Raw genomic sequence first — 60948 nt, 5'->3', positions numbered from 1 at the left:
AAACTGAAAATATTTTAAAAAAAAAGTCCCCAAAATTGTACTGCAAAATAACAATAACAAACCCCTTAGAAATGCAAAATTGTAAAAATAGTATATTTATTTCTAACATATTTCTGGAAATCATTTAAATAATTTAAAATAACAGGTCTTCAGAGAGTTTAACATATTTTACATACATAGTATCATAGAATTCTGTCATTTTATATTACAGTACAACCCAGCTGTACATACTCTTCCAATCAATATAATTTCCAGACACCAGAAAAACTGAAACTAAGAGTCATGTCCATTATTATTCATACAATATTTAAAAAAACAGAATAAAATATTAACAGCAGCCTTCATTTGTATTTGCAAAGCATAATACTCAAATGAGACAGCATTTACTGATAGAATGAATGGTAGGATGACCAGACAGCAAGTGTGAAAAATCGGGACGGGGGTGGGGGTTAATAGGAGCCTATATACGAAAAAGACCCAAAAATTGGGACTGTCCCTATAAAATCGGGACATCTTGTCACCCTAATGAATGGCTATGTACACATTCACAAGTGATTCATGAGTATAGCATGTCATCAGGGTTATAAAGCATGTAAAATGGTGGCCACAAATATTAATGTCACTAAGTCTTCTTCTGTGGGGCTGGGTTGTGGCATATAGGCACAGCCCGAGTAGAGGGCAGTGCAGCATATACTGCCCCAGGGATGCTCAGAAAGGGCTTATGCCTCATGAGCAAATATTACTCCTGCCAGGAGCACAAAATAGTGACACAAATTTGTGCAGAAAGGTGCAGCAAACATGCAGCCGTCCCTTCGTGACCACCATGGCCCATTCTGGAATACCACTGTGTTGCTAATCTATGGAGGGCCTGGTAAGCGACCTCTTGAAAGGATGGTACAGCCTGAACTCACTCACCCTATGTTCTGGGAAGCAAAGTCCCACAGGGTCTGTCTACACAGCATTTTGGAGTGACTGGGAGTGAGCTTTCCAGTCCAGGTTGATAGACTCAGGCTTATAGGGCTCACGCTCGCACTCTAAAATAGCAGTGGGAACGTCTCTTTGAAGTTGCAGCTTGGATGCTGAAGCCCATGCTCCTCACTAGCCTTCAGACCCCAAGCTCTAGCCTGAGCCGCAGCTTCAAAGCGCTGTCTATCCAGCTAATTTTAGACCTTCCAAATGCTGTGTAGACATACCCATACAGGTGTGACCCCCTCCGTTTAGTTAATTGTATCTTGGTTCCTCCACGAGACACGCTATCCGGCAAAAGAGGAGAGCCAGAGAAACAGCACTGAGAGGTCAAACTGACTTGGGATTTGGCCTTGCAAAAAGGAACTGGCTGCACCCATATAAAACAGTAAGAGTAGGTGTGCTGTCCCTGTGGACTGGGATGTTCAGAAAGGCATTCAGCCGTCTGGGGCAGTGCAGCTGTGCTTTCCTTCTAACTCTATCTAGGCTGTGCCCAAAAGACATGATGTAGCCTGTAAAAGAATAGGACTCATGCTGTTATGAAGAAATGAACTCCGTTCTTTCTTAATTGACTGCTGACTTCTGAACTGAAGTCAGACCCCATTATTCAGAAATTCCACCCAATCAGTATTTCACAGTAACGCACATTCAGTAACAAATCATAGAACCGGGCGTTGGCTCACAGACAAAAGGAAATACAGATACAGACAAAATTAAGCCTATATGAAATACACAAAGCATAGTGGAATAATTATTATTACTATTTATTAGTATGCTCAGTGCTGTAAAATACACAAAAAATGTAAACAGGTCCTGTTCCAAAGAGTTTACAGTCTAGGTGTGATGAAGATAAGGAAAACTCTGTAAAATATTTTATGATTATAAAATATACAGGGTCTGATTTAATGCCTAGTGAAATCCCTGAGTCTTTCCATTGACTTCAATGGGCTTTGGATCAGGCTTATAAAAAGCAAAGTGAAATGAGATTATATGTCAGATTTTTGTCTAATCATTTCTAATTGGTAAAAATGAGTTAATCTGTTCCTCCCCAGATCATCTTCCTTCCCTTTCAGTGGTATGTTAAAATTTTACATTTGGCAGTTTCTTTTTAGATCACACATACATATTTATTTAAAGTCAACATACTTTATAAAGATTTTATTTGTTTATTGCAAACTGTGCTCATTGGTCAAAATGAAAGAAGATAATCATGGAGTTGTGTAGAGTATTCATATGTATAAGTTCATTTGTGATGTGCGTAAGACATGTAGGTACATGCCAACCCACACTTTGTATAGTGAATTTATGTGATGGGTTAAAACTAAATGAATGTAGTAAACACACAGGCACACAAAGAGTCAAGTTCTGCCATTAGATGCATATATACAGCTCTCCTTGAAGTCAAGTACTTCCAAGAGCAAAATATGGACCATAATAGTGGGCTTCATCATGTTCCCATTTAAGACAATGGAAATTTTGCTGGTGGTTTCTGTAGAAGCATCAACTCTTTTGTGTTTATAACTCTAACACCACATATCTAATCTATAACTGCCATTTATGGCCATTTCATTTCCTTGGGTCACTAGCATGGAACTCCGAGCTCTGCCACAGACTTCTCAGGGTAGGTCACTTAGTCTCTCTGTGGCTCAGTTCCTCCTTAATAAAATGAGGATAATAGCACTTCCCTACCTCACCAAGCTGTTGTGAAGATAAATACATTAAAGATTGTGAGGCACTCAGGTACAGTGTAATGGGGGGCACAGAGTGTCATGTAAGTACTTCAGATAAAAAGATAGATTTAATAGAGAGATTTTAATGTATTTTAAGGTAGTGAGTGAAATCATTTATAAGTCAAAGTGAAGGCTTATAAGTAATGGTAGGCAAAATTTCCCATGAGTCCTTTAGGTTCAAGCCAATATTCACCAGCTGTAGACCTCATCCAAAGGCACACTGACAGTATCAGCAAAGCAAGTATTAATGCAACTCCAAGTAGAACTCCAAGGACAATCACCGCTGTTTTCCAGGCCAGATTTGTTTCAGATGTTGGGATTGCTGTAAATGGAAAATATATTTGAGAAATGCCAGCCTGAAATGTCAAAATGTAAAGCCTTTAGAAAGCTCGGTGCATTAAATGACAGCTGCATTCAATGTCTGACATCAGACACTTTGAAACTGAGCTGATGTTAAATACTACTGTGTTCATGCCCATCTCTTGGGGCCAGATTGTGGCAGCCTGGCACAGGTGTGCCGGCTGACATAGCAGTCACTATGCTGTATGAAGTGTAAGAACTGCTTGCTTCCACTCCTCCTGGGGAGCCAGGTGCCAAGAAGGGAGCACAGAGGTGGAAGGGTCCTGGCCCTATGCCAACCCAGAGCAGAGTCAGTGTACCAGGGGGAGCAATCAGCTGCATCCAAATAGTTGGAGCAGATTGCATGCTGTGTGCGCACTGGATTATGCCTGATGTTGTCGATGCCTCTCTTGTGGCAATGCGGCTCTGCACAGCTCCCTCCCCAGAGCTGTGACAGAAATGACCTGTTCCAGCCCTTATACTCAATGCAAGATATGCACATGCTGTCCAACATTCAGTGTAGTCAATAGGTGTCTTTTCATTGATTTTAAGGGAGCTACATCAGGTCCACAGAGGCAAATTCAGAGATGAGTCTAAGTGAGCTGAGAGAAAGTCTAAGTCAATGTAACCTGCCTCTTCTTTCAGATTCTTCAAAGTGTATCTTACACCAACGTAGGGTCCAGCTGTGCAGTACTTACGTGAGTAGCTTTGTTCCCTCGAGAAAACTACTCTTGTAAGTACGTACTTACCAGGCTAAGGAAGGGTCGTGGGACCTATATGGTTTATACTGCAGCATTTCATTTTTAAGTACTAGAAAAGGAGAGCAGCGGTTGGAAAGCAGCTCAGGGGGTCACATCATGGACCAAGTATGGAGACTCTTCATGCCCCCTCCCACCCAAAGCCAACCATCTGTAGCACCAGCCTGGCTGGTGCAGAGCTGGCATACACTGCAACAAGGAGATCTATATCGTTTCCTTCCTTCTGTGTAAAGAGAGACAGGATTTGCCCCATAGATCTTTAAATATAAGAATGTACCCCAGAAGATTCTACTTTCACACTGCTGAGGAGAGGTATAACTTGTTCAAAATAGAACAATAATCTACATTCCAGAGGGAATGAGCTGATGAAGAGGTGCAACGGAAGAGGGGTGAGGTAGGGGGCCCAGGCCCATCCCCGCTTAGCTCTGAGCAGAGCCCCACCCCCAGCCTCCCCTCCTGGCCATGCTTGAGACAGCAGTGTGTGGCAGCCCCACGACCAGAGACCCTTGGCCCACACAGGAAGTAACAGGCTGGGGCACCCACATCCCTGCCCCCTGCTGGAGTCCTGGCTGGGGGTAAGAGGCTGGGGCCTTCAACAGGGAGCAGGAGCACTAAGGGCCCGCAGGACTGCCCTGCCTTGGCACCAGGGCCTGAGGTTGGCATGTCCCAGCACTTCCTTCCCTGGGTGCAGTCCTGAAAACCTGCCTGCAACTGGCTCTGCCCTCTGTCATTCTGAGCCATGCCCACAGGGCACCCTGCACACCACCATCCTCATTCCCTCACTGAAGAGGGGTCCTTTCCCTAGGCTCCCTCCTTAGGAAAATTCTGGTTGTGCCCCTGTGCTGATGTGAATGTTATTTGAAAAGTTAGCATAAAAGATATGCACCTTGTAGAAGGAAAGAATTATTTTTAACAATTTCTGTGCAGTGCATGAGATTAGATGCTTTCAGGTCCCTATGCCATAACTAATAAGATGTTTTAGTAACACTTACATTGTACTGTTACTTCAGTTTCATTACCAAACACGTTCTTTACTATTTTACTTAAATTTGCTTGAAGAGTATTTGCGTCAATGGACTGTTGCCCTTGTAGTAGAGAAACGAAATAGGCGATCACACTCCCAGGTCTGAATCCAACCACTATGATATCAAAGCTATCATCTCTCAGGCTAATTCGCATTTGTTTAACAACCTGGAAAAATGTAAACCAACATTTGTTCCAAAATGTCAGAGGCAGAGCAAGAATTACTGTATACATACACCAGTAAATTTATTTTTTGTACACATCACCCTTTTAAGGCAATACTTTTAGAATAAGAAGTAATTGAATACATTTTTTTTCTATAGCACAAAATATTTATTCAAGAAAGGTTCTCTTGGCGATGTACAGTGCATGATTTAAAGTATGAAATCAGAACTTGATTTTTGGAGTAGCAATCTATAGTTAACTATCAGTCGGGAATTTGTATGCAGTATCCTTCTTCACATGTATATTGGAACCCGGCAGCACCTTATTGATATATTTACAAAGCACATATAAGATTTCTAAGGTTACTTTTAGGATCCCTTCAGCCTTATTAGCTTGCACACTTTGACTTCAAGTGTGCTCATCCAATGCGTACACATCCAATGGTAGAAGTTGGAAATAGGTGTTTAAAATGGATATGATAGTGCTACTAGTCTAGACAAATAGCATGTATAACTTGTAGAGCATTATTCACTTTGGGCTGGTCCACACTAACCCCCCAGTTCAAACTAAAATACGCAACTTCACGTAGCTGAAGTCGAAGTATCTTAGTTCGAAATACAAGGTACTTACCGCGGGTCCACACGCGGCAGGCAGGCTCCCCCGTCGACTGCGTGTACTCCTCTCGCGGAGCAGGAGTACCGGTGTCGACGGCGAGCACTTCCAGGATCGATTTATTGCGTCTAGACAAGACGCGATAAATCGATCCCAGAAGATCAATTGCTTACCACCGAACCCGGAGGTAAGTATAGACGTACCCTTTGTTTCATCGTCACATAATCAAGAGCCAGACATTTCAAAATGACTGGGCAAAGGAGAGACAGGAGGAAAGATTCTTCTCACAACCACTCCAGTATAAATCAAGCATAACCTCCATTGGCTTTCTTGGGGTGACTCCAGATTTGCACTGGTGTACATCAAAATGCAATTTGGCCCAGTATTTCCTACCGGATAGAGGAACAGTACTGGTAGTTCCCTTCCTTCTAGGTAGGCCTGGTCAAAAATTGCTGTCAAAACTCTTCATTAAAGAAAATATTTCACAAAGTATCTGCTTTCCATGGAGAATTTTGATTTTTTTTGTTGAAAAAACAAATGCCTAAATAACAAAAAAATTGGATTTGGAAACGCTGTTGTAGTGCCAGCTGGGAGTTGCCTCATGTCTCCATTCTCCTTTATGGGCCAGACTCCCCAGCTGGACTACATGTTCCATGATGCACCATGGCCAGGGACTCCCATAACACACTTCTTCGCAGCCCCAAGACCATCATGGGAGATGTGGTCCAACCAAAGAACCCAGCCTATAGAGGAGAATGGGAGCATGGGGAATTTGACTATACTTCCCATGAGGCACCATGACAGCATTTCCAACCCAAAATATTTCACATTTTTGATAAAATTGTCCACAGAAATAGAAAACATTTTGTGACTTCAGAGGAGGGTCTTTCCCCAGCTCTGTCACTGTCTAATAATAATCACTATTGCCTTGAGCAAGTCATACAAGGCCTGATCCAAAGTTCATTTAAATCGGTAGAAAGACTCCCACTGTGTTTGGTGAACTCTGGATCATGCCCTTTAAAAAGTCAGTTTACCCCTCTATAAAATGGGGATGCTAATAACAACATTGTATTAACATTCAGCTGATGTGGTAAGAAGGAATTATTTACTGCTTGTAAAATACTTGGAAATTCTTGGGTGAAAGCTACAAAAGACACGCTAAGAATTCTTTTCTTTATTATTCAAATCAATGACAGTCTATCCCAACCTTGCAATATTTTCACTCTTCAAGCTGGCTCAGGCATGTAAGTCTTTTTGACAGGTGAATAAATTATCATTAGTTTTTACATTATCATCATGGCAAGGTAGAGTAGATTTTTTTTACCTGCCTGGTACATTTTTCATGACAATTTTGCTAAAGCTGTTCTATGTTATGTAACGTTTCTGAACTCCCCTCCTCCCTTCTGTATTCCACCAGCACCCCGTCCGGTGCCTCAGCTGCCAGCGTAAGGCATTGGCCATGAGTTACAGTATTCTACCGGAATTAGTCAAAGCCCTACATCTTACAAATATTTTTTGCAGCATGACTTTAGAACACTATAATAACTACTCCTATAGACATTTATCTAACAGGAATGAAAGAAAACAAAAGGGATGAGGAATTCCCCTCCTTTTTATTTAAAACTTTTTAAAGTTCCCATTATTAAATATGGTACATCTGAGAACTGAGCAGGCAGCCAAAAGCTCCTTCTCTGCCCTGATGATTCTTTTTAGGCACATGCTTTGTGTATTATTTTCACTGTACAAGAAGGGGTAATTTTTTTCTGCTTAATCACATCAAAATATTCAGTGAGATACCAACCTCTGCGAATGACTCTGGGGCTCATCACAATATTATTAGTGCATTTCCAGATGACAAAGAAGGACAATTTACAAAATGATAATCCATTAGAAAGTCAAACTTACGTCTGTTGTGATGCTTTGAGACAAATTCTGATACCTTTGACTTTCAGAGTTATAAAGTTCAGGACCAAACACCAAGTTTTTGAACAAAATTTCACAAGCAAAAGCTTGTTTACCTGTGGGAGGAAAAAGTGGTATGTGAAAGACCCAGACCAGTGGGGTACAGGAGTCTGGTAGAGGGCAAATATACTGGTCACTGGATGAGTAGTTTTCTGTTCCCTGAGTGACCAGAGCAGGGGCTGCACTAGAGTAATCAGGAACCTGCTAGAACCAGTTAAGGCAGGCAGGCTAATTAGGACACCTGGAGCCAATTAAGAAGAAGCTGCTAGACTCAATTAAGGCAGGCTAATCAAGGCACCTGGGTTTTAAAAGGAGCTCACTTCAGTTTGTGGTGCGAGTGTGAGGAGCTGGGAGCAAGAGGCGCAAGGAGCTGAGAGTGAGAGGGTAAGGGTGTGCTGCTGGAGGACTGAGGAGCACAAGCGTTATCAGACACCAGGAGGAAGGTCCTGTGGTAAGAATAAGGAAGGTGTTTGGAGGAGGCCATGGGGAAGTAGCCCAGGGAGTTGTAGCTGTCATGCAGCTGTTACAGGAGGCACTATAGACAGCTGGAGTCCACAGGGTCCTGGGCTGGAACCCGGAGTAGAGGGCGGGCCCAGGTTCCCCCCAAACCTCCCAATTGACCTGGACTGTGGGTTCTTCCAGAGGGGAAGGTCTCTGGGCTGTTCCCCAACCCACATGGTGAATCTCTGAGGCAAGAAAATCCGCCAATAAGCGCAGGACCCACCAAGATAGAGGAGGAACTTTGTCACAGGTAATAGATTCAAAGAATCCCTGACCTTCACTTGTGTCTTGTTAGACTTTCCTATCTCATGTTATTAATTTATTATATTAATTTTATGTAAAAAGTAAATTAATTAAATAAAAATAAAGGAACTCATCAAGTCTGTTCATAGAATAGATTACCTAGTACAATCCTCATCCCTCCCAAAACGTGTCCCACATCACAGTGGCTGCCGTTTGCTTATCATCCCTTGCTATCGTTTGTGACCATTTACAGTGCTCCCACCGAACTCAATGGCAACACTTCCTTTGATTTTAGTGGGCGCAAGATCAGGCTGTTAGTTCTGGATCCTTCAAGATGCACTCCATGCTAGGAGCTGAATACCCTCAACTCCCAGGAAGTAAATGGATGATCCCTACCCAAGAAGAAGACACTTTAGAAGCAATTGCCTTATTTAAAAATAAAGACTGAGGCTGAAAGTGAAGCTTTGGTGGAGGGAGCATTCACAACTATAGGCCAAAGACATGTGAACTTCAGGTGCTAGTTGAACTCACGTACCAAAGTAGAGCATAAACTGTATACCAAAAACACTTGCTCCCATGTGGGATGTTACCCAGCAATCTGAAATGAATCAGGAATGCTTAAAAACTTACTTGAGCATATCCGATTTTTGGAGTCAAGACAGTCATTATTTTGTGTTGAGCAAAGGTTAGCACTGCTGAAGCAGAGAACAGGGTCTGTAAAGTAAATAGCAAAACCAAGTTAAGTGATACACTTAGGCTAGGTCTACACTACAGGGGGGGGTCGACCTAAGATATGCAACTTCAGCTACGTGAATAGCGTAGCTGAAGTTGCGTATTTTAGGTCGACTTACCTAGCTGTGAGGACGGCGGTGAGTCGACCGCTGCCGCGCCGCCGTCGACTCCGCTTCCGCCTCTTGCCGCGGTGGATTTCCGGAGTCGACGGCAGAGCATCGGGGATCGATTTTATTGTGTCTTCACTAGACGCGATAAGTCGATCCCCAATAGATTGATTGCTACCCACCGATTCGGCGGGTAGTGAAGACATGCCCTTAGATACAGAAAGGAAATTCACCCCGGGTAAAGGGCCATTGTAAGCTGTATATAACACATAAACACTCTGAGGCTTTAAGTAGGACAGAAATGGTATATATAAACCTTGTAGTGGCCCTTTGCCCAGGTGTGAATTCCATCCAGTGGGAGAGATGATGGGAATTTCCAAGGGAATTATATGTCTGTAAAGCAGCTAGCACACTTTTAGGTGTGATCACCCTAGGTATGGAAGAAAGCCTGTATTAAAAGGTTCTGTTTTTCATACAAAAATGACAGAGCTGAGGAACAAAATCCTCAGCCCAGCCTGTTGTAGCCGGCATGGAGTTATTCCCATTGATGCTACCACAATGGATGGGGAAAGCAGCGGATGCTCTCATGCTATTTCTTGGGAGTATCATGTCGCAAACACCAGAGAACATATGGAATGGGAGATCCATTCTTTCTGGTGAATGAAAAGATGCAGCTGGATCACCTAGGGCTGGATCTCTCCATCTCATGGTAAGACCCACACAAGAGAGCTAATAGGGGAGATAAGCTTCACAAGGTTCCCCCCACAAAGTTCCACCCAAATTTTTCCACTGGGCAGGTGGGGTGAGCCATGAGTCCTGATCTTAGGCCCTGCAGAGCCCATGGAATTCATGCACGTCCTAGAGGATCTGTGGGAAGTCAGGGCTAGCCACATGGAGGCCCTGCTGGCCTGGGGAACTGAAGTTCCAATGGAGCAGTGCTGCCAGGGCTTCTGCAACTAGCAGCAGTCCCCAGCAACCCTACCCATATCTCGTTAAAGAGAGTTTCTTGCTACAAAGGGGGTTCTGCCGGAAAGTTATTACAGCGCCAGGACTTTTCTGGGGACTCTAGGGGCCAGAGCGAGGGCCATTATATGTCTCTCTTCATCCATTCCCACTCAGTGCAGAGCTGCCCAGTCCCCTCCCCCAGCCAACCTAGTTTTCACCGAGTGGAGATCCCAGCCTTACACAGAACCCACCACGGGATCCTAGGTAGACTAGGGAAGGTGCCATGGATGTGTCTGAGCCCATCACTTCTACGTGGGAGGAAGAAGATGTGGGACGGGAGGACCCTGTCAGGGCACACATCTGTGGAACGATATCTGCCCCTCAGTGTGGAGACAACTTTCAGCCCCACATCCTGTGCCCCTGTCATACATAATAATAGCTTTGAGAATTCCACAGTATGGATCTCCAGGTAGACCATTTAGTATGAAGCTTTTATGTGTAGAGAGTACAAAACAACGTTTTTGGTGAAATAAGTGTGGCCTGGGAGAATTTGAGGTTTTTCAGCAACATATTGCAAAATAATGTTTTCCTCAGCACCAGTAAGCCAATATTCATTTACCTTTACATTGTCTTCCAGGATTTGTTGGATTCCCATCTTTTATTCCTGGATTACAGTTACATTCATAACTTCCTACAGTATTGTTGCATGTGGCCAAGCGTGAACATGATGACGTGTTAGTAGCACATTCATTTATGTCTATAAGTTAAGAGAAGATCATGTTTATAAACTGAGATAACATTTCCCCCCTTCTACTGTATAAAGGCAGATGGACACCATAATACACACACGAGACTGAAAATTAATTTTTCACACTTGAAAAATCACTGTATGGAAGATTTAAGCAAACAACTTCAGTTAATACAGATGTAAATGTAATCAGTTTGTTTTTACACATAAACTTGCATTGGCCTAATCAAGATCAGATTCATATCAGTGCACATCTCCGAAAGGGTATCCTAGCCTTTCCTTCTTACCTTGGCAATCTCTCCCTGGTACACGGGGACTGTGGTCATAGAATCCATCCTTACACTTACAGGAATAAGTTGCCTCTTCACGGATGCATGAGGCATGTTCAGAACAGATTTTTGATCCTGTTTCACAGCTGTTTCCCGCTGTAATAAAGTAAATATTTGCCATATTAAACGCCTCTTGGAAAAAATGAAAATATTAGTGCTGACTAAAAAACAGAAATGCCATTTCACATGAAATTCTGATATTTCAAAATTTCCTTTCATCCCAAATCAAAATGAAAAGTTGACATTTCATGTGAAATGAAATTTTTAAAAAAATTTCATTTCAGAAATAGCGATGCAACCTTATCAAAACATTTCATTTCAGTAAGATGAAAGCTCTTATATGTGACTTTATTGTTGTACCATATTATAATTATATTATAGTATATTATTATTTCTGAGGGAATTCTGTGCCAAAAAAATTAAAATTACACGCACAATATTTTAAAATTCTGAAAAATTCTGAAAATTTTATTTGTCAATAAATAAATGTGGCTCCAGCATGGCAGTGGGGAGCACAGGCCACTGGCTGAATTGAGGTGGGAGATCATCCTGAAGCCCCCACCTCCCCGATACAGTGCAAGGGCCAGGCCTGGCCCAGAAACACCCTGGAGCCCTGCCCCTCTGTGCCAGGCACACCAGGTGTGGGTGAGCAGGCTCAGCCCAGCAGGATCCAAGAGTGGAGCGGCTTAGTGTGGGGGGATCCAGGTGTGGGGTGAGAGGTTTCTGTGTGGGGCAATCTTGGGCGAGCGGCTCAGTGGGAGATCTGGATTCACAGGACTCGTTGGGGGGTTCTGGGTGCAGGGGCAATGGGACTCTGCAGGGAATCCAGGTAAAGGTGGTTGGTGCTCAGTGGGAGGGTCTGGGTGTGGAGAAATGAGGCTCGGCGGGGGGGGGTCTGGGTGTGGGGGACTCAGTGGGGGGTCCAGGTGCAGCTGGATGGAGCTCAGTGGAGTGGGAGTCTGGGTGTGGGGGGCTCATTGGGGGAGATCTGGTGTAGTGGGGTAGGGCTTGTCAGGATGAGGGTTTGATGGGTCTACTTAACAAGGAAGTCCCAGCTGCTGCCGAGGCTCCCGCTTCCCTCCATGATTCCCCTATTTCCTTTTCTTTCCCATCTCATCCCCCTCCCGCTCTGCCCCATCCCCCTCCCCTCACTCCCACATTCCCTTCCCCTGCCCTATTCCACCCCCTTCCTTCCCCATTGCCTCTTACCCTCACCCACTCACCCCTCCTTCCCCCTGCTCCCCTTATCCAGCCCCGCCGTGGGCACTCACTGTTGCACAGAAAACAGGAAGGCTCCCAGCACACATAAGGGGAGCACAACTGGCAGTAGGACCCAGGTAGGTGGCGTTCAGCTGCAGAGTTAGCAGAGCTGAGACGCAGCCTCCTTCTGCAGGGCAGCTCTGCGCTTGCAGAAATGGGGGGGGCAGTGGCGTAACCTTGTGTGCCCCCCATGCCTCGCCTCTGTTTGGGGGTGCAATCCGCCCCCCAAAAAATTCATCCATAGTCGTCCCTCCCCTCTCCACGCATGGCTTCCCTTTGCTTCTCTGCTGTTTTCTGCAGGGAAGCACAGGAATTCTGCAGGGGGGAGGGGCATTTTCTGCAGGCATGCAGTCCCGCAGAATTCCCCCAGTAGTTATATTATATTATATTTATTATATTAAAGACAAAATGATAATGTCAAAACCAAGGCTTTGACATTACCAAAATTAAACATTTTGTTAATTTTTCCTCAAAAATGTCAATAAAGTTGATACGTTCCTATGAAACATTTCAATTTTGTTGAAGCAGCATTTTCTGATGAAAAACTGTTTCATCAGAAAATTTTTGACCAGCTCTAGTGCCGACACTAATGACAACCAACTTTCTATTATTAAAGCTAACATCATACAGGAGTATTTCCAACCAAAGAGATGGCACACATGCTCTTGTATTATTTTCATGTCATGTTTGATTTTTATTTTTGAAAAACCAGAAGCATTGGTTGCACTCTTCCCTTTGTTTTATTTTTTAAGGCAACCAGTTACTATAAGATACTGTCTGTAACTTGCATTTTCCTGCCATTTCCTAGAGAATAACTTAGGAAGGTAGTAGGCAAAAATGTTCAAACTTTGGTTCCTAAATCTATATTTAGACACCTAAATAAAAATGGCCTGATTTTCAGAGGTGCTTAGCAATGGGTGATGAGGGAGAATGGAAGCTATGGGTGCTCAATATTCTGAACATAAGGCCACCTTATTTAGGTGCCATAGGGCCCAGTCCTGCGAACACTTACTGCTGCGTGTTTACAAACTGTATGTCCTAGTGAAGTGCATTGAGTGCAATAAGACTGTTCATGAAAGAAAACATGACACATTGCAGTCCCTGTTTGCAGCATCAAGCACTTAATCTGGATTTGGGTGCATAACTTTAGGCGCCCAGTCTTGGCATTTTGGGCCATAATTTCACGGGATTACTCATGTGGATAGAGTCAATACAAGCATAAGCATTTGCAGCATTTACTCTTTAGTCACTGTTCTGGCAAGAATAATGAAGTAAAATTACCTAAACACTGACTAGTTTAACTCCTAGGGCACAGATAACGTAGTAAAGGTAGATCTTCCACAGAAGAAAGAGTTTGGGAGACTTTTGCCCCCCCCCCTCCCCACACACACAACTTGCATCAAGTGCTCCTCTGCCATATTGAATAATAGGATGCAAAGCATGAACAAAAACAGTGAAAGGTACAATTACTGGCATCATTAATCGTACTTGAAAGACAAGGGTGTGGATCAGCCTGGACAGCTAGATTTCTAGCTCTGCCTTGACCCGGAAATTCCCTTATTGCCTCTTGGAAATGTAGGAAATATAGAAACGTAACGTTCAGAGGCATTGTGCTTCCACCATTGTCAGTCCTCTAACTGATGTAGACTTGCTCCAACATGAAGCAATTAGAGAACTTCTGAGAATAACGTCATATAGCTATGTACTGCAGCCAGTGAGCTTAGCCATATGGCAAGAAGCAAATCTTCCAAAATTAAAACGTAAGAGCCACTCTAAAAATATTCACATTTACTTTGTAAAAGTAGCCCAGCTGTTAATTTTGTCTGTCAGTGAAGTGAAGGAAATAATGCTCCCAGCAATTGGAAAATTCATACAATTTGGAAGTATTTTTATTAATCAATAACTAAACACAGAAACAGTTTGTTACCTAGCTTTAAGCTGATGAGCATTGTATAGTTATCAATGTTACTTAAAAGTGGCACTGGCTATGTTCTCAAATCAATGTTTGTGGTTTTAGCCAAATGTGTAATACTAGCACTTGCATGGCTAGTAGGCTAACGGCTCTCTTGTGCTTTTAAGATGCCTTTCTGGGGGCTTTGCAAAAGGCTCATCATCCCATTGAATCCTTGGAAAATGTGCAGTGTCCTCTTTGGTCTGCCCCTAGCACTCAATCTCATGCCCACTGCATCTACAGAGGTCTTTCCACTGAGATCAGTGGCTGTTGGATTGGGTCTGCATTTTCTTATGGGTTCTTGAACATCTGAAATAAGGAATAACTCCCCTTGTGTATTGGGTCCTAAATTCAGAAATCCCACTACAGTAGTTTTTACAGGCAAGTCACCGTCATTGGTAAACACAGTAATCGCAGAGTATACCAGAAAGAGATTCCTGTGAGCACTGGGCCATACCTTCTATAAAAGTGCTGTTGAAGTCCACTCGCCCCAGAGCGCTTTTGTTCAGGGCTTTTATTAAAGCATCGAAGACCGTTGTTTGTGTTAAGTTTTGTTGCACAGGCATCACCATGTTGAAGAGCACAGTCACACTGCCATTGCTAAGATTGTCAATTACTATACGCAATTTCCGCATGTCAAATAAGTTTTTGAACTCGCCTGGCAATTTTTCCCCTATCTGTAAAATGAAAAGTAACAATCAATCTGATTTTCTTTCACCTTCATAAATTCTTAAACCAACTTTTTGTGGTTTCATAACCTTTCATAAGAGTCACCGATAAAAAAATAACCCGCGTATAAGAATCAGTTCTCTGTTTCCCAAACCATTTTATAGACCTTTCAGTTTTAAATGTAACTGTTTGATGAACTGCCGATAAAGGAATAAAATAAGCCAAATAATGTAAAACATTCCTTATTCATTATTTAAAACTCTAAAAACAAAACAAAATTCCCCGTCCTGGGGAAAAAGGGGAAGAGGAACAGAAAAAACAGCATTTCACCATGTGATTCCCATTTTAGCCTTATCTACACAAGTGAATGGAACCATTTTTAATTAAACTGATAGGACATCTCCACTGTAAGCACCAGTGGTGCAGTGGGGCCACATTAGCCATGATGATTTAGGTGTAGGTCTGTTGCAGTTTTGTGCTTTATTCACCCAGCAGGGTACTGCACCATGACAGTCAAAGCCACTCTGCAGGAGTCAGGATCCAAAATCCGGGAAAGGGCAAGTTGCTGCGGGATGGAGGGACAGCCACTGTTTACAGCAGGATTCCTCCCATTACTGCTGACTCCATCAGAATTAATTTACATGCTTTCTCCTTCCACCTCGTGCAACCCATCTCTGAGGGGAGTTCCAGACACAATTCGGCGGGAGGTCCTTCGCTCCGAGGCGGAGTGAGGGACAGTCTGCCGAATTGCCGCCGAATACCTGGACATGGCGCCCCTCTCCGGAGTGGCTGCCCCAAGCACATGCTTGACAAGCTGGTGCCTGGAGCCGGCCCTGCTTGCAGAAGCTGTTACCAAAGGATCAGACTGAGATGGAAGCTAGTGGGAAAACATGGGGCCTCTGCCCAGATGGCCCTGGCCTTCCGAAATCCTAGAGTTTTAGGGTCTGCTGGTTTGGGAGGCCTAACCCTCTGCTACTTCACCAGTGCAGAAAATCCCCCTGACACTCCTCCAGAAGAATGTGACAAACTGTCCTCTAGGCAGTAGTAAGCAGTGTAGGGAATGATAAAGCCCATAGATATTTTGAAGCAATGAGTGGTACCTCGTCAGTGAAATTCTTTTCAAAGTCTTTAAATGCTGTACTTGATTTGTTTCTGTACTGAGGGTTGAACACTTTATCTATCAACCTGGTTTGTCCTTTGAAGTTTTTGGATGCTGTAAAGAAATAGAACATATTAAACATTCTCCCCGAAGGATTAACCTAATGACATTGATGCACTGGGTTTACTAGACTGAGCAAAAAATAATCTTGGGCTGCCACAATCAGCCTAACCTCTGGGACACTTTGGAAGGCACAAAGGGTTTATAAAAATCATTACTTATCCAGTCAATTTTAATTTGTAAAATTTAGCTGGAATGAGACAACTTCTTCAATCAGACAATATTAGAATCTGACTGTGCAAAAAACCTTGGGTCCGATTCCTTTATCCTTCTCCACGTGGAACTCCCCTGAGGAGAGTGGGGGGTTCCATTTGTAGAAGGCACGCAGGGTTGGGCCCATCGTCGCATTAAAACAAAGGAGCAGCGCTTCTAGGCAAAGTCAGAGAATGTAAGCAATGTATATTTTGTCCTGTTATTTGATGTCCTTTTTGATATTGAGTCTCTAAATCCAAACTAGAGCATCATCAGGCATAAACTGAAAGACACAAAGGCAGTATACTCATATCTGAGAAGTCTGAATCTCCTCTCCAGCACATCATTGTACATTGAGAGTAATCCCTTCAAAATCAATAGAATTGCACTGGTGTAAAACTGGAATAAGTGAGAAGAGAATCAGGCCCCAGGAATTCATGCACATTGCTGAAATTACACTACAATATTTTTATTCATTTAAAGCCCCCGTTTGCCATTTCCTTAGAAGAGAGAGAGAGCGACAGCTTGTACTGTACAGGCTTGTGCAGCTAAGTCAGCCTTGTAGGAACTGATTTTCAGAAGTACAGTGCACCTGCGATTTCATTTGAAGTCAGTACGTTCTTGGCACCTCTAAGGACTTGTCTGCATGGGATGTTAGCGTGCAGCAAGCCAAGGTGTGAATCTACAGCTTGCCGGGCAGTAACGTCCCACATGGACACTGGTACAGCAGCACACTAAAAGTTCTGTAGTGCACTTTGAAGTACTTTCATTTCAAACAGCAGTACCTCAAAGCCCATTACAGCACATTTAGTGCGCAAAAGCAGTGCCCACTTGGTATGTTACTGTGCAGCAATCTAGTGTGCTGCAGATTCACACCCTGGCTTGCTGCCCACTAATATTCTGTGTAGACAAGCTCTAAGAGTCAGACCCACAGTTACTTGCCTCGTTCCTGGAATGACACATAAGGAAAGATGTATTGTAATTCATATGAAAAGTCTTATGACAATGATACACTAGAGCATTATGATGATGAACAGAATATAAATATACAAGAATGAAAAACTGTTACATGATGCTACTTGTGTGTCTAAGATTGTAGAATTTTTTTTATCATATATGTATTTTTTAGAAATAGTATGTGACCCTATAATTAATACTGTTTCATCATTCCTAGGCATAATAAAATAATAATAATAATAATAATAAATAATTAATAAAACATAGGGGCACAGTTAAGGTGGCTCATGCAACATTAACTTTGGCATTACCTTACTTTTGAGTGTTAAATTTGTAACAAATATTCAATGGGATTTTTTGTACAGAATTCTTTATTTAAGTGCCATGACTGCAAAATTATACAGAATAACTCCTGCTTAAGCAAGTAGTCCTCTTGAAGTCAATGGGATGAGTCACATAAATAAGAACTATTCACATGAGTAAAGGTTACAGAAGTAGACTCTAATCCAGATGTGGGCAAACTATGGCCCGGGGGCTGCATCCGGCCCTTCAGACATTTTAATCCGGCCCTCAAGCTCCAGCCAGGGAGTGGAGTCTGGGGCTTGCCCCGCTCCAGCTGGGGAGTGGGGTCAGAGGTTTGCCCCCACTCTGTGCATGCTGGGGCTCCGCACAGCTCCTGGAAGCAGCAGCACTTCCCCTCTCCGCCTCCTACGCATAGGGGCAGCCAGGGGGCTCTGCACACTGCCCCCGCAGCTCCCTCTGGCCGGCAACCACAGCCAATGGGAGTTGCAGGGGCAGCGCCTGCAGACGGGACAGCACGCAGAGCTGCCTGGCTGCACCTCCGCATAGGAGCCGGAGGAAGGACATGCCACTGCTTCCAGGAGCTGCTTGAGGTAAGCGTCGCCCGGAGCCTGCACCCCTAACCCCCTCCTGCGCCCCAACCTCCTGCCCCAGCTCTGATCCCCCTCCCGCCCTTCAAACTCCTCGGTCCAAGCCCGGAGCACCCTCCTGCACCCCCAACCCCTCATCCCCAGCCCCACCCCAGAACCCGTACCCCCAGCCAAAGCCCTCACCCCCTCCCGCATCCCAGCCCCCAATTTTGTGAGCATTCATGGCCCGCCATACAATTTCCATACCCATATGTGGCCCTCAGGCCAAAAAGTTTGCCCACCCCTGCTCTAATCTTATCTAAAAAAAGATATCTTATGAGTTATTAATAAAAATGATTAGATTATCAAGGAAATACCTGTCTGAACCGTCATTGAAGTACTGGTCTTCTTACCACAGGTTAAAACCTCCACAGATATTATATATTCCTGGCCAGGAAGCAAATGTTCATATGCTATGCTTGTTTTATATGTAGTGTTTTTTTTCACCTCTTCATCTCCCAACAGAGACGCTGTATAAGCTATACCGCCACCTTGAGGTGTCCAATTGAATTGTATCATGTCACTGGTTACATTCTCAAGTTGTATGGAAAAATCAAGTGAAGCTATAAACAAAAAGATCAGTTTTCTGTAAGTGACACATTTACCCACATCTGTGATGCTAAAAATAAATACTTATGAAAATTAAACATTGTTATTAAATGATTTCTTATGTAAGGACAATTTAATACTTTGGGGATTTTCTAGGCTAGTGTTAAGGGACAAAGATGTACATGCATGTCTCCCACTGAATCAAACCACAGTTCTGTGCACCTACCTGAGGGTAGAATCCAGCCCCAAGCTCTTTGTCTCCCTCAAAGCTGGAAGGTAACTATTTCCTCTAAAAATTTAAATTACATTCTAAAATATTAACTTGCATTATCTGATATATCCAAAAGAAAGTTGCATTCTCCTTTTTTAATCTCTCACCATAAATTAAAGATGGCTTCGCTGATAACCATAATCAGAAGCGGACAGATGGCCCTAAAACAGACTCCGATCTCTTAATCATGGCAGTTTTTTTAAAAAAGCAGTCAAGAACCCAAAAAGCTCAGAGCGAATTCTATCATGCTAATGTGTATACAGATTGTGGTCATGGACATTGCACAATTGTGCATTATAATAACAGTCACAGCTCCCAACATGCAGCTTTATCTGGGCAGACAGACATTTTTGTCCATGTCAAGCCCTTCTGCACTCACTGTGGCTCTGATAGGTTCGGGGAGGGACTCCCGTCACAGATCTAATCATGCATTCTAGCCTTAAACATCATTCAAATCAATATAGCTTCTATAGGATTTTTGGATCATTCTTTCCTAAAGACACATTTTACTTCCCAGATGTTACTTCCCAGTTAAAGTACCTAGTAAACATAGAATTATATTTTCATAGCTTATATCACAATTTCTTTTTCTCTTACTGTGCAATATTAATTAACTCACTGCAAGCTCCTGATGTGGTAGTTAAAATAGGATTTGTTGTAGATCCTGTAACTATAACTGTAGACCTTGTCGTCCTGTTGAAAGTCTCTGGAAATGTTAAAATCGTAGACCTGTATGGAGGTGTCACAGGGATTGTAGAAAATGTTGTTGGCATTTTTGTGGTTGAACTCCCAGAAGTAGTGCTGGGTTCCACAATCATAGTTACTCTGGTCGTATGAGTAGATGATGTACCTGATGAACTTGTAGAAATTCTCTCTGTGAAAGAAGCTGTAGACGATAACGATATTTGTGTGCTGGAAACAGGAGAAGGTGTTTTTGTGGCATCCGGAATAAGACTTGTGGAAGGAGCTGTAGATATATCATTAGTGTCCGTAGTAGGAGAAGGCCTAGAAGTGCCATTTGTTAGCACTGCATTAGACACGGGAGCTGTAGTGGACTCCGTAGCAATCGTCCCTAAGCGGGTAGTTTCCAGGGATGTATTATTTACAGAATATGTATATGTGGATTTTGTAGCTACTGATGAAGACACTGGCAAAGTTACATGCGTTTCAGTGGTGGCGGTTGTTGAAAAATGTGTCTCTGTAGTTGCTATTTTGTCTGTGGTTGGATATATGAGTGATGTAGATTGTGGACTCAGCACTGGTAACGGAACTGTCGTGTTTATAGAAGTTGCAGGTGCCGTTTCAGATTTTTGTGTGGGGCTAATGCTTTCAACAGATGGCTTTGATGTAGATGGCTGTCTTGATGGTGCAATTGTCACAGGCTCTCCAGCTGGTTCTATTATAGAAAGAATAAGGCAACATTAAAATCAGAGATGGAGAACATCATTTTTAAATCATACTAAAATGGAATTGCTTCTGCCAATCAAAGTTGCTGTCCATCTACCCAAGCACAGTCATGCAGGGCTAGATTGTTCCCTTGTCTTACTCAGCTAAGCAGGGGAATAAGGAGAAGTAAGGGCCACACACCCCTTTGCACAACCTCCGTGGATCTTGGGTCTGGGTCTCATGCAGAGTGCAGCCTCTGCTTTCTGGATCGTTGCCCCACCAAGAAAGCAGGTAGGGAATAGCCAGAGTTTTGGCTCCACCGGCCCTACTTGCTGTTGAGAGTAGATGGCGAGCTGCCCTGGGGAAGTAAGCTCACCATTTCAAGAGCTCTAGTAACTGAATTTTCCCTGAAGCAAAATGAAATCAGGGCAGGAATTATGAAGCTCTGTGCCACAATTCCTTTTCCGGGCTTTTCCTGGGGCCACAGTTATGCATTACACCTTACTCAGGACTGGGACTAATAGCTCAGTCTGATCCATAGTTTTTCCCCAGTTGTGTAGTTCCCAGTACTCTGGTTGGCTCTGTGTATCTAACTTGCAGGGTCATCATGCAGTTATTTCTCAGCAACTGTACAGAATGTGAATCTCTGTACTCTGATTGGCTCACAACTCTTATTTGTTAAGATAAAGCTGAAGCAGAAGAATTCCAAAATGTAGATGAAAGAGAAGAAAAGAAAATAGGGTTGTGAAGCTGCTGGAAGGGAAAATGCTTTTTATATGTTTTAAGTCAATATAATAACTTGAGAGTTGCTTACTATTAATTATGTACTAAACAAAGGGTTCAACCTCAGAGTTTATATACCCAAAATATAGTCCTTGTGTTGTAAACAGGAATCACTCTTCAGTTACCATTGTGATATGACTATGGACCCAATCCTACATAACTTTACTCTTATAAATAATTCTTTATGCAGCCAATTTGAAGCCATGTCCCTGTCTTTTAAATTTGGATTAATCTTTCTTTCCTTTTAAAGGACCCACATATTTCTAAAGTACACCTGGGCCAGACTGTGAATTTTCATTAAAGCGTTTCTCTTGAGGAGAAGGAGAGTGTTGTGTTAAGATGCTGCACTGGCATTTGGGAGAGGGGGATCAAAACTGGCGCGTCTACAAACTTCATGTGCAAATTACTTCATCTCTCTTTGCCTCAGTTCCCCATTTGTGAAATGGAGATAATGATACTTCCTTTCTCCTACCCTTTATCTGTCTTATCAATTTAATCCCCAGTCCTGCAAACACTTAGTAAACAAATGACTCATTCCATTGTACTCTGTTTCAATTGGACAACACCGTGCTTCAATTCACCACATGGAGGAGTGTCAGAAAGGCAAGGCCTTAGAGTGTATGTCCTTCAGGGCAGTGAACGTTTCTCTCTTATTATGTATTTGTACAGAGACTATCACAGTGAACTCCACTATTGGTTGGGGCCTCCTGACAATAATGTAATAAGATAATAAAATCATCATCATCATCAACTGTTAAGATTCAACCATGTTTTATTCTAGTTATTTCTTTTTCTTATTTTCTTAAATAACTCATTTATAAGTTTATTTTTAAGAGTCAAATACAGAGTTTTAGAAAATGACCATCTAAAGAGTTTTGTGAATTTAAATTCATCTTACCTCGGCAATCTCTCCCAGGTACACTGGGACTGAAGTCTGTGAATCCAGCCTGACACTGACAGGAATAAGATGGCCCACTAGCGTGGCATGTGGCATGTTCAGAACAGTCATCTAATCCCATCTCACAACTATTTGTTTCTATAATGAAGTTGAGCAAACATAAAAAGAACAACTCTTTAACTCATCATGGAAAAGATGAAAGTACAAGCGCTGAGTGCAATTAAATGACACAGTTCACTGCCAGTGCAGTTGTTTTCACATAAAGTCACTATCAGTGATAAACACTGTAATCACTAAATATAAAGAAAACAGTTTGTACGAGCATTAGGCTATACCTTCTATAAGTGTACTGTTGCGGTCCGTTTGAAATTCTGTACTGTTGTTAAAGGCCTCTGTAAAAGCAGCTGTGAGCTCTGTTTTTGTTACATTTTCTCCTACATCCAAAACAATCATATAGTCCACAAGTATACTGCCACTTCTAAGATTGTTGATTACTATACGCATTTTTCCTTCGTCTAGTAACCTTTGCATCTCAGGTGGCAAGTTTTTTCTTATCTGTAAAGTAAAAAAGTTTAAATTATTCAATTTTCCTTTCTTAAGGCAAAAAGTACCCTGCATTGTTCAATTCATTTGACAAGCATTACGGATAGTGGAATCAAATGCTTATAGAAATCAGTTCTACGACCTTCAAACATTTTCATAACTCTCATTTATTAATGGCAAATGGTAAAAAATTGCAAGAGTTGATAGGGTTAAAAACTGTTTGAGAGAGAGATCTACAAATCAGAGGTCGTTCCCACTCCCCTTGAGGATTGTAAGGTGTACAGGACTCTCCCAGTTGTCTAGGTCAGGCCCCTTCCCTTCCATGAACACTGGTTTAGAACAGCCTTTGGCCCTCAATTAAAACCAAATTGAAATCCCCTACTTTTAAATCTCTTCTTCCTGTCTCCCCAATTCTGCTTTAGTGGAAGCTTCTGAGTGGTATTTAAGTGTAGTAACAAATTAGCGTTTTCTGCAGTAATCCAGTTGGAAGGCCAAGAATCACTGTATAAATATGGCAAGACCCAAATGAACAAAATGTTCACATGTGTCTAGCCAAATGGAGATGGGGAAAAGGCTCATCTTTTCACTGACACTATGCAGGAATCAAAGAGCATGAAAATATCCATAGTGATGATTAGATACCAGCGTGTCATGAAAGAGCAGTTATTTGGGTTTGGGTTTATGCTGTTGGATACATTTTTTCCTCTCACTTTATTTTTCACTTGCTTGTTTTTAGCTCTGTCTAACCACAATGAAGCACATGCAATAAAAAAGAAAAAATAGTAGAAGTTCAAGTCCAAAGTCTACATATGCATTCACAATCTTTGGAAGTATGTTTACTACCAACACGTTTTGTATTTCAGTTATTGGAAAGACTTTAATAAAAAAGTTATGTTTAAAAATAAAATTTAGCAATTATATCACACTTTTCATGTTCAAAGCATTTTACAAGCGCTAGCTGTGAACTTCCTTAACAAAGGGGGGAGAAGCCCCTGCAATACAAAGGAACAAATGCCAGTGTTTGCACCCTTGCTACATTCTTCACCCTTTCTAGAAGCATCATCCCAATTTTTTCTAGACAGAGCTTTGACCAGCTCACTCTCATCCAAGGCCCAACCTCATTTGGAAGTGGAAAGTGTAGAGAGTACACTATGTAATCTCACTATATCTCCTAACAGGCTCCTTCTGATGGGACGGAAACTCCAAAATCATGTTTGACTGACCCTCAGGGCATAGAAGTAATTGCTCAACACCACCCTTTTGGATCTAAGAGGATTAAACAAAGTGCAAGTCCATCTACCCCACTTGGGTCCACAGGGCATCGACAAGATCTGCCAATCTTTTGTTACAGTCTTTTGTTTGTTATGGCATACACACAGAGAAGTTAGATAAAAAACATAAAATACTCTTTCTGGAATATAGCAGTGTTACACTACTTTATTTCTCAGACTCCAAAACCCTAACATATAAGCACCAAAAATGGAGAAACAAAGCAGACTGCTCCCCTAAAACAGCGAGGCAGAACTCAACCCACCTTGCTCTAGACTGGCTCTTTGCAGACTGACTGCTGAAGACCCAGATTGCACATTTCCCTCCAGAGCTCCCTCAACTACAAGACAGACCAGTAAATTCCTTACAAATTAAAGTAACAGCTTATCATTTGGATGGCTAATATAACGTATCATTGAAATTAAAGGCTGCTGAGAGATTTAGGAATTAGAATAGCCCCCAAGATTGATCAATCCCTTGAAAGTGATGGTCAACCAAAAAGATTAGTGCAGTGTCTTGGTGTCCCAGGAATAAGGTCAAATTGAAGGGGGATAAGGAAATCTGAGGATGTCAAAGGACACAGAGATGCTTGGCCGAAACTTTAGCAGTAAAATCACTTATCGGGAAAGATAGAGACAAGGCAATAATGGTCAAAACTTGTCTGTGTCAGGGGATGATTCCCTGATCAAGGGCATAATACCTGCTCACATGCAAGAAGTTGGTACCTTACCCTTCTCTAAGGAGGCACTGATGTTCTCAAAACAACAGGCACCCAATGACTCCCTACTGGATGTTGCTAGCCATAAGACAGGAAGTCACTGGTAACAGACTGCATTTCTCCCTATACAAAAACTCTCAGTAAATGAAACTGGTGAGAAATTAACCAGAGAAGATTTCATATTTGCCTCCTGCTGGTATGACTCATCTACCTAGGAGGTGACCTAATCCAAATCTCATCAGTCTTATCCTCAAATAAGTAGATAAGATTTCACAACAAGAAACACCTGATTCTGCTTCTGGTTAATGGCAATCCAGATTCACTATGCAGTCCAAACCTAAATTCAGCATTCACTGGCATTTCATGGACACCATGGTGGAAAAAAAACCCATCACCTCTACCCCATCTCAGATCTCAAAAACTCATTATCCTTCAGTTAATATCACTCTGGGCCAGAGCGTCATTTAAACTAAGGCCCAATAGGACTTTAGTGTAAATGAGAGTTCATGCATCACTGTGCAATAATTATCACTGGTGTTCTAACCTCCAACCAATGTGTTCCATCTGTGCAGAACATGTGTGACCTGGTTCTCACATATATTTGGATTAGGAAGAGTTCAATAGAAAACTAATTTTATTTGAATAATCCTGGATATGATACCTCCCCAATGAACTTCTTTTCAAAATCCTTAAATTCTTCACTTGATTTGTTGTTATACTCAGGTTTGAAATTTTCATTTGTAATCCTGGTTTTTCCGTCAAATGTTTTAGCTTCTGTAAAGACATTGAAAAACAGTTCAGCACAGTGCTGCAAAAATGCATTTGTTACATGAAATCTTTTGGCTACTACCCAAATCAAACACAACATTGGCATGCTACCTTCACCCCAACTTCTGGGATATGTTGAAAGGTAAAAGAATTGTAAAGTAATCAAAATGAATGTGATCTATATCAATTTTTAAAAGGTTAACTAGAATGAATCTACCGTAAGCAGGAGAAAGTGGACCTGGATTCCACTGTTTGTAGTCAAAAGTTTGTCATATTGAATTATTTAATTAGAGCTAATAGCACAGTAATAAAACTGTTACTGGGGTATGTTGGGTTCTTCACTGAAAATTTTAGGAAGATATACTTTGGTCAGTTTATTTTATATTCTATTTCAAAAATGGTTCTCTGTCTAAATACAAACTATAATAGCACTAGGCATAAGTTAATGTAGGCAGGATGTCTTCATCCACTAAGACACTCAATACTGTACTGTAGCAGGGTGGACACCTGCTCCTGCCTGGAAGGGCCTGAGATAGCCCAGGGAGGTGCCGCAGGGGTGAGTCCGCTCCTCTACACGTGGTGGAGAATGTGGGCATAGCGGTCCGCCCCTGACACAAGGGGCCAGGGCAAGGACTGTGGGACAGTTGCCCGAATCAGGAAGTGGAGAAACTGACGGTGAAGAAGAAATGAGAGACTATTATTGGAGAGCCTGTGTGGCCCGGCTCGCCGAGCAGCAAGCGGGGCTGCTTCAGCTGCTGCGGGGGAGGGCACAAGGACCTCATTGGGGGCCAGGCACCTTGGGCAGGAGGCCGGTGCCAAGGCCGAGGAACTGTTGGGCCTGTGGGGAACCAGAACACTTGAAGAGGGAGTGCCCTTATGGAACTCACAGGGCCCAGGCGAGCCTTGAAGGAAGGGCTGTGCCAGAGACAGACCATGGACAGACTCAAGTGCCCCCTGTGAAGCCAACAGGGGGGCTCCAATTGTGTTGGGCCTGTGGGGAGCCAGGGCACAAGAAGGGGGAGTGCCCTCACGGAACTCGCAGGGCCCAGATTAGCCCTGAGGTGGTCAGGGGTGGGCACTGGCTGTGCCTCCTCTGCCACAAGGGGCGCCGAGGAAAACGGCCAAGCCCCCAAAGAAGGAGGGGGAGGCCGCAGGACCGGGCCGGGTCCGAGACTGCCCTGAAGGAGGGGGTGGTGACGACCAGGGCCCTAGAGAGGGGATTGTCAGGGGCAGGGAGGCCCCAGACAAACCTGGGATCCCATGGGGGAGCTGAGAAGGCTACCAGGGGAACCCAAACTCTGGAGGAAGGGAGCAGGCTGCTCCTTGCACTGGAGAGCCTGCGAGCAGAGAGGGATTCCCTGCGGGCCCAGCTGAGAGGAATGCTGGGGCATTAGGGATAGACACCCCCCCCCCCCTGGGTGGGGGTTCCCCAGGGAGGGGAGACCCAGATCTGTGGGGTACTGCCAGGGGGCAGCATCCCAGTAATAGGGGCACCGGGTCCTGGGAGGGACACAGGGGCCAGAAGTAGGGACAAGGCGGATCACCGGCCTGCAGAGGGCGCTCCAGACGCTGGATGAGCTGATTCCCTGAAGCAACCAGTAGGGGCCGCCGCAGGGGTGAGTCCGCACCCTTACAGATCTTAATGGGAAGTGTCTTCAGTTCACACCTAAATCCCCAATTTGCTATCCTAATTTTGATTTCTGTTCTATTCTTCTAGGTAAGATATATATTTCTTTATCAAATATATATATTTGAAACCTGTAATGTAAGATGGAAAATATCCAGAATAAAATATAACTTATCTACTGTATCTCTCTGTCTTTTGCTTAAGATATACCTGTATGGGCCAAATCTTTTCTTTACTTACACGTGTACAACCACACTGATGGCGGAGGGGTTGTTTATGTGTAACTGAGAGAAGAATGGCTGTCATGTCTTTCTATGGAATTAATGTCTTTCAGGGGCCAGTTTCCTTTGACTTGTCCCAGATTTTCTGAGTCATAGACATGATAGTCTCTGAGATTCACTGCTACATCATTTAGGGCCCAATCCCAAAAGTACCCTCAACTTTCATTGAAAGTCAAATGAGTTAAGGGTGATCAAAACATTACAAAATGAAACACTTATTTTTCTGTTTATTTGCGTGATGTGATCACTACAAATGTAATGACTGATCTATCATCACTGAGTGCACATCTGGACTTCAGTGTCCATGATATGGCCAAGTCATTTCAGGATTTATCCCATTTATATCGAAGAGAGTTTTGCCTGAGTAAGGACTTCCAAATTTGGCCATATATGAGTTACTGTAATAAAGAAAAAAATATTCAATTATGAAGGCCATACCTGTGCGAACTCTCTTTGAAGTATTGATCTTCTTAGCACAAGTTAAAACTTCCACAGATATTATATATTCATAACCAGGAACCAGATCTCCAAATGCTATCCGTGTTTCATTCGTAGTGCTCTTATTCCTCACCGTGTTATCCCTCAACAGATACACAGTGTAAGGGCTATCTCTTGTCCCACCTTGAGGTGTCCAATTCAACTGTATCACTTCACTGGTTACTTTCTCAAGTTGTATGGAAAAAATAAGTGAAGCTATAAACAAAAAATGAAGTTGCTGTAAGTCATGGATTTGCTTATTTTCTTTGAGTCAAAAAATAAATCTTAGTTTTCAAATGCTTATTTTAGGTAAAAATAAATTATTTACAGAATTTATAAGTTAATAAAATGCTTCAGTATAGTTTAGAAATAAAGTTATGGATCATATTTGGTCTCAATATTTAAGTCACTACTATATTCTAAAATACTGTCTAACCTCTTATTTGTTACTATAGCCTATTTGGCTGTATTTCATTTGTTTAGTATACAATGCTCTAAATCTTCTCAGGCAAGAGGCAGTAGTAGACACGTAACAGTTCAAAATTCTGATTTCAGAAGGTCCACATATTTCAACTACTGGATGAACAATCCCTACATGTAGAACAATTTCTGATTCCCTGTATGACATCTAAAAAAAATTATTTAGAATTTAGATATTTTATTCCTAAAGCCACAGTTTATTGGGTTTGTTACTCACACTTTCCAATACAAATATTTATTTAAAAACAAGTATATTTTCACAGGCGATGTCAAAATTTATTCTTATATTTTGTTTTTCAATGTTTAGTAAAAAGCACAAATATACTTACTGCAAGTTCCTTGTGGTAATGTATTTTCTGTCATAGATGAAACAGTGCCAGCTTCAGGTGCTGTAATTCTAACTGTGGGCTTTGTAGTCTTCGAGGAAGTATCTCCTGCTGTTACAATTGTAGCAACAATAATTGTGGATTTGCTAGTTAATGATGTCTTTGTAGGTCTAGCAGAAATTATTGTTGTGGCTGTAGTTGGTGGGGAAACAGCTATGTTGGGTGTGGAAAAAGTAGAAGAAATCTGAGATATTGTAGTATTCAGAACAGTGATAGGTATGACAGATTTAGGTGTTGTGGAGGACATGGTAACGGTTTCATTGGCATTTATCATGTCAGAGGTAACTGGTGACAATGCACCTTTGGTGGATGTAATGCCCAGGCTGGATTCCGTGACAGTCGCAGAAGGAGTAGAGGATGTTTCTTCAGTGCGTGCATTACTTGTGGCAGTAGAGCCGTGCCCACTGACACCGATAGGAGCAGTTTGCTCGCTTGCCTGAGAAGCACTCTCTGATACAGGTGAGGAGGAAGAAGAGGTGCTGGATTCTGTTTCTAAGGGGTTTAAAGTAGCTGTGCCATCCCTTGTGCTTGTTGTTGACAAAGGCAGAGTTGTTTCTGTGGAGAATCCAGTTGTGGCTGGACTGTTGGAAGATATTTCTGCTGGGGTCTCTGCTGTAGTGCTTAGGTGAGTCATTGGATTGGTTCCTACAAAAGCTGTACTTTTATCACCCAATTCAGGAGCTACAGAAGCAGTAGAGGAGACTTTGTCTGTGAAGTCAGGTGGGGTGTTGGATTCTGTATCAGTTGTATAGCTACTTGTGCTGCTCATGGGTACTGTGTCTGGAACGGTATTACTAGTGCCAGTGATTTGAGAAACCTCTGTCTGAGGAGGAATATTTGTGGTGAAAGGGGATGTTGCAGTTGGTGCCACTGTGCTGCGATCCAGAATCACAGTGCTCACTGGAAGAGCCGACTTCTCTGTATCTGTGCTGGCTGTCTCTGCAGTTGAATGCAGTGAGGAATGGCTGAGGTCTGTTGCTGTTACATCGTTCAGAGTTCTTTGGTTAGAGGAAGATGTTATGCCCTCCTGTGTATTCGGTTCAGAGGTGACTGGTGACAATGCACCTTTGGTGGGTGTAATGCCCAAGCTGGATTCCGTGACAGTCGCAGAAGGAGTAGAGGATGTTTCTTCAGTGCGTGCATTACTTGTGGCAGTAGAGCCGTGCCCACTGACACCGATAGGAGCAGTTTGCTCGCTTGCCTGAGAAGCACTCTCTGATACAGGTGAGGAGGAAGAAGAGGTGCTGGATTCTGTTTCTATGGGGTTTAATGTAGCTGTGCCATCCCTTTTGCTTGTTGTTGACAAAGGCAGAGTTGTTTCTGTGGCTAATCCAATTGTGGAAGCTGGACTGTTGGAAGATATTTCTGCTGGGGTCTCTGCTGTAGTGCTTAGGTGAGTCATTGGATTGGTTCCTACAAAAGCTGTACTTTTATCACCCAATTCAGGAGCTACAGAAGCAGTAGAGGAGACTTTGTCTGTGAAGTCAGGTGGGGTGTTGGATTCTGTATCAGTTGTATCGCTACTTGTGCTGCCCATGGGTACTGTGTCTGGAACGGTATTACTAGTGCCAGTGATTTGAGAAACCTCTGTCTGAGGAGGAATATTTGTGGTGAAAGGGGATGTTGCAGTTGGTGCCACTGTGCTGCGATCCAGAATCACAGTGCTCACTGGAAGAGCCGACTTCTCTGTATCTGTGCTGGCTGTCTCTGCAGTTGAATGCAGTGAGGAATGGCTGAGGTCTGTTGCTGTTACATCGTTCAGAGTTCTTTGGTTAGAGGAAGATGTTATGCCCTCCTGTGTATTCGGTTCAGAGGTGACTGGTGACAATGCACCTTTGGTGGGTGTAATGCCCAGGCTGGATTCCGTGACAGTCGCAGAAGGAGTAGAGGATGTTTCTTCAGTGCGTGCATTACTTGTGGCAGTAGAGCCGTGCCCACTGACACCGATAGGAGCAGTTTGCTCGCTTGCCTGAGAAGCACTCTCTGATACAGGTGAGGAGGAAGAAGAGGTGCTGGATTCTGTTTCTACGGGGTTTAATGTAGCTGTGCCATCCCTTGTGCTTGTTGTTGACAAAGGCAGAGTTGTTTCTGTGGAGAATCCAGTTGTGGAAGCTGGACTGTTGGAAGATATTTCTGCTGGGGTCTCTGCTGTAGTGCTTAGGTGAGTCATTGGATTGGTTCCTACAAAAGCTGTACTTTTATCACCCAATTCAGGAGCTACAGAAGCAGTAGAGGAGACTTTGTCTGTGAAGTCAGGTGGGGTGTTGGATTCTGTATCAGTTGTATCGCTACTTGTGCTGCCCATGGGTACTGTGTTTGGAACGGTATTACTAGTGCCAGTGATTTGAGAAACCTCTGTCTGAGGAGGAATATTTGTGGTGAAAGGGGATGTTGCAGTTGGTGCCACTGTGCTGCTATCCAGAATCACAGTGCTCACTGGAAGAGCCGACTTCTCTGTATCTGTGCTGGCTGTCTCTGCAGTTGAATGCAGTGAGGAATGGCTGAGGTCTGTTGCTGTTACATCGTTCAGAGTTCTTTGGTTAGAGGAAGATGTTATGCCCTCCTGTGTATTCGGTTCAGAGGTGACTGGTGACAATGCACCTTTGGTGGGTGTAATGCCCAAGCTGGATTCCGTGAGAGTCGCAGAAGGAGTAGAGGATGTTTCTTCAGTGCGTGCATTACTTGTGGCAGTAGAGCCGTGCCCACTGACACCGATAGGAGCAGTTTGCGCGCTTGCCTGAGAAGCACTCTCTGATACAGGTGAGGAGGAAGAAGAGGTGCTGGATTCTGTTTCTAAGGTATTTAACGTAGCTGTGCCATCCCTTGTGCTTGTTGTTGACAAAGGCAGAGTTGTTTCTGTGGAGAATCCAGTTGTGGCTGGACTGTTGGAAGATATTTCTGCTGGGGTCTCTGCTGTGGTGCTTAGGTGAGTCATTGGATTGGTTCCTACAAAAGCTGTACTTTTATCACCCAATTCAGGAGCTACAGAAGCAGTAGAGGAGACTTTGTCTGTGAAGTCAGGTGGGGTGTTGGATTCTGTATCAGTTGTATCGCTACTTGTGCTGCCCATGGGTACTGTGTCTGGAACGGTATTACTAGTGCCAGTGATTTGAGAAACCTCTGTCTGCTGAGGAGTATTTGTGGTGAAACGGGATGTTGCAGTTGGTGCCACTGTGCTGCGATCCAGAATCACAGTGCTCACTGGAAGAGCCGACTTCTCTGTATCTGTGCTGGCTGTCTCTGCAGTTGAATGCAGTGAGGAATGGCTGAGGTCTGTTGCTGTTACGTCGTTCAGAGTTCTTTGGTTAGAGGAAGATGTTATGCCCTCCTGTGTATTCGGTTCAGAGGTGACTGGTGACAATGCACCTTTGGTGGGTGTAATGCCCAAGCTGGATTCCGTGACAGTCGCAGAAGGAGTAGAGGATGTTTCTTCAGTGCGTGCATTACTTGTGGCAGTAGAGCCGTGCCCACTGACACCGATAGGAGCAGTTTGCTCGCTTGCCTGAGAAGCACTCTCTGATACAGGTGAGGAGGAAGAAGAGGTGCTGGATTCTGTTTCTAAGGGGTTTAACGTAGCTGTGCCATCCCTTGTGCTTGTTGTTGACAAAGGCAGAGTTGTTTCTGTGGAGAATCCAGTTGTGGAAGCTGGACTGTTGGAAGATATTTCTGCTGGGGTCTCTGCTGTAGTGCTTAGGTGAGTCATTGGATTGGTTCCTACAAAAGCTGTACTTTTATCACCCAATTCAGGAGCTACAGAAGCAGTAGAGGAGACTTTGTCTGTGAAGTCAGGTGGGGTGTTGGATTCTGTATCAGTTGTATCGCTACTTGTGCTGCCCATGGGTACTGTGTCTGGAACGGTATTACTAGTGCCAGTGATTTGAGAAACCTCTGTCTGCTGAGGAGTATTTGTGGTGAAACGGGATGTTGCAGTTGGTGCCACTGTGCTGCGATCCAGAATCACAGTGCTCACTGGAAGAGCCGACTTCTCTGTATCTGTGCTGGCTGTCTCTGCAGTTGAATGCAGTGAGGAATGGCTGAGGTCTGTTGCTGTTACATCGTTCAGAGTTCTTTGGTTAGAGGAAGATGTTATGCCCTCCTGTGTATTCGGTTCAGAGGTGACTGGTGACAATGCACCTTTGGTGGGTGTAATGCCCAAGCTGGATTCCGTGACAGTCGCAGAAGGAGTAGAGGATGTTTCTTCAGTGCGTGCATTACTTGTGGCAGTAGAGCCGTGCCCACTGACACCGATAGGAGCAGTTTGCTCGCTTGCCTGAGAAGCACTCTCTGATACAGGTGAGGAGGAAGAAGAGGTGCTGGATTCTGTTTCTAAGGGGTTTAACGTAGCTGTGCCATCCCTTGTGCTTGTTGTTGACAAAGGCAGAGTTGTTTCTGTGGAGAATCCAGTTGTGGAAGCTGGACTGTTGGAAGATATTTCTGCTGGGGTCTCTGCTGTAGTGCTTAGGTGAGTCATTGGATTGGTTCCTACAAAAGCTGTACTTTTATCACCCAATTCAGGAGCTACAGAAGCAGTAGAGGAGACTTTGTCTGTGAAGTCAGGTGGGGTGTTGGATTCTGTATCAGTTGTATCGCTACTTGTGCTGCCCATGGGTACTGTGTCTGGAACGGTATTACTAGTGCCAGTGATTTGAGAAACCTCTGTCTGCTGAGGAGTATTTGTGGTGAAACGGGATGTTGCAGTTGGTGCCACTGTGCTGCGATCCAGAATCACAGTGCTCACTGGAAGAGCCGACTTCTCTGTATCTGTGCTGGCTGTCTCTGCAGTTGAATGCAGTGAGGAATGGCTGAGGTCTGTTGCTGTTACATCGTTCAGAGTTCTTTGGTTAGAGGAAGATGTTATGCCCTCCTGTGTATTCGGTTCAGAGGTGACTGGTGACAATGCACCTTTGGTGGGTGTAATGCCCAAGCTGGATTCCGTGACAGTCGCAGAAGGAGTAGAGGATGTTTCTTCAGTGCGTGCATTACTTGTGGCAGTAGAGCCGTGCCCACTGACACCGATAGGAGCAGTTTGCTCGCTTGCCTGAGAAGCACTCTCTGATACAGGTGAGGAGGAAGAAGAGGTGCTGGATTCTGTTTCTAAGGGGTTTAACGTAGCTGTGCCATCCCTTCTGCTTGTTGTTGACAAAGGCAGAGTTGTTTCTGTGGCTAATCCAGTTGTGGCTGGACTGTTGGAAGATATTTCTGCTGGGGTCTCTGCTGTAGTGCTTAGGTGAGTCATTGGATTGGTTCCTACAAAAGCTGTACTTTTATCACCCAATTCAGAAGCTACAGAAGCAGTAGAGGAGACTCTGTCTGTGAAGGCAGGTGGGGTGTTGGATTCTGTATCAGTTGTATCGCTACTTGTGCTGCCCATGGGTACTGTGTTTGGAACGGTATTACTAGTGCCAGTGATTTGAGAAACCTCTGTCTGAGGAGGAATATTTGTGGTGAAAGGGGATGTTGCAATTGGTGCCACTGTGCTGCGATCCAGAATCACAGTGCTCACTGGAAGAGCCGACTTCTCTGTATCTGTGCTGGCTGTCTCTGCAGTTGAATGCAGTGAGGAATGGCTGAGGTCTGTTGCTGTTACATCGTTCAGAGTTCTTTGGTTAGAGGAAGATGTTATGCCCTCCTGTGTATTCGGTTCAGAGGTGACTGGTGACAATGCACCTTTGGTGGATGTAATGCCCAGGCTGGATTCCGTGACAGTCGCAGAAGGAGTAGAGGATGTTTCTTCAGTGCGTGCATTACTTGTGGCAGTAGAGCCGTGCCCACTGACACCGATAGGAGCAGTTTGCTCGCTTGCCTGAGAAGCACTCTCTGATACAGGTGAGGAGGAAGAAGAGGTGCTGGATTCTGTTTCTAAGGGGTTTAATGTAGCTGTGCCATCCCTTGTGCTTGTTGTTGACAAAGGCAGAGTTGTTTCTGTGGAGAATCCAGTTGTGGAAGCTGGACTGTTGGAAGATATTTCTGCTGGGGTCTCTGCTGTAGTGCTTAGGTGAGTCATTGGATTGGTTCCTACAAAAGCTGTACTTTTATCACCCAATTCAGGAGCTACAGAAGCAGTAGAGGAGACTTTGTCTGTGAAGGCAGGTGGGGTGTTGGATTCTGTATCAGTTGTATCGCTTCTTGTGCTGCCCATGGGTACTGTGTCTGGAACGGTATTACTAGTGCCCGTGATTTGAGAAACCTCTGTCTGAGGAGGAATATTTGTGGTGAAAGGGGATGTTGCAGTTGGTGCCACTGTGCTGCTATCCAGAATCACAGTGCTCACTGGAAGAGCCGACTTCTCTGTATCTGTGCTGGCTGTCTCTGCAGTTGAATGCAGTGAGGAATGGCCGAGGTCTGTTGCTGTTACATCGTTCAGAGTTCTTTGGTTAGAGGAAGATGTTATGCCCTCTTGTGTATTCGGTTCAGAGGTGAGTGGTGACAATGCACCTTTGGTGGATGTAATGCCCAGGCTGGATTCCGTAACAGTCGCAGAAGGAGTAGAGGATGTTTCTTCAGTGCGTGCATTACTTGTGGCAGTAGAGCCGTGCCCACTGACACCGATAGGAGCAGTTTGCTCGCTTGCCTGAGAAGCACTCTCTGATACAGGTGAGGAGGAAGAAGAGGTGCTGGATTCTGTTTCTAAGGGGTTTAACGTAGCTGTGCCATCCCTTCTGCTTGTTGTTGACAAAGGCAGAGTTGTTTCTGTGGCTAATCCAGTTGTGGCTGGACTGTTGGAAGATATTTCTGCTGGGGTCTCTGCTGTAGTGCTTAGGTGAGTCATTGGATTGGTTCCTACAAAAGCTGTACTTTTATCACCCAATTCAGAAGCTACAGAAGCAGTAGAGGAGACTCTGTCTGTGAAGGCAGGTGGGGTGTTGGATTCTTCAGTTGTATCGCTACTTGTGCTGCCCATGGGTACTGTGTTTGGAACGGTATTACTAGTGCCAGTGATTTGAGAAACCTCTGTCTGAGGAGGAATATTTGTGGTGAAAGGGGATGTTGCAATTGGTGCCACTGTGCTGCGATCCAGAATCACAGTGCTCACTGGAAGAGCCGACTTCTCTGTATCTGTGCTGGCTGTCTCTGCAGTTGAATGCAGTGAGGAATGGCTGAGGTCTGTTGCTGTTACATCGTTCAGAGTTCTTTGGTTAGAGGAAGATGTTATGCCCTCCTGTGTATTCGGTTCAGAGATGACTGGTGACAATGCACCTTTGGTGGATGTAATGCCCAGGCTGGATTCCGTAACAGTCGCAGAAGGAGTAGAGGATGTTTCTTCAGTGCGTGCATTACTTGTGGCAGTAGAGCCGTGCCCACTGACACCGATAGGAGCAGTTTGCTCGCTTGCCTGAGAAGCACTCTCTGATACAGGTGAGGAGGAAGAAGAGGTGCTGGATTCTGTTTCTAAGGGGTTTAAAGTAGCTGTGCCATCCCTTGTGCTTGTTGTTGACAAAGGCAGAGTTGTTTCTGTGGAGAATCCAGTTGTGGAAGCTGGACTGTTGGAAGATATTTCTGCTGGGGTCTCTGCTGTAGTGCTTAGGTGAGTCATTGGATTGGTTCCTACAAAAGCTGTACTTTTATCACCCAATTCAGGAGCTACAGAAGCAGTAGAGGAGACTTTGTCTGTGAAGGCAGGTGGGGTGTTGGATTCTGTATCAGTTGTATCGCTTCTTGTGCTGCCCATGGGTACTGTGTCTGGAACGGTATTACTAGTGCCCGTGATTTGAGAAACCTCTGTCTGAGGAGGAATATTTGTGGTGAAAGGGGATGTTGCAGTTGGTGCCACTGTGCTGCTATCCAGAATCACAGTGCTCACTGGAAGAGCCGACTTCTCTGTATCTGTGCTGGCTGTCTCTGCAGTTGAATGCAGTGAGGAATGGCTGAGGTCTGTTGCTGTTACATCGTTCAGAGTTCTTTGGTTAGAGGAAGATGTTATGCCCTCCTGTGTATTCGGTTCAGAGGTGACTGGTGACAACGCACCTTTGGTGGGTGTAATGCCCAGGCTGGATTCCGTGACAGTCGCAGAAGGAGTAGAGGATGTTTCTTCAGTGCGTGCATTACTTGTGGCAGTAGAGCCTTGCCCACTGACACCGATAGGAGCAGTGTGCTCGCTTGCCTGAGAAGCACTCTCTGATACAGGTGAGGAGGAAGAAGAGGTGCTGGATTCTGTTTCTAAGGGGTTTAACGTAGCTGTGCCATCCCTTGTGCTTGTTGTTGACAAAGGCAGAGTTTTTTCTGTGGAGAATCCAGTTGTGGCTGGACTGTTGGAAGATATTTCTGCTGGGGTCTCTGCTGTAGTGCTTAGGTGAGTCATTGGATTGGTTCCTACAAAAACTGTACTTTTATCACCCAATTCAGAAGCTACAGAAGCAGTAGAGGAGACTCTGTCTGTGAAGGCAGGTGGGGTGTTGGATTCTGTATCAGTTGTATCGCTACTTGTGCTGCCCATGGGTACTGTGTTTGGAACGGTATTACTAGTGCCAGTGATTTGAGAAACCTCTGTCTGAGGAGGAATATTTGTGGTGAAAGGAGATGTTGCAGTTGGTGCCACTGTGCTGCTATCCAGAATCACAGTGCTCACTGGAAGAGCCGACTTCTCTGTATCTGTGCTGGCTGTCTCTGCAGTTGAATGCAGTGAGGAATGGCTGAGGTCTGTTGCTGTTACATCGTTCAGAGTTCTTTGGTTAGAGGAAGATGTTATGCCCTCCTGTGTATTCGGTTCAGAGGTGACTGGTGACAATGCACCTTTGGTGGGTGTAATGCCCAGGCTGGATTCCGTGACAGTCACAGAAGGAGTAGAGGATGTTTCTTCAGTGCGTGCATTACTTGTGGCAGTAGAGCCTTGCCCACTGACACCGATAGGAGCAGTTTGCTCGCTTGCCTGAGAAGCACTCTCTGATACAGGTGAGGAGGAAGAAGAGGTGCTGGATTCTGTTTCTAAGGGGTTTAACGTAGCTGTGCCGTCCCTTGTGCTTGTTGTTGACAAAGGCAGAGTTGTTTCTGTGGAGAATCTAGTTGTGGAAGCTGGACTGTTGGAAGATATTTCTGCTGGGGTCTCTGCTGTAGTGCTTAGGTGAGTCATTGGATTGGTTCCTACAAAAGCTGTACTTTTATCACCCAATTCAGAAGCTACAGAAGCAGTAGAGGAGACTCTGTCTGTGAAGTCAGGTGGGGTGTTGGATTCTGTATCAGTTGTATTGCTACTTGTGCTGCCCATGGGTACTGTGTTTGGAACGGTATTACTAGTGCCCGTGATTTGAGAAACCTCTGTCTGAGGAGGAATATTTGTGGTGAAATGGGATGTTGCAGTTGGTGCCACTGTGCTGCTATCCAGAATCACAGTGCTCACTGGAAGAGCCGGCTTCTCTGTATCTGTGCTGGGTGTCTCTGCAGTTGAATGCAGTGAGGAATTGCTGAGGCCAGGTGAGGAGGTGCTGGAATCTGAAAGAAAAAAAAAAAGGCTGAAACTCACTTGTCTCCAGGAGCTGGGGCTTTAAGTATAATATCACAGGACTTGCTATAAAATCACAATACTTGGCAACACTGCACCTTACATTACAGTTTGGCAGACCTAGACCACTAGTCTGGCTACTGTCATCACTGTTCAAAATAGAGCTGAGCAAGGGAAAAATTGGTTAATTTTGAACTGAACCTGAAAGTTTACATTTTTTCTTGCTGAAACAAAAACAAATTGTCATTTTGAAACAAATGTTGAAACATCTCATTTTGACATTTAAAAAAAAAAATTTTTTTTCAGCCCCAAATTATTCTCCAAAGTGGCAAATAATTTTGGTCTCTCCACCCCCCCCAAAAAGACCCCAAATTTATTATTCACCAAAAAATTTCACCCAGCTCTAGTTGTAAATCAAATATCGTTGCTTTAAAGTTTATATAAATAAGTCTTAGGACCTGACTGTCTCCTGCGTTGCAGATTGTGTGCTCATTTACACCCAAATTGAAATAGTGGCATTTGGCACAGATGTAAGCAACAACACAGGATACAAAGTAGTGGGAGAATCTGGCTCCTAGTCTTTATATTAGCTATTGTTATATATGTATAAATAAAAACAATTGCTTTTGTGTGCACAAAGAATGCCAACATTTCTTCTCTGCCTTTGACCCACCCTCAAACTTACTAATATTCCCCCCCCCAAGTGACTGTATGGTGGAATAGAGGAAGCAATAAAACATGAATAAAAAAACTGCAAGACTCTTTTGTAGTGGGGTGGTTACCCCGCTCCTGCCTGGAAGGGCTTAAAACAGACCTGGCAGAGGGCTGCAGCTCTAAAAGCTGGGCTGATTGGGGAAGTAGCCACAGCTGGGCCATGCCCCAATCAGGCCACAGCTGGCCTGTATAAAAAGGCTGGGAGCCAGGTGCTTGGCAGTCTCTCTCTGCTTTCAGAGGAAGAAGGGCCTGGTTGCAGGGAGTGTGAGACAGGGTACCTGAGTGGAGCAGGGCTGGGGAAAGGTTGAGTAGCTGGGGAGCGCCAGCCTGGAAAACCCCAGGCTGCGGCCTAGGAGAAGGCCAAGGGGTACTGGTGGTTGCAGAGGGCAGCCCAGAGCTAAGCCACGGCAGCAGGTCCAAACCCAACCTTGCCAATGATGAGTGGCCTATACTGCAGTCTGCCCCAGGGAGCAGGGGCTAGTTGGTGACTGGCAGTGGCCTTATCCTGAGGTGAGGTAGGGATAGTGGGTGGGGGGTTCCCTGGGGAGGGGAAACCCAGTGGAAAGGGGTTCTGCCTGAGGGCAGCCCCCCCAGATAAGGGCACTGGGGTCTGGGAGGGACATGGGGCCAGAGGACAGGTGGATCACCAGCCTGCAGAGGGCGCTCTGACAGCTGGATTGAGCTAATTCCCAGAGTCACTAGCAGGCGGCGCTGCAGGGGTGAGTCTGCTCCTCTACATCTTTCAAAATAAATTTGACTCCAGTCCCAGTTGCAAAGTACTCATTTATTCAAGTATTTCCCCCTGCTCTGTTTTACAATGGATAACTTTGACTTGCATTGGTAACTAACCCTCTGGGCATGTCAGGTATTTGCCCTGCAAGAATTATTACTTTGCCACCCTAGAAGGTAAATAATAATTAGACAGAACTCCCTTCTATCCTGTGCTTCCCTGTGTCATGAAGTGTGAGTAAATATTAATGATTGAAGCTGACAATTGTGTGTGAAAGTAGATTTCAACATCTCCTATAGCTCCTAAAATTTCTTTTTAGAGTGTAGCCAGTGCGGTTTCTACTGTGGCAAAGTATTATAAATAATACAAAGTACACTAACTACTAGTGTTATATACTCCTCTTGCTAAGTCTGCCCTGACTTGTAGTTGTGTGGAGTTTAGCCTATATGTCTATTATCTATCTTTAATATTATCTGTTAGGAGCACTCTTCTAATAAACTAGCAATTTGATTCTGATTGTGTAAGTGTTTAGAAACAAAGTGCCAGATCCTCAACTGGTATAAATCAGAGTACATCTATTTGAAGCCATATTGGAGTCTACCATAGCATAGGAAATATATATTATGTTAGTGTTTTCAAATATAGCATAACATATCAAATCATTCCTACTGCACTTGGATACACTTTCTGATCCAATATACAGATTGAACTGTAGGATACAGCTTGCGTAGTCTTCTGTGTCACATTAGTAAGTAGTGAATAGTGGCAAAAACTATTACTGGTGCTACATTAGATTATAAGATGTTTTAAAACATTCTCTAATAGAAGAAAATCATTTTTATGAAATGCCTCAGAATTTCTAAACATTATCTCAAAAATAATTGCTGTACAGGGACAGTGTAGCAGGGCCGGCTCTAGTTTTTTTTGCCGCCCCAAGCAAAAAAAAAAAAAACACCAGAAAAAACCTCCGAGAGCAAAGTGCCGAAGCGCAAAAAAAAAAAAGCTTGGTTTGCTGGTGCCTAGAGCCAGCCCTGCAGTGTAGGACAGCAGAAGTAGCATAATCCATGTTCTACTACTGAAGTCTTCCCAAAAGATTCTTTGGTGGGGGTGGAAAGACTGGCAAGGAAGGTGTGCCATTCATATTTCTCATAGATGACAAAATAAGACCTAAGGCTAAATAAATAAATAAATCTTCACACAGTCCAGCCAGACACTGTGTTGTGCTGTTGATATGAAAGACTGTCAGATACAGTCTTTTCATCTATTTCTAATTTTCTACTGACTGCAGACTTTATGTACAGACTCAATACCTTGTTGAATACTGAGACACAATGCAAACTAAAAATAAATCCTAAAGGGAAATATTAAGCTGTTTGCAACCTTTTAGCCTGTTTCAGTTACTGAAATCTGTTTCAGTAGCCTTTATATTATATTCTTAATGTAGAACATTGCATAAAAACATATAACAATATATTTAGTCCAATTGAATATTAACTTACCCAGCAAAACACAGAGAATGAAATGCCATAAATATTTCCAAGTACCCATGATTACTTTTGGTCTCCTTTCTGTACTCGTCCCATTTGTGAAACTGACATTATGGATTGAAGGCTTTGGTATTATAAACAGGGTGAGGCTGTATGCATTGTTACGTTTCAACCTGAGGTAATTCCTCACACTCTCAGGAGCACAAGCTTGTTTTGCAATCCAGCCAGTCTAACAAAGTGTATTCACCTGAACAGTTATAAATTCTAAATTGTTGTTCAAGTTGGTTGGTTGGTTGCTTGTGTTCTTTAATATTACTAAGTTAGAGACCGATCCAAAGCCAGCTGAAGTCAATGGAAAGACTCCCATTGAATTCAGTGGGCTTTGTATCAAGCTCTAAATTCATTGTATTATTTGTGTGTTCATGTGGGATTTGGTAAGTATGCTTTTATCATTGGGAGGTCAGCTCCTGAATGGAGCTATGGCAGTTAAGGATCCAGCCCACTACATAATGTACATATCGTTTATCATCTAGAGAAGTTAGTCTTTTAAATAATACACCGCTACCTCGATATAACACGACCCGATATAACAGGGATTCGGATATAACGCGGTAAAGCGGTGCTGCGGGGGGCGGGGCTGCGCACTCCGGTGGATCAAAGCAAGTTCAATATAACGCGGTTTCACCTATAACGCGGTAAGATTTTTTTTGGCTCCCAAGGACAGCGTTATATCGAGGTAGAGGTGTAATTAATTAAAACTCACATTATCACAGCAAGTCAACAGAAGACAGCAATGGAACTCTGGCACCCTGACTCAGATTGTTGCTCTAACCACTAGACAAAACTGTGTCCCAAAAATTCCAGTATTTTGTATTTGGCCTTAGATATGTATTCAATCCAATGCAAAATTTCTTCATTAAGAACTCTGTAATGGAGTAAAATTTCAAGCCATTCTACATTCAGAATACATTTCTCAGGCCTGATTCTTCACTGCCCAGCATCTTGTGTAAAGGGATTATAAAGCAGGTGTAAAATGCTTCCCAGTTAGAATTCTCTGATCACTCATACCCTGATGGTAGCATTGTGCACCTCTTTGAACATGGTGCAAGACAATGGAGAATCAAGCCCTTTATTTTTTGCTAAACTTGTCCCCATTTTCCTTAGCAGCCCAGCCAGCTCCTTTTCACAGACGGTTGATGTTGGCTGGCTGATGCCTCATTGTGAGTCAAATCCTCAGGCCAGCTCCTAGGCCAAGTAGCTGGGCACTGAGGCAGATGCAAGGGAATCTATAACCTCCCATCCTGCACTGGCCACAGAGTGGCTGCATGGAGACTAGCTCAGTAGCTTGCTGGTCTGATGGAAAGCCTAGGCCTTTGTGAAACTGCTGCCTCTACATTCTCTTCAGCTTCTAGTTTATGCTACATTTAATCATTTTAAAAACAGGCTTTCCAGGTCTGGAGGTGTGTTGTTAAAGGGTCTGATTAGATGATTTTCAGGGTAATATTTTTCAAACACACAACATCTTTGGGCGCTCCCCAGTCTACGGAGAGCACAGCTCTTGCTCTACCACTTAGACAGGCGCAGCATGTGCTCGCCTCCATTAGGGAATGCAGAGCTGTGTCCTGCCTCCTCCCCACCTCTTCTGGAGACACCAGCAGTACTGGCCCAGTAGAATGAGTGCAAGTGCTGCAGCGGTGGCTAAATCCTGTGTGAGTAGAATGGGGAGCCTCAGACTGGCCCTTAGTTGATAACCTTTTATTCCTCCTTGCAGAATATCATTACACCACATCTTTTCTACAGCCTTGCCCCCCTTGTGCCAATTTATCTCATTTTTCACAATTACAATGGCTACTTCCTTCAGTCCACAGGGTATGTCTGTACGGCAGCTCCTGCATATGTACCTGACCTAGCTTTAATCTAGCTAGCTCGGGGACCAGAGCAGTGAAGCCACAGCAGCACGGGCCACCCGAGTAATTACCCAATGTTCCAGGCAGGCTTGTACAAACCAAGATGAAACCGGTCATAGATCTAGTGCTCCGCTACCCAAGCTAGCTAGATCATTGTTTGTGGATGATTACATGAACCACAATCACACCCTGTGATTACAGTATAGACATACCCTCAGTCACACTGATTAGTACCTGAGCTCTCAAGTGAGTCCCAATCATTACACTGGAAATACTTAAGGTGTAAGACACCCCACACTGTGAGTAAGGGTGGGAGAATCTATCCCTGTGCTGTTTGGAGATTTGCCTGTTTTTCCATTGAGAACATCCTACATATGGATGTGATTAGGGATGCATGACTGAAGGAGGAAGAACTTGAACCATCGCTGATACTAGCAGTATTTGATGTTTAGAAACAAAAATATATTCACTCTGTATAGTACTCTAGCAGACTTTTTTTCTAAAATTAACTTCCATTTGTTCCACTCATTCTGGTTTCACTGTGACTGGTGACTATCATTGAGAACAAAGGATATTGAAATCAAATGCAATAAACAGGATTGTTGCCTCGCGGCTGAGCAGTAACAGATGTTGAGGCCTTGAAGGGTCTTGCTGGATGCAGCAATTGGTGGTGCAGAGTCAGGGTATTTTCATAGTGCAATTTGTTTATTTACAAAATGTCAGCGGGCCCCTTTCCTTGAACAAAGGTTGCACAGGCAACTTCATCTTGCAAAGCCTCAGAAAAGCACCACTGGCCTTTTACCAAGAGGAGAAGCCTTGAATCTCTCTCGGCTTCTCGCTACAATGCAACTCAGATTTAACTGCAAAAAATGTGGTTCCCTCTTCCTGCTCCAGTCCCTGCAGTTTACACCATAACCCAAACCACCTCACCTGGGGCCACATGGCCTTGAAAGGTGAGCCTTGTGCATCACCCTTCCTTTTGTGCAGCTGCTTTGCAACCCAATGGCAGCTCAGAAGTTTAGCTGCCAGCCAAAGGAGCGTGCTTTGACCCACAAAGTACAGCTACACTTGGAGCTGGGAGGTGGGGTGATTCCCAGCTTGAGGAGACATACCATTAGCTTGATCAAAGCTAGTGCACTAAAAATAGAGTATGGCTGTGCTTGCACAAATGGCGGGAGGGGCCAGCCATACCTAGTACGTGCCTATGGTCTCAGACGGCTATGTACTTGGGGGGTGGCGTAGCCCTGCCTGCCACTCACACCACCACGGGTAGACTTCTATTTTTAGCATGCTAGCTCACTCAGAGCTAGCACAGGTGTATCTCCTCAAGCTGGAATAGACATCTTCCAGCTCTAGAGTAGACATACCCACAGTCTCCTTTAAAGACAGCCTGGAAGCTTACACCTCAGTGACCCCTAGCATGCAGGCTGTTAGAACCCTTTGCCATAGCCACATTTCTGGCAGTCTTTAATCAAGATGTCACAAACTTTTAATGAAAGTTAATCATTAACTAAACAGAAATGATCATTTAGACTTTGTTTTATTACTTTATTGTCTGATTTCCTGTTTAAATTACAGAGGTATTTGCATGGGAGACATCAAACTTCTGTAACTCCTGTTTCATTTCTCAATATGTTTTAGATGCAAAACTGGGTCAGGCTTAAGCTACCGCAGTTATTTATCCCACAGATAAATACATCCGTCTTTCAAAGACAAGGTGGCATCACGAACTGCCCTTATCTTTTCCTAAAGCATGAAGTCCATTTTTCATGTCTACAGTAGTTTTTTTTTTTTTTTTTTTTTTTTTTTTCCCCCATCTATGGCTTATATTTATGGTAGGTGAAGTTTCCCAGGAAATATTGCAAAACAAGTGGGCAGTGTCAAATTCGACCTCCTGTTATATCCATGAAACATGAGACAGGTCCTGAAAAATCAGAAAAACAGTTCAGAAAGTTGAGCTGTCCAGTGCAAGGAAGTGGGAGAAATTCGTAGTAGCCTTCCTATTCCCAGGAGTGCAGAGTAGCTTTGAAATAGAGATGGTGGATGATCTGGGAGCATCTTCCTTGAATAATTTCACAAATTGTGGTAAAATTTTCCAAAAAAAAATTACCAATATTTGAATTTGGGGTTGCACTGCCCCACAAACGCCCAGCACCAGGCCTACCCATCACTTACCAGCCCTACTTTGACAGCAAAAATAGTGACTTGGCCCTTGTACAGACCCTCCACACAAGTGTTAATTTCACCCTATTTGCCAGGCACTAGTCACAAATATGGCTGAATTGAATTTCACTTTCCCACTCAAGGGAAGATTTGTGAGTACTTTTTTCAAATTATTAGCCCAGTGCCTGATATTGCAGCCTTGAAGCTTCAGCAACCTCTACGGTGCCTGTATCTCCCCTCCATACAGCTCAATGACCGGTGGATCGGCCTCATGAGAGATCAGTCTGCCCCACTACTCCCCTATCGCATATCTGCCCCAGCCACAACCTCCCACTCCCATGCAACTGCAAGATAACAGCGCTTGCAGAGCTGTATGAGTCGCTATGCAGGGTGTGTGGATCCCCTGAATTGCCTCCCTACATCCTTCTCTGAGCAACAGAACTGAATAGTTCCCAGTGCAATCTGGAATCGTCTGTACCCATTGAGGAGGGAGTAGGATTTGCCCTTGGAGGACTCTCAGTTTTTAAATACATATTTTCTCGCCTACTCACAAGTCTTGAAAAGCTTACTATAAATTATACCCATAAACTCAACAAACGTCATGTTGTAAAGTTCTGGGAAGAGCAATCGTTTGTTAATGCACAAGTGAAATTTCAGACTTATGGGTGTGAAAGGTATTTGGTAAACAAAGGAGCATACCAAGTTCAGAACATTTCAGAACCTATTAATTGTTAGGGGCTATAAAGCAGATGGTATAGGCATATTGTAGAGAAACTGAAGTCTTTTTTTATCTTTTCTGGGCTGGCTGATTTTGCCTCTAAGATTGCCTCCAAGGTTGCAGCTAGCTTCTTGTTACTATAAAACCTGCTTTCCACTCTTTCACACAATTCCAGCTTACCGCACCAGAACCAAACTCGTCAACCTGAATTTCAGCATGCCACATTATCCCAGAGATGATGTTCCAACAAACTTGGAAAAAAGCACACAAGATGATTGAGAGAGATGAGGGCTTCCAAAACTGACCTGTCGTTGGCCTTTCACAACTATTTTAATGTATTTTGGCTTGCTACACCCTCCCATAAACTCCAAATTTGATTTATGCTGCTGAGGTTTATGTATGCCTTTCACAAGAGAAGAGATTCTCACTATAGCTATTTAGCATGAAAAGGGAAGATACAAGGACAAATATTATATGAGAGAGGGTGTGACAGATACTGCAACTGCATGCAAATATCTTTGGGCACTGTATTGTATTACATTTATGCATACTGCAGGCCAGGGACTGTAGGAAACTTCAGGGAGGGGGGTTATTCAGCTCTTTCAGGAACCAAAAACAGTAGGGGATAATTAAGGTGAATCGCCTTGGTTGTAAACACCTCCAGAAAGGTGCCAACCCTGGGGACGCTTGCATATACTGGTTCAAAATGGGTTTTCAAGAGAGCAGCTGACAAAGAAAGGGCTTGTGGCTTAAAAAGGATGTGTTTAATTAAATAGACTTGGGGCCTTTGTTCTGATCCAACAAATGGACAGGACTTTTGGTCCAAGGAGGGCCCCAACCCTTGTGGAAGGGTTGGGAAGACTTTGGCCTACTAGGGCCCCATAAGACTGGTGGATGATGCCTGGTGTTTCATGTGGGTTTAAATATGTTTATTGTTTTTATGTTTTCCTTTTAATGCTTTCCCCTTAAGAATAAATGTGCTTGCTTAGAAAGAGCTGTGTCGTAACTGGTACCTGCTGGCAATACACTGTTAATACCTCTCCAAGAGAAAGCAAAGCATAGGTGCTGGCCTTCAGGCAGGCTGGATTGCTGGGGATATCACAGGATAAGGTAGGGGCTGTGCCACCTTAAAAACCCTGGTCAGAAAGGAGTGGACCAGGGTCCCTGTCCAGACAGGTGACAGCTGGAGACCTGAGACCTGGCTGGGCATGCCTGGAGTGGACCATTGGGAGAGATTACAGGTGCAGTTGCCCTGTGACAAAGGGAAAGGGGCGATATTGTATATAATTAAATCATTAAACTGGAGTCTGTATCACCTTGCAATGCCTGAAGGCTGTGGATACTACACTTTAATTCACACCTGCCTTGGAGTGCATGCAGTTAAAGGGTACATGCTTTCCAGGGCCTCAGCTTCTAAATTAAATCGAGGTAGGGAATATAACCTTCATACCTTGGAGAGAGATGCTAGTCTCTTCATAGTTTAAGTATACACTTGCTTTCGATGATAAGCCTGGTTATGAGACACATGCACACCCCTTCCTTTCTTCCCTTTCTACCAGCAGCCAACCAGTCCCCCTGAAATTTCCCCTACCTGTGGTTATTCAAGGGTAGAGTTTGTCAGTGTACTTTTGGGGAAATCAGACATTGAGGGATGGGGGGCATTCACATTTTGAAGATTTCTTTCAAATCTTCAAAAATTTGCCTGGAATAAATTGCCTAGGGAGGTTGTGGAATCTCCATCTCTGGAGATATTTAAGAGTAGGTTAGATAAATGTCTATCAGGGATGGTCTAGACAGTATTTGGTCCTGCCATGCGGGCAGGGGACTGGACTCGATGACCTCTCGAGGTCCCTTCCAGTCCTAGAATCTATGAATCTATGAATCATATTTCCAAAATGACTTAGCCAAGAATTTCCAAATGCAGAGCGGTGCTTTCAATGAGGTGTTTTGTTGTTGCTCTTGCTGACACTGCTGCTGCTTCTTCTTCTCCTTCTCCTTCTTTTATTTAATGTGGGAGGAAAAGGGGAATTAGATAGAAACTGTACTTTCCACATTCATCAGAGAGTCTGCATGGCCAATGTGTGTATTACGCTGGTGTAACAGATCAATATCTGGCCATGTGGGCCCACGCTGTATATAGAGTAATACAAAAAGAGTTCAACAATCAGCCCACTCATGCAAGTGCAGCTGTAAGTTAAACAACAATTCCAGGTGAAAAATGTGATTAGCTGAGTTTTTGTAAAGTGTACCTTTACTTGGAATTTTCAAGCTTTCTAACCCTTCTTCCTTTTATGTCTCTTAAGGGTTTTGTGCTAAAATGATAGGTTCTTTCATCCTTAAACTCAAGGCTAATGACATTTTTCACCTGGGATTATTGTTTATTTTACAACCACACCTATATAAGAATTACCCGATTGTTGAACTCTGCGTACGTTTCTTTGTTTAATGCCTAGGCCACATTTTGATCTGTTAATCTGGGTTTACATTGGTGTAACTGCAATTAAGTCACTGGAGTTACTCCAGGATTACACTGGTGCATAGGAAATAAAAACCTGGTCCTGAGTGGGTTTTTTTAGGCCTAAAAAATCTATTAATACTGAGTGTTCTTCCTTGCCCTATGCTATGAGAGTACCTTTTAAATTTCGATATCTGTAAGAGAGAGAATGCGGTCTTTCAAATTACATTTGTTTGACACTTTCCCGTCTCCAGTAAATTCCATGCACTTCTAGATTCATTCCTGTGACGTCACATCAGCAAAGATAAGAGACTTACACATATTTCCCACCACTCCTAACACTCTGAAAGCATTAAAAAAAATCTGTGTTCAAATGTACACTCATGCTGGGGTCCAGTGAGTGTCTCAACGGCTCCAGAATACAAAGTAATACATACTAGCCCAATGAATTAAACCGACATAAAGGAACAATGATCATACTAGCATTTGGTACTTACACAGCTCTTTACAAACACTAACTATTTAGGCCCAAATCCAGCTCCATTTGGGCTCAGAGGAAGCTCATCACTCCTTATTCTTCTTATTCATCACACCATTGGAAGGTAAGTATTATGATCCCCATCTTACAGCTGGGGAAACTGAGGCTCGGAGACATATAGTCACACACAGTGGGATTAAAACAAAAGAATTCCTCAGTCTCGGGTCCCTGGTCAATTGATTAAATCATACTGCCTCTCTTGAAATGATCACTCACGATTAATTTATGATGTAATAGGCCACTTTTATACAAAACTAGATGTGTGCATTTCAGTAAATGAACAGGTCATTATAATCTACACCTTACTAACGTAAAGCTTTAACACAGAGACCCAGTGCTTGGGACTGGTCCTTTGGTGGCTGAACATATATAGGTGGTATAAAGCCACCTCGGAGGCTCACTGATCGCCAGGACACTGGGTGATGTCTGGTCCTGAGAAGCAATTTACAGATGCCCTGGGGCAGTTCTAATCAGTCTTGCCAACCCTGCCTGTTCAAATATCATGAGTCAGGCCCCTCAAAATCATGACATGGGCTTAAAAATCATGTGACTTGTGAAAATAATAAATGATGGGTTCTTTTCATTTGCTTTCTGGATTCTGAGCCTTTAGGGTTCACGTTTGCAAGCCTTTTCCTGCAACCACAAGGGCTAGAAACTTTTTCCCCCTAAAACAGCTGAGAGTCTCACATAACAATGTGACTGGGGCTTTAAGAAAACAAATACAAGAAGATTCATTGTCAAATTGCAAGAGTTGATAACACTGTAACTCATGTTGCAAGTCAAGGGACATAAAATAGCTGTACCCCAGTACACACCAGCCCTACTACATCTCTGACCCACCCCTTCAGTCCCTATAGACCCCCAGACTCATACTCCTGTGCTGGGAATAGGGCTGGCCACACTAGCAGGGGAGCCCCCTCCTATTTCCCCAGTGGCCATTTTTGCCCCCTTTACACCAGGCAAGGAAGCACCAGATAAGGGATGGAGAGTACTTGTATGGACAGACCATTTGCAAGGTTATAAAGCAACCAGTCTAATGACTGTAAGACTACTAAATTCCAATAGCTAGTACAACATAAATACATGGCGAATCTGACAAATCATCATTATTCAGCAGTCACAAACTGAGGGAAAATGGGTTTCTCAGAAAACAAACCTGTTTAAAACTGGCCACTAAAAACAAATTTCCCCTTTGTAGAAAGCTAATGAAGCATGCTGCTGGGTGCAGAGCCATGTAGATTGTGATGTGTGAGTTGCCTTTCACCATCTAAGATGAAAAGCAGCCCATTCTTTCCTAGCCAGACTTGTCCCGTATTCTCTGGGAGAGTGGAGATGGAGGAAAAAAACAAGCATAAAGAACCAAGTGAATCATACCAGCACAGTCGATAAATAGCCTGGGAGATAATTGACCTAAATCCACATAGAGAGCTTACAGTCTAACCCACAAAAACTACAGACACCAGTTTCAAATAGCCACTGCATCCATTTCCTGAAAACCTTTATTCTGAAAATCAGAAGAGTCTACTGAGTTTATCAACAGCGTAGCACGTAGAAAAGCTTCCTGAGCAAGGAGTCGGCCACATCTGGTGGGAGGCAGGGACGTCTGATCCACACCAATCGTTCAAGCCATGAGAACCAGAGCAGATCCTCCACAGGGTGTCCCTATCAATATAGGCAGAAGGAGAGATCAGAGACAATGTCCCTTCTGAAAAAAGTGGCTGATCCTACACCAAGAAACAGCCCCATAACATCCACTCCAGAAACCTGTCCACATATCCCACCAAGGGGGGGGGGAAATCAAAGCTAATAGCGGAGAGCAATTAAGAAATTAGCTATGGTATCTAGAATATCTAGCAAGCAAGACAAATCCAATTACTGCGTTTAACCACTGTACCCAGAGTATATTGCCAACACTAATAATTTCACATAATTACATAGAGCTAGCATTAATAAAGAAAGCAGTGCCAAGAAAGAGAGAGTTCTGTGCCCTGACGGGTTGCTGTGTGTCTTGCTGGGTAACAGGCAACTGGTGGCTAGTGTTCTTGGAGACAGGAGCAGAGCTGGTCTCTGCTCTGCTGGCACCAGCCACTCCCACCATTCCATCTCCTTCTTTGAGACCCCTTGAAATTATTTTTAATTACTCCAGAAGCATCTCTTTATTTCCCAGATTGGGCTTGGAACTCAAGAAAAGAAGACTGCCTGCCTTTATGGAGCACAAGTCTTAAAACATCCTGTCCGACACTCACAGAGCAGCGCAGCGCAGAGGTAACATAAGGAGGCAGAGTGGTCTAGTGGAGAGCACACTGAGCTAGGAACTCTGCGTTCCAGTCCTGGTCTACCACTCACCCTGCTGTGTGATGTTGGGCAAGTCTTTGTGCCTCTGTTTCTGCTCCCATCCCGTCTGTCTTGTCTATTTAAAGTGTAGGCTTTTCAGGGAAGGGACTTGTCTTGTCTTGTGTGTTTGCACAGCTCCTAGCACAACGGGGCCAGGGTCTCAGCTGTGGCCTATAGGTAAAACTGTAATATTAATGATGATAGTAATAATAATAATTACAGTGGTTGGTGCTCTAGAAAAACCCTAAGACAAACAAAACTCTTATCTGCATGGCAGCATTAATCCATCGTTCCCTTTTCCCCAACGTTACAGAGCAGTGGCCAGATGTCTGCCATGGGAGTACAATAAAATGGAGGGCAGGCTTAAATTCTGAAAAATATGATTTCCTAGTTAAGCAGAGGAGCCAGGAGACAGCATGATGGGGATGGAAATTATGTCAGCTTCCCCGTAGCAAAAGCTGGAAGTTACCCACCACCACCGGGGGGAAGGGGAAAAGTTACAGATCATGGTATAACTCCTGCAATCCCAGTAGCACCTCAGGCACTGCACTAGAGATCTGGTGATATGGCTGCAGTGGAGCGCCCCTTGCGACCACATATGCTGAGAGGAAGGACAGTCTTGTGGTTCAGCCCCTGGACTGGGACTCAGTGGATCTGGGTCAATTTCCAGCTCTGTCACAGGCTTCCTGTGTGCCCTTGGGCAAATCACTTAATTTCTCTGCGCCTCCATTCCCCATCTGTAAAATGGGCATTGTACTTTCTTTGTCTTGTCTGTTTAGATTGTAAACCCTTTGAAGTGGGGACTGTATGCTAGTGTGTGTATGTACATCACCTAGCCCAATATGGCTTTGATATCGGGTAGCACCCCCACGACGTGTCACCACTAGCTGATGGAAAAGGAGATTTATGACCATGAGGATCTTCTATGAAGCAACTAGTGGCTCTGCAAAAAGATTTCAATCAACGGATCCAAGAGTGGAGCCCTGGAATAGAACTGGGTGAAAAGTGTAAATTTCCATTCCAGGGAATAGGCTGAGATTTCAAAATTTCATTTTATCCAAATTGGGATGAAAAATCAAACCCTCTGATTGTTTTGCAAAATGAAATAATCTGAAATATTTGTCTTTATTGGTTTGACTGCTATGTTATAATAGTTGAAACATTTCAGATTTTATATTATATTACAAATTATAATAATACAAAGTAAAAGTTGAAGTAATAAAGTCAAAACAAAACATTTCCACCTTACAGAGAGATGAAACATTTTGATAATTTCTAGTCAAAATTTCTTTGACAAAATTGATATGTTCCTGCAAAACATTTCAATTTAATCAAATCAGCCTTTTCTGATGGAAAACTTCCAATAGAAATATTTCAACCAGCTCTACTTGTGAGACAGCTGAACAGTTGAATAAGGAGCAGGACCTTCAACACCGCAATGGTTCCTTTCACATAGAACATGATCCTTGTCAAAGGAGTCATTGCTGTGTCAAAGATCCTACCTAAAAAACCTGAGAAATTAATACACAAAAACACTGTGTTGTGTGCCAGTTAAGGAAAGGTAAGGCTATCATCAGCTCACACACTCTATTCCCCAATCCAGAGACGTATCTCAACACTAGCACAACCAACCCAGAGAACACAACACAATCTTACCACTCCCACGATAGGCAGAGGCAGTGCTAGCAGGAATATTTGGGGGGGGGGCTCCCACATACAACACATACTAATAATTAATCGGGGCGGCCCCTTGAGCTGCTCGGGGCCTAAGCAATTGTTCAGTCTGCTTATGCCTAATGCCGGCTCTGACGACAGGGATTCCAGCCTTCTAACACCCCTGCCCCAAACGTAAGTGTGTGTTTAGTTTCAAGGAACTGTGCATAAGGCACAGGGAGTAGGGAGATCTGGTCTGTTTGTAGTGGAGGATGTGAGTGAAATCTAGGGAAGGGAGGACATCAGAAAGGTAAAGGAAATATATCATCCCTTTCTGGTCATAAATTAGGTTTATGGAAGTTTCTCTTTCTTTTTAAGCGCAAAGACTTTCATTTCTTTTCCTGTGTCTGACGGGTGCAAGTAAAAAATGTAGATGGTTCCAGGTACATGACTTGGGTAACACCCAAGAACAAACATTCCACTCCTCTGTCAATGAAGAGGTCTTTTGTGTGAGGAAGTAAATTGCTGAACATCAGCAAACAAATGTCATCAGTAATTTAAACCTGATATTTTTGGAATAGCCAGGCGTGAGTTGCTAATACATTTTGCCCTTTAAAGACCTGATCCAACACCCACTGAAGTCAATCCAAGTTTTTCCATTGATTTCAGTGAATACTGAATTGGATCCCATTCTCATTTAAGCTATACAGAAAATGAACGGTTATAAACCTTTTCCCAGTCAGGGCACTCAGCCATCTCAACTTATGTTATACTTCGCATGGGTACATACTGCAAATAAATCCGCAGACTGCTAGTTTAAGGCAGTTGTTTCCAACTCCAGATAACATTTTCTGCCTTTTCACAAGGACTCTGTTATTTGTTCTAGAAATGCTTCATCCACTTCTTCTCCCTGATTTGGCAGTCTGCAGTAGCCCCCTGCAATGACGTCACCCCTCTTTTTCCCCCTTTACCCAGATACTTTCAACTGGGTCTGCCTCTCACCTGCTTCTGGACTGCCGAACAATTGTATATATTCTTGATGTTTAATGCAACACCTCCTCCCTTTTTTTCCTGCCTATCCTTCCAGAACACTATATCCCTCTGTGCCAATATTCCAGTCATGAGATTTATCCCACTCTGTGATGCCAATCAAGTCATAATTTAGCTCATGTACTGATACTGCCAATTCTTCCTGTTTATTCCCCATACTCCTTGCATTTGTGTATAGACATCTAAAATGCTGAGCAGATTCCCTGACAGATTTCCCTCTTGTTGCCCCTGTGACCCTAGTAAAAAGAACAGGAGTACTTGTGGCACCTTAGAGACTGACAAATTTATTTGAGCTAAATTTGTTAGTCTCTAAGGTGCCACAAGTACTCCTGTTCTTTTTGCGGATACAGACTAACACGGCTGCTACTCTGAAACCTGTGACCCTAGTGTAATTTTCCACATCCCCCTCCCACAACATCTAGCTCCCTGTTAAGGTTGTCTTTTTTTCATGCTCATCTGTTGGCTTTTGTCACTTGCCCCCTTTGACCTTAGTTTAAAGCCCTCATCACTTGGTGCATCTGTGGACAAAGATGCTCTTTCCCTTCATCTCCGCGGTGAACAGCACTCCTCTCCTTTTTCTACACTCAGCATCTCGATACAAATGACTTGCTAGGTATTATTGACTAATTTAGTTAATTCATGAGTGTGTGGGAGAGTGAACTCTTGAGATTGCCTTTTGTTCTGTGAGAAATAACAATCGCTGGCTTAAAAATTTCAGGCAACAACTCTATTCTCTGTAATCACAGTAATAACTGACATCACGATGCAACTTGCAAACGTATCACACACTACTGCCAAGGAAATTATTCTGCATATTACTGTTTAGGGAATAAGGAGCTGATGGCACTTGTGAATAAGATAGATAAGACTAGCGAGGACTATGTTGAGTAGTATCGAACTGCCTCATCCAAGGTGGACACCCTTTTTGTGATGTGAATACCTCCTTGTTTGTGGAAAGTGATCTATATTAAGGAAAGATTTCTCTTTCTGCCTTTGAATATTTATTTCTTATGTTTGTACTATAGTGTGACATGAACACACAGGTGAAGTAAGTCTCTCCCACGAGCAGTGCCTATTCCAGCCTTCTCTGTGGATATCTTTTGTGAGTTTATATATTAGAGGGATGAGAGCTTAGTTGGAATGGAAATTACTTTTGGGGATCTGTACCACTGAGATCAATGAGGGTAGGAGCAAACCACTAATCCCCATTGGCTCAGACTCAGGACTGAAGATAATAAAGATTTGGTCTTCTTACCTGCATTCCTTCCTAGCCCACTTTGGGAGACCAGGAACGCAAATTTCTTGCATTTCTGATATTTACTCACATCTCAGTTTCCCCTTTTCTTTCATCAGTGTTTCTGAGATAGCCAGATTTGGCCTCCATGCAGGGCACTGACTTTATCAAGCAATTCCCATACTAACTCTTGAACTCTGGGGACCTTTTCCTCCAGCATTCCTAAATGTATCGATACAGTAAGAGATGTATTTTTGTAGCCACTATTGATGCTGTTAAATTGATCTTATTTTGAGCTGAGTCTTTTCATTGTCCTCCCATGCAGTGCCACAAGATTTCAAAGGTCTACTCTGTCTGAACTTGGATTATGAGAGAACTTTCCCAATCCAAACTCTCTACTCCCACACTGGCATCGCTTTCCTTTTAGGAAGAGGTCAGCATTTTTACTCTTCTTCTTAAGTGATCATTTTGCTCAATTCACTTCCAAGCCCTGCATATGACTATTGCCAAAGCAGCGTGACAATAATGCAGACCAAATAATAGAAACAAACATTATTTATATGTGTTTTAAAAAGGGGAGGCGGGGGGCTAGCTTGAATTTAATCCAGTTATTCCTGGTTATCCTGTTTTGTGCATCCCTAAATATGTATGCATGTACAAGTCATAGAACCATTAACAGCTAATTAGGGACAATGCAAACCCTGTACTCACTGAGGTGAGAATATTCCCCTTATAGCTCATTGTCATTTCCATGAGGTTGCCAGGCCCTGAAAGTTTGAAGAACTATAATTCCAAAGGTTTCAGAATGGCAGCCATGTTAGTCTGTATCCGCAAAAAGAACAGGAGTACTTGTGGCATCTTAGAGACTAACAAATTTATTTGAGCATAAGCTTTCGTGGGCTAAAACCCACTTCATCAGATGCACATTCATGGATGCATCTGATGAAGAGGGCTGTAGCCCATGAAAGCTTATGCTCAAATAAATTTGTTAGTCTCTAAGGTGCCACAAGTACTCCTATAATTCCAAAGTCACTCCTAACATCTGGATGGCCTGCATGGTAATACAGTGCAACTGCCTGGGGCCCCAGTTCAGTAAAGCAGTTAGAGCCAGACATTTTAAAGGTATTTAGATGCCTAACTCAGGGGAGTTTAAAAATCTGGCCCTAAATCACACGTTTACATGCTTTGTTGAATAGGACTGGATTTAAACACAAGCTTAAAAGTCAAGTACTTGCTTAAGTGCTTTGCTGAATTGGGGCTTAGAACCACAGAGTCAGACCAGGAAAATAATATATTCCATGCGCTGTTCAAATGAGACTGTCAGCTATAATAGTATCCATAACAAATGTAATAATAAGATACATAAATAAAAATAATAGTAACAAACAGATCAGATCCTGGAGTCCTCCCTCAGGCCATACACAGGCAGAACTTCTTTGACTTCCATGGGAGTTTTTGCTGAGGATGCACTAAAAATTGCAAAAATTGGCCTAATAGTGACAATACTTTGCACTCCATTTGAGGATCCCGAAGCATTTGACAAACATTAATGAATTAAGCCTCATCCTGCCTCTGTTGCCACACGGGTGCCAATAGATAGCGTTAAACTCATTGCACAGACTGGGAAACTGAGGGGTTAAATGACATCTCCGAGGCCACACACAGAGTCCTTGGGAGAGCTACAAATACAGCCCAGCTCTCCTGCAGCTTCTGTGCTGCCAGAGGCCCAGAGTCGAAATGCTATCAATTACTATCAGTGCACCCAAAGAGTGACGCAGGCTCAGTGAGTGACTGATACTAGAGAGGACGGTGTCAGTACTATAAAATTTGAAATCTAGTCTCTGCAAGAATTCCTACATTGTACAAAAGAAATCTTAAGTGCCAAGTAAGTTTAAGAGAACATAGTGTGGAAGGATATGGGCATGCTGTTTCTTTAAATCTGCAGCGGGAAACCAGGCAGGATAGACTAGGGAAGGTTGTAGGAGAAGCTCTTACCTTTAATAAAGTTCCTTGTACGGTTTTACAAGAACGCTGCTCCTATGGTGGTTTTCCATTTTCACATGACATACTCCACCTTCCTTTAGGTAAACAGCAATACCAATGTTAAACTGTAAACTCTTTGGGGCAGGGCCTGTCCTTTACTATGTTTGTACAACACTTAGCACAATGGGACCATGACCTGGTTGGCCCCATGCTGTAGTGCCAAATAAGTAAATAATAAAAGAAAGTTTTGGAATATATCAGCCTTCTGTTCAAAGGCATGGTCAAAGAGAGGAAAGAACTGTAAATACTGAATCAGCAGGTGGAAAATTGGCTTCATAAGTCAGATGATTCTGAATGATTCTCTGTAGTGATCAGCACGTATAGATAAGAACATAAGAACATAAGAATGGCCGTACTGGGTCAGACCAAAGGTCCATCTAGCCCAGTATCCTGTCTACCGACAGTGGCCAATGCCAGGTGCCCCAGAGGGAGTGGACCTAACAGGCAATGATCAAGTGATCTCTCTCCTGCCATCCATCTCCATCCTCTGACAAACAGAGGCTAGGGACACCATTCCTTACCCATCCTGGCTAATAGCCATTAATGGACTTAACCACCATGAATTTATCCAGTTCTCTTTTAAACTCTGTTATAGTCCTAGCCTTCACAACCTGCTCAGGTAAGGAGTTGACTGTGCGCTGCGTGAAGAAGAACTTCCTTGTATTTGTTTTAAACCTGCTGCCTATTAATTTCATTTGGTGACCCCTAGTTCTTGTATTATGGGAATAAGTAAATAACTTTTCCTTATCCACTTTCTCCACATCACTCATGATTTTATATACCTCTATTATATCCCCCCTTAGTCTCCTCTTTTCCAAGCTGAAGAGTCCTAGCCTCTTTAATCTCTCCTCATATGGATATCTCCTCAGATAATGCTCTGCTTGGCTCTACCTACCTGAGTAAAATGGCATGAGGAAAAAGAGATGAGTAAAGGGTTTCACTCAAAGGAAATTAAAGAAAATACACCATGTAGTAATAAGAACTTGTAGTGTTACCCTTAGGGCTCTACACCTCTTTACAGCTCTCTCTCATGCTTATTTTAAGCTTGTTGGCCTGCAGGAAGTAAGTCTATAAACCTGACTTCCTTATCAGTACTGTATCTATCCAGTGATAACATCTGAAAGCTAACATCACATATAAAATTGGACTGAAAAGGTCAGGACTGAGTTTCTATTTACAGAGAAAAACCTTATGTGCTAATGTTGATTTCATCATATAAGATTGCACTTGTTTGTCCTCTAATACATTTCAACTTGCGAGCGGAGCTCAGAAATGTGTAAGTGCACCAAGTACCTCTCAGTGCATTTTGACAACAAAATTGTTGAGGACTTTTCCCACACTATGCTGCCACGTTGTGGTCTAGAGCCATGTTGTGTCTGAGAGGCATAGGCTGCACTGGGGGGAGAAGGAGTGCAGAGATTACACTATCCAAGAGGAAGTTTTGAAAGGGGCAGTGGCACAGGAGACACAATCACAGCCCTGGCTCCTCTAAAGCACAGAGATGGTGGATCTTTATTGATGGTGCAGCCTGTTCCCCCAGCATGTCTAGGCTGCTCGATGGGCTGCAGAAAGAGATGGAGGTTGGAAATTTCTCCCTCCCTATTCATCAATCCTCCCACAAGCCTTTGGGGTGGCTTCCCCACCCCCGGCTACTAGAAGAGCAGTCATTGTGCTGAGGGCCAGCAATCTCTGTGTTGTATTATAATTATTTGTACTGGCTGTTGCCCATGAAGCTTCAGGATCATTAATGTGGTTCTATTGGTAATTATCCTAGGATGCCAGTACTCCTTTCTTGGCTTCTAGCCACATTGCAGACAACTTGCTTCATGCTCTGGGGTTTGGACATTTGAAAATGTCTCCAACAATGGAATGTTTTGCTTCTGGAGCTGCCCATGCCTTTTTCCCCCTCAAGCCCTTCCTCCTCTCATTGCTGCTGCTCATGCAGGCACTGACCAGTGATCACTCCATTTTGTGTTATAATAAGAACATAAGAATGGCCCTACTGGGTCAGACCAAAGGTCCATCTAGCCCAGTCTATCCTGTCTTCTGACAGTGGCCAATGCCAGGTGCCCCAGAGGGAATGAACAGAACAGGCAATCATCAAGTGATCCATCCCCTGTTGCTCATTCCCAGCTTCAGGCAAACAGAGGGTAGGGACACCATCCCTGCCCATCCTGGCTAATAGCCATTGATGAACTTATCCTCCATGAATTTATCTAGTTATTTTTTTAACCCTGTTATGGTCTTGGCCTTCACAACATTCCCTGGCAAGGAGTTCCACAGGTTGACTGTGCGTTGTGTGAAGAAATACTTCCTTTTGTTTGTTTTAAACCTGCTGCCTATTAATTTCATTTGGTGACCCCTGGTTCTTGTGTTATGAGAAGTAGTAAACAACACTTCCTCATCTACTTTCTCTACACCAGTCATGATTTTATAGACCTGAATCATATCTCCCCTTAGCCATCTCTTTTCCAAGCTGAAAAGTCCCAGTCTTATTATAATAACTCAGACATAGGTTAGGGGTTTTGTTACAGGAGTGGGTGGGTGAGATTCTGTGGCCTGCGTTGTGCAGGAGGTCAGACTAGATGATCATAATGGTCCCTTCTGACCTTAAGTCTATGAGTCTATCTCTCCTCATATGGAAGCCGTTCCATACCTCTAATTTTTGTTGCCCTTTTCTGAACCTTTTCAAATTCCAATATATCTTTTGTGAGATGGGGCGACCACATCTGCGCACAGTATTCAAGATGTGGGCGTACCATGGATGTATATAGAGGCAACATGATATTTTCTGTCCTTTTTCTATCCCCTTCTTAATTATTCCCAGCATTCTGTTTGCTTTTTTGACTGCCGCTGCACATTGAGTGGATGTTTTCAGAGAATTATCCACAATGACTCCAAGATCTCTTTCTTGAGTGGTAACAGCTAATTTAGACCCCATCATTTTATATGGATAGTTGGGATTATGCTTTCCAATGTGCATTACTTTGCATTTATCAACATTAAATTTCATCTGCCATTTTGTTGCCCAGTCACCCAGTTTTGAGCGATCCTTTTGTAGCTCTTCGCAGTCTGCCTGAGTCTTAACTATCTTTAGTAATTTTGTATCATCTGCAAATTTTGCCACCTTACTGTTTACCCCTTTTTCCAGATCATGTATGAATATGTTGAATAGGATTGGTCCCAGTACAGACCCCTGAGGGACATCACTATTTACCTCTCTCCATTCTGAAAACTGACCATTTATACCTACCCTTTGTTTCCTATCTTTTAACCAGTTACCAATCCATGAGAGCACAGACTTTCTCATTCTCTGCCATTCTCCTAACACCCCTCTACTGAACACACAACACAATGCATACCAGGTTGAGCGCTCCAGCACTTTGCAATGAAAACCTGCATTGTACACAAACATGCTTGGCCATGCTTTACATAGACAAGTATAAATACCACTAGTCATCTGGAAAGAAAGCAAATATTTGTAGGAACCTACACCAGTCACATGAAAGTTAGTAAAAAGAACTAAAAGGGGCACAAACACGGTAGAATTGAATTTGGAATTGGAATTGGCCAATATGTTTGCAAATACCTTTTCCAAGCAATCCTCCCAGTTCTAGTTTTAGTTTTCTGCATTAACTATTGTGCTATTAAACAAACACTGAGCCATGTAACACAACACAAGATCTGAGCCTTCTTCCTGGTTAACAATTACT

At 43.5% G+C, this 60948-nt stretch overlaps 1 protein-coding gene across 1 annotated transcript; it reads right to left on the bottom strand.

Annotated features, from left to right (window-relative positions):
* Positions 1–1296: 1296 nt before the first annotated feature.
* On the bottom strand, positions 1297–45813 carry LOC135894906 (mucin-17-like). The gene is made up of 12 exons (XM_065423000.1): positions 45792–45813; positions 28717–38199; positions 27869–28123; positions 25416–25528; positions 22560–22779; positions 19777–20553; positions 16141–16253; positions 14829–15048; positions 11119–11321; positions 8930–9013; positions 4786–4984; positions 1297–1478 (listed from the first exon to the last, which is right to left on the bottom strand). The coding sequence occupies exons 1-12, from the start codon at positions 45811–45813 to the stop codon at positions 1297–1299; spliced, it is 11871 nt and encodes a 3956-aa protein (XP_065279072.1).
* Positions 45814–60948: the final 15135 nt, after the last annotated feature.

The sequence above is a fragment of the Emys orbicularis genome, chromosome 1 (assembly GCF_028017835.1).
Source record: "Emys orbicularis isolate rEmyOrb1 chromosome 1, rEmyOrb1.hap1, whole genome shotgun sequence".
Taxonomy (NCBI): Eukaryota; Metazoa; Chordata; order Testudines; family Emydidae; genus Emys; species Emys orbicularis.
This window is presented reverse-complemented; position numbering and strand designations above follow the sequence as displayed.

Bases quoted from the DNA above. Each gene is read 5' to 3' on its own strand.
- LOC135894906 (XM_065423000.1), bottom strand. From the start codon at position 45,813: ATGACGTTTGTTGAGTTTATGG. The intron at 22,780-25,415 runs GTATCATATCCA...TTTACTTTACAG, and splicing joins AAAAGAAGTTCATTGGGGAG to ATAAGAAAAAACTTGCCACC. The intron at 20,554-22,559 runs GTATAGCCTAAT...TTTCTATAATAG, and splicing joins CAACAGTACACTTATAGAAG to AACCAGCTGGAGAGCCTGTG.